The following is a 72,089-nucleotide window of genomic DNA, read 5'->3' as shown; positions in this document are numbered from 1 at the left end:
CACCCATGTCCAGCAACCCTCCTCTCCTCTCCCCTGCCCTCCATCCACCTATGCCCAGCAACCCTCCTCTCCCCTGCCCTCCATCCACCATGTCCAGCAACCCTCCTCTCCCCCCTGCCCTCCATCCACCATGTCCAGCAACCCTCCTCTCCCCCCTACCCTCCATGCTCCATCTACCCATGTCCAGCGACCCTCCTGTCCCCCCTGCACTGCATCCACCCATGTCCAGCAACCCTCCTCTCCCCTCCATCCACCCATGTCCAGCAACCCTTGTCTCCCCCTGCCATCCCCTCCATGATCCACTCATGTCCAGCAACCCTCGTCTCCCCCCTGCCCTCCTCCCCTTCATCTGCCTTCTTCGAGCCCCCCCTCCCCCCGCTGCCCCGGTCATCCATCATCCATCTGCCCTCTGCTCCCACCCCGACAGACCTGGTTTCCTTCCTGCTCCGCTGCTTGCCTTTAAAAATTTTATTTTCCCTGGAGGCGCGCCGCTGTTGAAGCGAAGGCAGCAGGCTCAGCTGAGTTCCAGCCTTCCGTTCTGTTCCGTTCTCTTCCCTCGCATCATGGCTCCGCCCTCGCACAAACAGGAAATACGTCCGAAGACAACAACGCTGCAATGGGGTTGCTCTCTCAAACTTAGATCTCTTACAAATCATTCTTGGTGCAGTGTTTTGCAATGTCTGCAACTTTCGGCGAATGGCTGCACTACAGCGATATTTGTATTTGATTCGATTCAGCCCCGATTATATTCTTTGTATTTGGCCAAATAGTGATTTAAATTCAAATATGAATAATCTTTTAACACTTGATCTCTGATTTCTTGTATTATTTGTTATGTTAAAGCTCGATGCCTATTATTCGTATTCGGTATTTGTATTTGGCCGAATAATAGTTTTCATTATTTGTATTTAGCCACATAGTAAAATATGCCATTCTGTACAGCTCTAGTACGGATATAGCTCAGCTGTCATATTCAGTGCTGCTGACTATATAGGCAGCAGCATTGAATATATGTGAATAATTAAATGCCACAGCTGGAGCAAGGTTTAAATATTGACCCATAAGTCTGCAGAACCAGAGGCTAATATTTTTATCTACATCATTTTCCAGTCTAAAATTCCAACAATAGATTGTAATGTAACAACAGGATCATGGCAAAAATATAAATGATTAGGTTAAGAAAGTAAGCTTCTGTCCAGATTTCTTTATTTAAGGTGCGTGGCTGGGCAGCTTCTGTTGCTAGAGTGCATGATCAGGCCAATGCTCTTCATATTGTTAAACCTAGCTTAACAGGCAGCCTAACCATAGTTTTCAGAGTGGACATATACATGAGGAAAGGTGCATGAAATGATTATTAGTCACAGCATTCATGATTTCTGTGCCTTTTATATCACCATAGGAAAAAAACATTCGCTACGGTTTTGCTTCTGAAAAGGTGAAAATCCATAGCAACAACGTTCCATTCTCCAATGGGAACTGAGCTGCGAGAACTAACTCCATGAACTGTTTAGTGACAGCTCAGTTCATGGTGTTAGCTCCCAAGGTCAGGGCCAATTGCCATCATGCTAAGAAGCAAGAACCCCTCTATAGCTCCTGTGTAAGAACACCAATGGGATTGAAGACTGCTGAATCCTTTCATTTCTTCCCAGTTCATAAGACAAAGTGGTCAGATACAAAGAGTCCTCATATTTCAAAATTGACAAGCTAATAGATGGCATTCACCCCACAACATTCTGAAAAAAAAAACCTCAAACATGAAATTGCAGATATGCTACAGGTAATCTATAATCACTAAAATCTGGCATCATGCCTTATGACTGGGAGGTAGTAAATGTTAACACCCATTTTTAAAAAGGGTTCAAGGAATGATTCAGGAAACTACAGACTGGTGAGCTTGACATCACTTCTTGGAAAAATGGCAGAAGTTATTGCTAAGTACAAAATTGTTGAATATATATTTAGGTAATACATTAATGAAGAAGAGCCAACATGGATTTAGCAAAAGGAAGTCATGCCTTATCATTCTACTAAAACTGTTTGAAGGTGTAAATAAATGTGGATGGAAGAGAGCTAGTCAATATAGAATACCTAGATTTTGTAAAGCATTTGACAAAGTCCCTCTTGGGAGACTCCTGAGAAAATTGAAAGGCCATTGAATAGAAGGTCATGTCCCACTGTGGACTGGAAACTGGTTGAAAGATAAGAAACCGAGAGTAGGAATAAACCACCAGTTTCCAAAGGGAGAAAGGTAAATAATAAAGTGTTGGGACCACTGTTATTTAACATATTCTTTAATAACCTGGAAAAGAGAGCATACATTGAGGTAGTCACTTTTCCAGATGACTTGATACTGTACATTTATTCAAAATGCAAGCTGACTATAAGGAACTGCAATAAAGCATTGTAATACTAGGGAACTGAACATCTAATTGGCACATGATGTAGACAAATGTAAAGTGATGCACATAGGAAAAACACCTAAACTTTAGGTACATATTGATGTGTTTCTTCTAAGATATTACCCTTCAATGAATGTATTTTGGAGTCATTATGGACAATAGTTTTGAATCTGCAGCTCAGTATGCAGAAGCACCTTATTCAGAAAAGTACATGATGAAATATTTTAATTCCTCTCTATCAATCCGTGGTGTTACCCCACCTGGAGTATTGTGTGCCAAAAAACAGTCCTATCTTAATACAGTGCTAAATATAGCACTTAACTGCTTAAGAGTCAGCTGCCATATAAATCTAGTTATACAGTGTTGGTGCTCGGACATGGCTTACCATTGAATATCCAGGGATAATGCCAGTAGCAGCTATAAAAATGTTCACTGCCACCAGCTGAATATCTACCTGACTCAGAACAGCCAGCATGGCTCCTTAAACATCTATGCATGCTCAAGGCCTGCTGGGCTTCACCCTCCCCAAATTACCGGACTGATTTAGTGGCGTTGACTGCCATACCGGTGCCACCCTAGAAGACACCTAGTTCAACTGGTGGTCAGGCTGGCCCTGATAACAGATGTACACATAGGGGTCAATATACAGCCAGTGGCAGTGAGTGGTTTTTAACCACTGCCATCATTATTCCTGGATATTCAATGCCGGGCCATGCCTGAGCACTGGCACTGAATATCTGGGTTTATGTGGACAGCTATCTCTTATGTGGTTCAGTGTGATATTCAGCACTTAACCACATAAGCAACACCGCATAAAGATAGGACTGACTTTTGTATGGTCTGATTTGACTGCTATACTTAGGCGGTTAAGTGCTGAATATTGGCACTTAACCGCATAAGTGCCAACTCTGCCCATGGACCACCCACAATATAGCTGGCTTCGAGTTTAGGAGTCTGTGGTGATATTCAGTGGCGCTAACCGGTTAGGTGCCATTGAATAGCAGCAGAAAGTCCCCAACAAATGATTTAACCCACCAGGAGCCGTTTTTGGTTGGTTAAATGGCATTGAATATTGACCCCATCGCTTGTATTATCCAACAGGTTCCAGGCCAAAAAAGTAACACAACTCTTAAGGACTTTTTAGAGTGGTGAACTATGCATGTTCAAGTGCTAGCATCATCATGCAGGGCCATCTCTATTTTCCTGACTGCTCTCTCCTGTATAGATGGGAAGCTGAAACTATCTAAGAAAAATTTTTAACTGTCCAAGACTATAATCTCAGAATGGGCAGGCAAGATTTATACCCTAGATTAGCACTTGCAATTGAAAAACTTGAACAAAGGGATGAGCAGGTTGCAAACTTAAAAACTCAGATTCACATTCTAAAAGAGACCTTAGGGACAGGGATGGACTTAAGAAAGAATGTGATGAATCAAATAGATTGAAAATGCTGCAGGAAACAAAACAAAACAAATTGAAATTCCATGTGTAAAGGGGAAAAGGATAATGATAGGTGTGTACTACCGTCCACCTGGCCAGGATAAACAGACAGATGTAGATATGTTATCAGAAATTAGGGAGGCTAACAAACTGGGCAACACAATAATAATGGGTAATTTCAATTACACTGATATTGACTGGGTAAATGTAACATCAGGGCATGCTAGGGAGGTAAAATTCCTTGACAAAATCAAGGACTGCTTTATGAAGCAGCTGGTACAGGAGCCAACAAGAGGAGGAAAAATTCTAGACCTAGTTCATAGTGGACCACATGATCTTTTGCAGGAGGTAATGGTGCTGAGGCTGGTTGATAACAGTGATCATAATATGATCAGATTTGATATAGAATTTGGAGTAAGTACACATAGAAGATCGAATATGTTAGAATTTAACTTTCAAAAAGGAGACTATGATAAAATGAGAAGAATGGTGAAAAAAAAACCTCAGTGGAGCAGCTGCGAAGGTCAAAAATGTATATCAGGCGAGGATGCTGTTCAAAAATACCATCCTGGAAGCCTAGGTCAAATATATTCCATTTATTAAAAAAGGAGGAAGGAAGACTAAACAATAGCTGGCACGGTTAAAAAGTGAGGTGAAGGAAGCTATTAGAGCAAAAAGAAAATCCTTCAGAAAATGAAAGAAAGATCTGACTGAAAATAATAAGAAACAGCATAAGGATTGCACAAACCGATCAAGCAAAAGACTGATTCCTATGCTGCAAATAAGTGTTTTCAAGTTTTTATTCTTGAATCAGAAACCATTAATATAATGTATTGAAAATTAAAAGATGAATTATGCACTTTAAAAAAAAACGGTAAAAAAAATCAGAGGAGGTTTTTTAGACCTATGAGAACGTTTGCACGGCTGTTTCAGTTACTGAAAATACTGTCAAAAAGCTGAGCTTCTGAGGTCTTTTCCTCCTTTTTAAAGACAATTTAGTATACGTAACTCCTGATCTCATTAGTCATTTGAATATTCTAAATAGTAGGAGTTCTTCATTAAAGAGTGCAATAATATTGGAGAGATACTGGTGCCAGAAATGGTATTCAAAGGTGACAAGTCAGAGAAACTGAATGAAATATCTATAAACCTGGAGGATGTAATGGCACAATTTGACAAATTGAAGAGTAGCAAATCTCCTGGACCGGATGGTATTCATCCCAGAGTACTGATAGAATTGAAAAATGAACTTGCAGAACTATTGTTAGTAATATGTCATTTATCTTTTAAATCAAGCATGGTACTGGAAGATTGGAGGATTGGAGGTTGACCAATGCAACGCCGGTTTTTAAAAAAGGTTCCAGAGGTGATCCGGTAAATTATAGACCAGTGAGCCTGACATTGGTGCCAGACAAAATGGTAAAGACTATTGTAAAGAACAAAATTACAGAGCATATTCAAAAGCATGGATTAATGAGACAAAGCCAACATGCATTTAGTGAAGGGAAATCTTGCCATTCAATCTACTACATGGATAAAGGTGAGCCAGTCGATATTGTGTATTTGGATTTTCAAAAGGCATTTGACAAAATACCTCATGAGGACTCCAGAGGAAATTGGAGAGTCATGGTATAGGAGGTAGTACTCTATTGTGGATTAAAAACTGGTTAAAAGATGGAAAACAGAGATGAGGGTAAATGGTCAGTATTCTCAATGGAGAAGGGTAGATAGTGGGGTTCCCAAGGCATCTGTGCTGGGACTGCTGCTTTTTAATATATTTATAAATGATCTAAAGAAGGGAGTAACTAGTGAGGTAATTAAATTTGCTGATGACACAAAGTTATTCAAAGTTGTTAAATCGCAAAAGGATTGTGAAAAATTACAAGAAGACCTTACGAGACTGGGAGACTGGGCATTCAAATGGTAGATGACATTTAATGTGAGCAAGTGCAAAGTGATGCTTGTGGGAAAGAGGAACCTGAACTTTAGCTACGTAATGCAAGGTTCCACATTCGGTGTCACTAACCAGAAAAGGGATCTAGGCGTCATCGTTGATGATATGTTGAAACCCTCTGCTCAGTGTAGTGCGGCGGCTAAGAAAGCAATTAGAATGTTAGGTATTATTAGGAAAGGAATGGAAAACAAAAATCAAGATGTTATAATGCCTTTGTATCGCTCCATGGCAGTGGCGTAGCCAGACAGCCAATTTTGGGTGGGCCTGAGCCCGAAGTGGGTGGGCACAAAATTTTCTCTGCCCCGCCCCTTCCTCCCCCTATTCTCCACCTCTCCCCCAGCACCTCCCAACTCAAAATAGAAACAGAAACACTTTAGCTCATGAGGAAAGTGACATCCGCTATGCACACTTCTCAAGCTATCATATTTCAGTTAAGATTCAAAATAAAATACCTTTTCTACCTTTGTTGTCTGGTCATTTTCTTTTTCCATCATGTTGATCCAGTTTCTCTTTTGAACTTTCCAATCTTTCTGCTAATTCTCCTTCAAGCAGCTGTTGTCCATTTGTCTTTCTCCTCTCTTGTTCCATTCCCTCACTTCACTTGCCTCTGACATATTGACCTTTCCATTTTAGCTCTTTCCTCTGTTTTTTTTTTCTTTTCTCTGTCCACCCAAATTTTATCCTAACCCCATTCCTTTGTTTTACTTTTCAGATACCTGTCAGATTTCCATTTCCTTTTTACACACTAGTTCTCCTATTCACCATCTCTCTACTTCCCCAGCCACCCATTCCCTTCCATCTTCAATCTATTCCCCATTACCATATTTCTTTCCCCTGTAATCACCATCCTCCTCACATTTATTTCCTTGCCACCCCCTTGGCCTCTCCCACATGGTTCCACCTTTCCCAGTGTCTCTCTCCCTCCACCCTTCTAGCCCAGCATCTGCTCCCTCTCTTCTCCCCACCCTTCACCCCCTCCCAGCATCTTCCTGTCACTTCTCTCTTTCGTCTTGCCCCCCTCTCCTGTGATCCAGTGTGACCAGAATTTCCCCCACCCATCCTGTTTCTTTCCATCCCTCCCCTCTCCCCCTTCGCAGCATCTCTCATCTCTCTCTTGGCAAAGAACAACAACGTGGATGCAGCAGCTCACAGGTTTGCTTGCTACTACTACTACTTATCATTTCTAAAGCGCTACTAGACGTACGCAGCGCTGTACACTTGAACATGAAGAGACACTGCTCAATAGAGCTTACAATTTAATTAGGACAGACAAACAGGACAAACAAGAGATAAGGGAATATTAAAGTAAGGATGATAAAATAAGGGTTCTGAACAAGTGAATAAGGGTTAGGAGTTAAAAGCAGCATCAAAAAGGTGGGCTTTTAACATAGATTTGAAGACTGCCATCAAACCAGCTATCCTCTAAGGAAAAAAAACAACAGTATTAGGAATCACAATAGACCACAACCTCATATCTGACCAAATACCTGAAATAGTATTGAAAGTTTTCAAAACACTGTGCAGATTAAGAAGAATCAGAAGCTGCTTCTCCACCATGACATTTTGCTCCTGGTTCAATCAGGTATCCTGTCCACACTGACTACTGTAATGGAATGTACATCGGATGCAAAGCCTTAAGCTTAAAGAAATTATAAACTGCCCAAAACACTGCAGCACGCCTGATATTTCAGAGAGAGATTCCTCTACTGCAAGCCCTACTCTAGCTTCAAACCTATTACCATCAACCACCAAATTTTAAACAGAACGGCACGTAATTATACATGCTCCCTAATAACTCTCCTAGTAAATGCGGATAAGGGTGCCGATTACTTTTATTACACCTATCAAATTGCAATGGGTGACATGCTTAACAACTCCAATAGAGAATACTACTAATTCAGGGTCCACTTGACGTATCTTATCCTAAATAATTATACGGACAAATATAAGGAACCACAAAGTTTTGTAAAGAAAGTTCTATGTAGAATCATGTTCACTGCAATGTTAATTTTGTTTGCTATGTTTTCAATGAACCGCGACGCGACGGCTGCGCGGGGGAGTGGAAACAGAAATTTACCAAATGGCTTCCTTACAGTGGACTTCATAGGCTGGCTCACTTACACTCCACTCCTGAGGTTGCAGCGGCGAACTGGCGGGCGGAGCGCTACTCTCCAGTAGTAAAAGCAGCAAGCCGGCAGGTTTGAGTCCGTCCTTCGCTTCCCCGCCCTCTCTGTGTCCCGCCTTCCTGTGATGTCATTTCCTTTCAGGCGGCGGGACGCAGAGAGGCGGGCGGGGAAGCAAAGGACGGACTCAAACCTGCCGGCTTGCTGCTTTTACTACTGGAGAGCGGCGCACTGGTGCCCCGCCCGCCAGTTCATCGCTGCGGGCGAGGATTCGAAAATACAGACGGACAGGGATGGACTCGGACTCTGGGTGGGTGGGCGGGCGGGCCTGAGGCTAAATTGGGTGGGCCTGGGCCCACCCAGGCCCACCCGTAGCTACGCCCCTGCTCCATGGTGCGACCATATCTCAAATATTGTGTGCAAATCTGGTCACCGCATCCAAAAAAGATATAGTGGAATTAGAAAAGGTACAGAGAAGAGCAATGAAAATGATAAAGAGGAAGAAATAACTTCCCTATGAGGAAAGGCTAAAGCAGCTAGGGCTCTTCAGCTTGGAGAAGAGACAGCTGAGGGGAGATATGATAGAGGTCTATAAAATAACGAGTGGAGTGGAATGGGTAGACGTGAATTGCTTTTTTACTCTTTCCAAAAATACTAGGATTAGGGGGCACGCAATGAAGCTACAAAGTAGTAAATTTAAAACAAATCGGAGAAAATATTTCTTCATTTAACGTGTAATTAAACTTTGGAATTCATTGCCAGAGAATGTAGTAAAAGCAGTTAGCTTAGCGGGGTTTAAAAAAATTTTGATAGCTTCCTAAAAGTCCATAAGCCATTATTAAAATAGATTTGCGGAAAATCCACTGCTTATTTCTAGGATAAGCAGCATAAAATGTATTGTACTGTTTTGGGATCTTGCCAGGTACTTGTAACCTGGATTGGCAACTGTTGGAAACAGGATGCTGGGTTTGATGGACCTTCGTTCTGTTCCAGAATGGCAATACATATGTACTTAATGATAGTCTCCAAATAATAAAGTGCTGGCAGTTTTTCTCCAAGGTGCTGTCTTTGTGTTCCAGTTCTCCTTCATCATTGCTCCTGGCATGGCTTTGCTCCACTCCCTTAATGACTTCATAGCTGGGGCCACAGAGGGCTCACTGTTAGCAGGATTAAGTCCTAAGGTTTAAGATAAATTATGGCATGGTAAGTAGGATGAGGAATAGGTTTGTACAGTAAAGGGGCTGATGGGCACTTTGTCACAGCAAACTCAAATTAGCTCAGTTTCCATAAATAACTAAATTAAATTCTATAGTAAATTAAACAGAGCACACCTGTTTCCAATCACCATAGTTGAACTAAAATTCAAATATTCCTGGATGAATAATCAACCTGTTTTTGTTCTATGAAGCTGAAACAAAGGTCTAAACATGTCAAAACAAAGAACTGCCCCCAGGATAAAGATATTTTAAATACATAAACTAGAGAAAGGCCATAAGAACATTTCAATGTGTTTGAATATCCCTTAGGATACTGTTAGGTCTAGCATTGTCATTTTTAATGTTATTTTTATTGACATTTCAAATTTTACAATTGAACAATCACTTGTACTGAAAAAATAGAAATTAAAAAATTGAGAAAAATAAGTACATAGTATCTCGAAAAGGCATTATTTATTATACTCCAGTCCACAATAAATGGAGAAATCCAAGTAACTAAAGGAGATCTGAACAAAAGGCAATAAACTAAAAGAAAATATGTAAACCAACCGTAAAGCTTAAACAGGAGATACATAGTCCAAATTAGGTAAACCACTACCACTATAGGAGAAGAAGTCCTATCTCCTTCATCCATAATTCCTCTAGATTAAACAAAAGCAGTTAACTGAGTAATATCAAAGAAAACATACTTATGTGGCCTAAATTTAACAATACATTTACAAGGGAATTAAAAAAAAAAAAAAATAAGGCCCCCATCTGGATGATAGCAGGATGCAACAAAAATTGTCTTCTTGTCTTCTGAGTTTCCCTTAAAATATCTGGATATATAAAAAGTTTTACAATTTAGGAAACATTTTTTTGTAAAATATTTTATTGAATTTTCAGAGATTACAACAATAACATTACTTCAGACATAAAATAGACCATTAATTAAGTAATAGTAGAGAAAGTTAACTGGAGATAAAACAGAAACATGAGCATCATGGTGTCTAAATCTTTATCAGATATCAAAGCAAATCTAACCAAAAGAATTGCTCTCAGAGTACAATGCTTACTAATAAAGCAGACAAAGAAAAAAACTTGCCCACCAAAAACTGATATTCAAATACCCACCCAAAAATTGTGGACCAATAAGATACTAAGTTTAGAGATCATAGGTTGTGGATCGCCCTTTCAAGAGATGCTAAGTCCAGCAGCTCTATCTGTTAAAAAAGAACAGGCACAAATGGAAGAACCAGTAGGGCACAGTAAGTTCAGTGGATGTGTAGTGATGGTTGAATGTCAAGAATTCATGAATCCCATTACTGGTAAAAACATTTAAATTAAGATTTAAAACTAATTGCCACTCAGATTATGTGCTCTACATATTGGAATGTCCCTGCAAGAAGTTTTACATTGGCAAGACTGAGAAGTTTAGAAACATGATGGCAGATAAAGGCCATATGGCCCATCTAGTCTGCCCATCCTCAGTAACCACTAACTCCTCCTTTTCCTAAGAGATCCCACGTCTTCTTGAACTCTGACACAGTCTTCATCTCCACGACTTTCACCAGGAGGCCATTCCATGCATCCACCACCCTTTCCATGAAAGAGTATTTCCTCAGAATCGTCCTAAGCCTATTTCCTCTTAACTTCATCTTATGCCCTCTTGTTCCAGAGGTTTCCATCATTTGAAAAAGGCTTACCTCCTGTATTAATGCCACTGAAGTATTTAAACTTTTCTATCATATCCCCTCTCTCCCAGCATATACATGTTGAGGTTCATGAACCTGTCCCTATATATTTTATGACGAGACCGCTGACCAACATTATAGCCGCCCTCTGGACCGACTCCATCCTGTTTATATCTTTCTGTAAGTGCAGTCTCCAGAATTGCACAAAGTATTCTAAATGGGGTCTCACCAGAGACTTGTACAAGGGCGCTATCACCTTTTTTTTTTCCTGCTGGTCATTCCTCTCCTTATTCACCCGAGCATCCTTCTGGCTTTGAGCATCACCTTTTCTACCTGTTTGGCCACCTTAAGGTCATCAGACACAATCACCCCCCAAGTTCCGCTGTTCTTTCGTACACAGAAGCTGTTCACCCCTTATACTATACCATTCCCTCTGGTTTTTGTGATCCAATTGCATGACACTCAAATCTTAGTTGCCAATATTTGGACCATTCTTTAAGCCAGATCCTTCCTCATGCTATCCACACCCTCCAGGGTGTCCACCCTATTACAGAGTTTGGTATCATCCGCAGAGAGACAAACCTTACCAGACAGCCCCACTGTAATATTGTTCACAAAGATAAAAAGAGCCAGCTCAAGGACCAACCCCTGCAGTACACCACTTGTAACATCCTTTTCCTCAGAGCAAACTCCATTTACCCTGTCTCCTTCCATTTAACCAGTTTTTAACCCAGTCACTCACTTTAGCTCCCATAACAAGGGCACTCAATTTATCAGTTGCCTATGTGGAACCAAGTCAAAGGCTTTGCTAAAATCTAAGTACACCACATCTAGCGCCCCTCCCATGTCCAATTGTTTGGTCACCGAGTCAAAGAAGCCAATCAGATTTGTCTGACAAGATCTGCCTCTAGTGAAACCATGCTGCTTTGGGTCCTGCAGCCCATTCGATTCAAGAAACCTCACAATCCTCCCCTTTAGAAGCATTTCCATTAGTTTACTCACCATTGAGATCAGCTGACCAGTCTGTAATTCACAACCTCCTCCTTGCTTCTGTTCTTGTGCAGAGGGACCACATCTGCCCTTCTCCACTCCTCCAGAACCACTCCAGATTCTGGGGAAGCATTAAACAGGACAGACAGCAGAGCTGCGGGAACTTCTCCATGTTCCTTGAGTACCCTCGGATGATCCTATCAGGCCCCATCGCTTTGTCTACTTTTAGTTTAGCCAGCTCCTCATGAACACAGTCTTCTGAGAATGGTCCTGGTCACTTTGAACCAGCTTTGAGTGATTTTCACCACTTCATATTATGATACGGATTTTTTGGTTAAAGACATGTATTTGAAGGATTGTCAGCATTTAATTTGAAAAAACAAAATCATTGGAACAAATAGCCCCATGATAGAAATCAAACACTGACAAAAATATATAAACGTTGTTTTGTCTTAGTGTTTTGACCAAGGTACACCACTTTGGTTTCTGAGGGCTTGTTCCACTTTTATAATAATAAAAATTAATAAAAACTGATATTTCTAGCAGCACAACTATTTAGAGTAACACAGGCTATTGCCAACCTTCAGGGGGTTAGTGACCACTGGGGGAGTAAGGGGAGGTCATCCTTGATTCCCTCCGGTGGTCATCTGGTCAGTTCAGTCACCTTTTTGTGCCTTGGTCGTAAGAAAAACAGGACCAGGTAAAGTCATCCGAATGCTCGTCAGGGATGCCCTTTTTTTCCATTATGGGTCGAGGACACCCATGTGTTAGGCACGCCCAAGTCCCGCCTTCGCTATGCCTCCAACACGCCCCCGTGAACTTTGGTCGTCCCCATGACAGAAAGCAGTTGGGGTGCCCAAAATCGGCTTTCGATTATGCCGATTTGGGCGACCCTGTGAGAAGGACGCCCATCTTCCGATTTGTGTCGAAAGATGGGCCTCCTTCTCTTTTGAAAATAAGCCTGATAGGATAATTTTGAAGTAGTTGATTGAATTCTACTGATTCTTGTTGTGTATGTGGAACATAAGAATAGCCATACTGGGTCAGACCAATAGTCCATCTAGCCCAGTATCTTGCTTCCAGCAGTGGCCAATCTGGGTTACAAGTACCTGGCAGAAAGCCAGTTAGTAGCAACATTCCTTGCTACCAATCCCAGGGCAAGCAGTTGCTTCCCTCATTTCGATTCACTTTTACCCATTCTATACCACTCAGGATTTTGTAGACCTCATTCATATCCCCCTCCCCCTCACTCATCTCTTTTCCAAGCTAAAGAGCCCTAACCTCTTTAGTCTTCCCTCACATGGGAGGGCCATCACCTTTATCATTTTGATTGCTCTTCTTTGAACCTTTTCTAATTCCGCTACATCCTTTTTGAGATATGGCGACCAGAACTGAATACAATGCTCAAGGTGAGGTCACATCATGGAGAGATACAGAGGCATTATATTCTTTATCTTATTTTACATCCTTTTACTAATAATTCCTAGCATCCTGTTTGCTTTTATGGCTGCCGCACACTGAGCAGAAGATTTCAGTGTATTGTCTACAATGACAACTAGATCTTTTTCTTGGGTGCTGACTCCCAAGGTGAACTCTAGCATCAGGTAACTATAATTCGGATTATTCTTCCTAATGTACATTGATTTGCATATTAAATTTCATTGAAAGGGTTTTTTGACTCTGTAGCTGAAGAAAAATTCTCTATCTCAGGTCTTTTTAAAAATTATTCAGATAACAATGGGGGCGCAAAAACTTTGCTACACTGAAAGCTCAATGGGAATGGGATTTGAGAAAGCTGATGCTGAAATAGAATGTAGCTTTCTCTATTAAACAAATACCTAAGTTGATCCACAGAGCAGATCTTCGTGAGTGCTCATTCTGAGTTCTTAACAAGGCATACTTCACACAAGTGCAATTGTTTAAGGCAGGGTAATGGAAGTGAATTTTAAAGATTGTTTTTCAAATCTATCTTTGACTGAAAGTAACTTTTCTTGTAAATACAAAAATAAGTTGGAATGCAGAAGATAAGACACAGCTCTAATTTGGTATGCAAAGGGGAGGATGATTCTTGTTTCCAGGTCCAGCCTGGCCACCTGGAGTTGGAAATCATGTGACCACATTCCCAGAGACCTAAGCAGAGAAGCATTCTGTAATTTTCCTTAGAAGCATTCTGTAACTTTCCTTAGCTCTGGACATGAGCTAAGAGCCTAATAAAAAGGGAAGGCTTGTCACAGCAGAGTCGGGGTTCATCTGTGAGCAGACTTGCTGTGTAGAGGGTTTGTTCCTGGTTATGAGGCTTGGAGCCTTCGCTGTAACGGACCTCCCGGCTGATGAGATAAGGGCCTGAGATTCCTGAACCAGTGATGTTGTATGTATAGTGTAATTATTGTTTCTTTCCTGGTCTAAGAACTCTTTGCATTGCTTAGATGTAGAGAGCAGTGATGTAATGATTGTTTATGATTGTTTCTAATCATTGATTGTATATGTGCTAACCATTGTATATATCTTAATCATTGTAGACTTTAGCTCCTCTAATAAAGGTTTCATTTACTTATTACGAATCCAAAAGAATCCACAGTAATTGTGTCAGTGAGACAGGCTGTAAATCCATAGCAGTTCAGGCAGGATAGAATAACACATCAACCTGTGTTAAGTGTGCTAGGGGGAGAAAACAATTTTTTTCAAATATGAGATTGTGCACTTATATAAAAGTTTGGGCCAGAGATAGCACTTTATTTAAATACCTTATTGGGACAGAGAGTCCATTACCTGTTGAATTTATATTGTTTGACATTTCTATTGGGCTGGGTGCAGTGGGTAAAGGACAGAAATTGTTGATTCAGGCTCTTGGCAAAAAATGTATATTATGCTCTTGGTCTGTCCCAGATCCTCCATCATATCAAAACTGGAGAGCCTGTGTTCATAATTTGGCTCTATGGGAAGAAAACAAGGTGGGTAACTTGAATACAAAAGGAAAAGAGATACCTTTTTTATTTGGGACCCATACTTACAATCCATATCTCCAACAGCAAGAAGTTTGATATTGAATAATTTATATTGTTGAAGTAGGATACAGTGATTGGGGGTGAGAAGTAGGTTTATTTAATAGTTGTTCTTGAAACTTTTTCTGCGTTAAGATTTTTTTTTCTTTGGAAGATTTTTGTATTGTACTTTTTCTGAGTGGAAAAACCAATAAAATCGTTTGAAACATAAAAATGCATGTGTGACTATAACTAGGAGAGAAGAGAGCATTTCTCCACTGCTGTGTTTCAATGTATCAACGTTTCCATGCTGCAGAAACTAGAACTGCTCCTCCCATCAGAATATAGTGGGCTATTTTTTTTTTGGGGGGGGGGGGGAGAGCTTTCTTTCTGTGCAACCCCTAATCCAGTGTGGCCCATTTTTCAAACCTGTTGTGTTTTCACCAGATTCCCCCCCCCCCCCCCAAGCCAAATTTGGTCATGTTCTGTTAAATTTTCAGAGTTGTTCTACCCCATACATTCTCAACCCCTTCTGTATAAAATTTATGGCCTACATCTATCGGGTTGCAAAGATTAACAAGTAGGGAAAACATGCAGAATACAGTGCATGAAAATCTTTAAGAACATAAGAATAGCTACACTGGGTCAGACCAATGGTCCATCTAGCCCAGTATCCTGTTTCCAACAGTGGCCAATCCAGGCATAAGTACCTGGCAGAAATCCAAATAGTAGCAAGATTCCATGCTACCAATCCCAGGGCAAGCAGTGGCTTCCCCATGTCTGTCTGAATATTAGACTATGGACTTTTCCTCCAGGAACTTGTCCAAACCTTTCTGTAAACTCAGATATAAGAACAAAAGAATAGCCATACTGGGTTTAAACACACACACACAGGAAGATCTGGATGGGGCTGTACTCAAATACTCTACTAGTTTAAAATGAAATCAGGTTTGATAATATATCAAAATGCCAGATGACAGAGACCACAGATTTCGAAGGATGGATTTTAAGATTTAACCATAGAGTGCCACTGTGCCATGGCAACAGGTATTGACATCCTTCTCCACCCTGTTGACAATACTCCAGCAACCATTAAGAAACTATACAATTAAAGCACTGATTTTCAGACTTTACAACTACTACTACTTATCATTTCTATAGCGCTACTAGACGTACGCAGCACTGTACCCTTGAACATGAAGAGACAGTCCCTGCTCGACAGAGCTTAAAATCTAATTAGGACAAATAGGACAAACAAGAGATAAAGGAATATTAAAGTGAGGATGATAAAATAAGGGTTCTGAACAAGTGAATAAGGGTTAGGAGTTAAAAGCAGCATCAAAAAGGTGGGCTTTTAGCTTAGATTTAAAGACGGACAGAGATGGAGATTGACGTACCAGCTCAGGAAGTCTATTCCAGGCATATAGTGCATCAAAATAAAAGGAACAGAGTCTGGAATTAGCAGTGGAGGAGAAGGGTGCAGATAAGAGAGATTTACCCAGTGAACAGAGGAATGAAGGGAGAGATGAGAATGGAGAGGTACTGAGGAGCTGCAGAGTGAATGCAGTTATAGGTCAATAAGAGGAGTTTGAACTGTATGCGGAAACAGATAGGAAGCCGGTGAAGTGAATTGAGGGCTAATATGAGCATAATGACACTGGCGGAATATTAGTTGCGCAGCAGAATTTTGAACAGATTGAAGAGGAGAGAGATGGCTAAGTGGGAGACCTGTGAGAAGCAAGTTGCAATAGTCTAAGCGAGAGGTGATAAGAGTGTGGATGAGGGTTCTGGTAGTGTGCTCAGAAAGGAAAGGGCAAATGTTGCTGATATTATAGAGAAAGAAACGACAGGTTTTAGCAGTCTGTTGAATATGTGCAGAGGAGAGGGAGGAGTCGAAGATGACCCCAAGGTTACGAGCTGATGAGACAGGAAGGATGAGAGTGTTATCCACAGAAATAGAGAATGGGGGAGGAGGAGAGGTTGGTTTAGGGGGAAAGATGAGAAGCTCAGTCTTGGTCATGTTTAGTTTCAGGTGGCGTGAGACATCTAGGCAGCAATGTCAGACAGGCATGCTGATACTTTGGCCTGGATTTCGGCTGAGATTTCTGGTGTTGAGAGGTAGATCTGGGAGCCATCAGCGTAAAGATGATACTGAAAACCATGGAATGAGATCAGAGCACCAAGGGAAGAAGTATAGATGGAGAAAAGAAGAGTTCCCAGGACAGATCCCTGAGGTACACCAACTGACAGTGGGATAGAAGTAGAAGAGGATCCACTAGAGTATACACTAAAAGTACGTTGGGAGAGATAAGAAGAAAACCAGGAAAGAACAGAGCCCTGAAATCCAAGTGAGGGCAGCGTATCAAGGAGTAGGCTGTGATCAACAGTGTCAAAAGCAACAGATAGATCGAGAAGAATGAGGCTGGAATAGAGACCTTTGGATCTGGCCAGGAACAGATGGGAAATGAACCCAGATAGAAATCACTAACCAGCAAGTGATCCTCATATTAAAAATTAATTCAGAAATAATTCTTACAATAATAAAAGAGGAAAAAGACCACAGTACACAGTCACCTTGACCAGGAAGCCCTAATGGTGATTCTTTAATACAGCTACGTCAGAAAAACCTCCAAAATTGTCAAAACAATGTAATAACTCAACCAATGCATCTATAAAATATAAAAATGATAAAGAATTTAGCTTAGTTCTTCTTAATCACCAACAATGGCCATTGTTTTGCCAAACAATTAACATGAGATTTATATACTTGATCATGGTCTTTCTTTGGTGTTTCTGGGACATAGACTGTACAAGTCCACCCAGCTCTGCCCTTATGTTCCAACTACTGGAGTTGCTGTCAAAGCCCACTCCAGCCTATCTGAATCTGTCTTGCCAATTACAAGACACAGACCGTAAAATTCTGCTCAGCACTGTCCTCACTTTCCAAATACTACAGAACGCTTCCGCTGAACGAATCTTTTATGTGGACCTACCACATGAACCTATCCTACTACAACATCTCTTTGTATTTGTTTACCCCGGAGCCTGTAAACATCTCTCTGGTACTATGTAAGCCACATGGAGCCTGCAAATAGTTGGGAAAATGTGGGATACAAATGTAACAAATAAATAAATCATTGGAGACTTTAGCAAGCGCTGTTTCAGTTGAATGAAGGGGGCGAAAGCCAAATTGAAGTGGATCAAGAATAGCTTGAGATGAAAGAAAGTCAAGGCAACAGCAGTGAACAGCACGTTCAAGTATCTTGGATAGGAAAGGGAGGAGGGAGATGGGGTGATAGTTGGAAGGACAGGTAGGGGAATTCTGTGCAAAAATTTGGAAAATTCTGTCTTGTGATTAGTTTTCCTTGCAGAATTCTCTCGTCATAAGGGTTGGGTCCTCAGGCCTGGCACCCCATAACGTTTTTTTTTCCTTAGGTTCAACCCTTCACAGCTATCTCATTCTCCAGGATATAGCCCCCTAGCTCTCTTCCTCTGCAACTCAGCTTTTCCCCCACTCCTTAATAGGTTCAAGCACCAGCTTTATATGTCCCCTCTCTATTGTGGACAATTCCCAGTTTTCTATCTCTTAATTCCTCTTCCAAATACTTCAAACATCCTTTCCCTTTTGCTCTCCTGCTCTCTCTATCCCTAAGCCCCCAACAAGACCCCCAGCTCTCTCTAGGTTGTCATTCTCTCCCCAGGTTTCTTTCTCACACATTCTAGCCCCTTCTTTCTGTTTTGTCTCACCACCAGGGCATGTTATCACCAACGTGTTGTCTCTCCTCAGGCATGCACACAATCCCCAACTTGCTCGCTGCTGCCCCCAACACAAACACAACTTGCAATCTCTGCTCCTTACATTGCCCCACTACAGAACCATTTTGGCCCTTACTCCTCCCTCTGCCCACCTCCCACCCCGCTCCTTGCACCTCTTCTCTCCCCCACACAGAGTAGCTGTTTCCTCCCTGCTTCTTGTTTCTCTCCCCCACCCAACTTGGGTCCTGCAACTATCAAACAGCAAGAAAACAGTGGCTATACATTAAGCCAGAGTTAGAATGTAGATTTGAACAGTGCAGGACACCCTATAGCCCTGTGATTCAAACCAGCATTCTGACTCTGGGTAGCAGAGAAGGAGGATGTGGTCGAATATGCAGCTGTTCTTCTCTTGCTATGTATTTCTAATGCAAGTTGATGTGGATATTGATGCTGAATTGCCATGTAGAATTCTGCTTGGCATGCATAGAAGGGAAAACTTCTGTACAAATTCTGCAGTGTGCAGGTGTGTGGATTCCCCCAGGAGTAAACAAAGTAAGGAAACCATGCAGAGAATGACTCATAAAATTATTTCCAACCTCTCTGCATGGCTTTGGCTGTATCTCTGCCTTGGAGGAGAGAGAGGTGGGGCTGTATGAGTACTAAGTACCCAACATTCTGCTACTCTGGAAAGAATAATAAAATTAACCAAGTGTGATAACATCAAACCAATAGATGTCAAATGACAACAGATTTCAAAGGATGGATTTCACAGTTTAATCACAGGTCAATGTCAGATTAACACTATATTGGTTTCTAGGCAAGCATACATTTGTGGGTTCTTATTATGGACACCCATTTATTTTTTTAAAAATGCCACCCTTGTAGGCTTACTTGCTCTATCCTTGTCCCCTCTTCCTGCCAAGATCTTTGTTAATAGCTTCCCTCACATTTTACCTTTCCAGAAATAGCATAGGGAATACTGTAAGCCTAGTTGCGAGTGCAGCAGCAGTAGGCTGGGAGTGAACAAAGGGTCTGTGTGAGCACATGCTTCAAATGAAGTGTCCCAGAGGTTAGAGCAGTGGGCTGAGAACCAAGAACAAGATTAAAGACCAAAGAGTAAGATTTACAGGCAATGTGTCCAAAGTATAAATGTAGAAAAATGTGTCAAAAACCCTTCACAAATGGAAAAAACTACAGAAAAGATTTAGCTTTATCTGTTGCTTCTGAAAGGATATAGACACAGTAAAGACAATATTAGGACAGTCTTCAAAGGAATGTGCCCAGGTAGTTAAATAAATAGTTACCTGGAAAATTCCCTAATGCAGTGGTTTCCAAACCTGGTCCTGGAGGCACCCCAGCTCATCGGGTTTCTAGGATATCCACAATGAATATTCATGAGAGAGATTTGCATGCATTGCCTGCACTACATGCAAATCTCTTTCATAAATATTCATTGTGGATATCCTGAAAACCTGACTGGCTGGGATGGCTCCAGGACCAGGTTTGAGAACCACTGCCCTAATGGCTTCTCAGTGGCTGGATCCTACCCAAAGTGTCTGCTGCTAGTGACACTGAAAGCTGGATCACTTACACAGGGGGTTGAACTGGAGAGCTGCAGATAGAGATGTTATACTCTGAAAGGTCCAGACACATTTGCCATCCTTTTAGCTTTCAGAAATCCTAACTTTCTGAGTCTTGAGCACATCTGACGCCCCTCTAAAAGTCTAAACCCTAGGTAGGTGCCTAGTTTGTCTGACTTAATCCAGTCCTGTCCAACGCAACAGAAATTAGTTAACAGTGTACATAGCAACTATTTTAAAAGCGGTAACAGTTCAGTCAGTAAATCTGATGATAGAATTTACAAAACAGAAAATTAAATACATATCCAGATCAGTAAAAGGCAGCCCCATTACTAATAAGGGTTCTACTCTGTTTCTATGATCAAAAATTTCTATGCTGCAGAAGTTGGACCACTTCTCCCTAAAAAAGGCATTGGGCCAGTTTTAGGGGAGCTTATTTTAATAAAGCCTTTGCTCGAATCTGGCCCATTTTAAAATGTGTCTTTTCACCAGTTTTTCCTCATTGCAAATTTGTTCCTGTTCAACTAAAATTATCAGAGTTATTTTGTCCCTGGACAGGCATTCTTGACCCCTTTATGTATAAGTTTATTTCCAACATCCATTGGATTGAAAAAAATAAAAGAGCTAGACTAAAGAACTAGTCCAGAAATGGACACATTTTTTTTTAGCTCAATGGCTATAACGACCCATCACCTGAACTTTAATACATTACTGTTTTAATTGTTATTTCATTATCAATCTTGTTATACCTAATGTTTTTCCACTATGTTACTTATATTCTTGTGTTATTATTAATTGTATTTCTATTCAGCCATGGCAATAGCCAGGGCAGAGCAATGTAAGCCACACTGAGCCTGCAAATAGGTGGGAAAATGTGGGATACAAATGCAATAAATAAATAAATAAATAAGGAAGGAAGGCCCAATGGGCTAGACCAGTTTTGTCCGGCCCACCAACTTAGTTTTTCTGGACCACAGAAACTCAGTAGAAATAGATTCCTCCGACAAGATCCCTGCTGCAACTCCTCTAACTGCGACCTTGAGCCACATGGCACCAGTAGCTCACACTGATTCTGTGGTTTCAAGTCTTATGCCGTGCAACTCAAGCTTGTAGTTAGAATAGTCGCAGCAGAGAAGCAGGGATCTCACCGGAGGACTTTGCTGCTGAAGCCAGGTGAGGCATGATGAGTCCAACTAAAACAAAAGAGGACTCTTTTTAAAAAAAAAAAAAAAAAACCTTTATCTTCCTCTGCTACTTTATGCACTACTGATATAAAAAATGAACCAAAGATGGATGAAGGTTAGGGGTGGGAGTTGCATATAAGAGAGAGAAAATGGGTGACGGCAGAGAGGGACATATATGAAAGAGAGAATGGGTGACGGTGGGGGGGGGGGGGGTGCACATATGAGAGAGAGAGAATGGGTGAAGACGGGGGGGGGCACATATGAGAGAAAGAGAAAGGGTGACGGCAGGGGGTGCACATATGACAGAAAATGGGGGAAGGCAGGGGGCACATATGAGAGAGAGAGAACGGGTGACAGTGGGGGACTGTACATATGAGAGAAAGAATAGGTGATGGTGTGGCGGGGGGGCACACATGAGATTCTCAGAATGTGTTTTGGCTCTCCGAATGTTACAAAATATAAAATGTGCCCCCCCCCCCTCGATAGAAAAAGGTTGGACAACCCTAGGCTAGACTAAGAAGCAGGGAGTTGGAGGGGGGAGGGGGGATTCTCCCCCCCCCCCCCCCCCCCAGATTTTCAGCTGCCTGAGGGCTGTGAGGCGGTATCACTTTGAGGCTGCAGAACTTATGTTCAAAAAAAAGTGGCAAGCTCTTATTGTTGCGAGTCTGACTAAAGCCTCCTATATAGTTTACCCATCATCAAACTAGTCTGTATACATTCTCTCAGAATACCACTATCTATTTCTGGATGCCACCAATGTCCCTCCCTTTCCATGGACTGAACATGAACAGCTAAGGACCCCAATACTCAACCTCAGAAGATGAAAACTGTGGACTTCACCTCAGAGAGCCGGGCCTATTTCCTGTTCTAGTGCACCAGTACACCAACCATCTGCTGGAGGTAGAGAAATACTGGGAAGTTCCAGCCTGCACCAACACTTATACAGGTGATGTTACTGGAATAGATCAGATTTCTCTGTCTCCACCTGCTGGTTGGGAAGGGACACAACCCTTTTGTGTGGACTGGTTTAGCAGGATGAAAGGGAATTTATTGAATTTGACAGACTCAACAGAGAGGCAGAAGACAAAGTTCTTTCTCTTAACTCTGTATCAAATCCTTACCAGTTTATTCATTAATTTCTATTTAAACTTTAATCAATACCGAGTGTCTTGATGTTTAATGTAAATCTATAAGTACACTCCGCTCAATATTTAAAACAAAAAGGCTGCTAAAATGGCACTTAAGCAGCTATCCGGCAATATTCAGAGCCAGATAGCCGGCTATCTGACGCTGAATATTACCGGACAGTGGCTTAAACATAGCTGATTATATTGCGCGATGTAACTGGCTATCCCCTGATTTTTAAAACCTGACCAACAGCTAGAATAACTTTGGCCGGTCTCACTTTAAGCGTCCAGCGCTGAATAACGCTGGACCGGCCAAAGTTAAACCAGATATTCAACACCAGTCACTGGAAATCTCCCACAGTTTGAATATCGGGACCAGTATTTCCAGGGAGAAAGACTCCAAGAGACTTTGAAATTTTAGCACTCCTATCGCCATCCATCAGGGAATGATGAAACATGACATGCTAGAACTCTCCCTCCCTGGGACAGAGTGCAAATATGCAGTGCTCTCACCCTCTTCCTACTACCAGGAGCTGAGTACTAGCTTTGTGTCTCTCTCAGCCTTGACTGGCTAAGAAATAAGGAACTCAAGCTTACACAATACACATTATTTAAGAGAAGCACAACAGACACCATGACACTGGTCATTAATTTATAATTACTATAATGAATTTACAAAAAAATACAGGCAACAGCATTAAGGTACTGTACATTTCAGTCAGAAGCAAATTCTTTCCTTTGTCCAGATATAACTCACTGTTTTACAGATAGTGTTTCAAATAACATGGATAAGCCAGAATCCTCATACTTGTATTTAATATCACCCTTCCTTCTAAAGCAGCGCCAAGTCTCTCCTGCATGCCATAATTTAAAAAGCACTCTAGATTTCCACTCCAAATGCAGTTCTGTCCACAAGCATCCTCAGACCCTTTACAATCCTTTCTAAGGATGAATGTTGATTAAGTAGCATCACCACACCCATTATCCTAACCAGGAACATATTGCTCCACACACTGATGATGTGGCTGTTTGCTTGAATGTATTAAAAGCAATGTGGTCAACAGTTGTGTAATGCTGACCCACTTCTGACAGCATAAGAGTTTAGTCAGGAACAAGTCTCTATTATCATCCCATATTTTTGGGAAGCTCTTTAAAAATGGAGGACAGAAAAAAATGTATTAATCCTTTTTAATCCAGGCTGAGGCATAAACACTTACACCTAGAGGTTATGTCTGGGGCTGAAGGGAGATCATTTGTGTGGAGGCCTATAGCACCAAGTCACTATAGAATGGCTTGATCCTGTCTCCATATCCTTTATGAGCTCTTTGCCAACTAGTTCACTTTATCAAGCTATCCCATTTTCTCTCAGGCTCCTTCCTTAAGGCTAAATTCTGCAGCATACTTCTGAGAAAGGCAGAACAGCTCTCATATTTTTTTTTTCCTGGTCAGCAAGTATCAACCTAAGAGCTCAGATCCATCTCTACCTTTCTGGGGCTACAGGTATTATTTCAGCTGCTGTTCTAGCTCTGGAGAGCCTCTGTCAAGAAAAGAACCCAGGATTCTCTATTCTCATGCTGATCGATAACCAGCAGATCAAACCATTTCAGTCAAACTTGCTTTCCAAGACTATAAATGCTAGATTAAAAAAAGAAATCCATGAGCCTTAACTATCTCAAGCACTGCTCAGGAATACTTTGGAGCTGAAGTTGAAATGTAAAATACTTTAGTTGGTCTACGGCTCATAACCTGGCCTTATGTGCTATACATATCTACAGAGCCTTGAATCAGACCCCATCACTTTATCGTGTTCCTGTCTATAGAGGCAATAAATTAATGTCCTGGGCTAATGCTTGCTGCAATCTATTGCATGGACAGGGAGTGCTTGTGACCAACGCTCACCTCCTCCAAAACAAGAAACCCCATACTGAAGTAGCCAACAACAATATTTATTGAACTTTTAATGGGCTCTGGTTATTTGAGAGCAAGTGTAAGATCAGCATTCAGAAAATAATCCATTTAATTTTAAGTAGCTTCCCCATCTACATCCTCCAAGGCAAAAGCACACTGCAGGAGGAGAGCGAAAGAACAAGCTAGGGAGAGCATGCACAGGTAATGCAAGGGGTAAATAGGGCTGCAGGATCCACTTCTGTGAAAGATGACAGTGTGATACCCATAAGCCATAGAAAGCCTAATCAATGATCCTGGAAGGATTCTATAATGTTTATAAGACCCTCTGAGCTTTCTCTTGATATAACTGAATGAGAAACTGGGAGGGGGAAGGAAAGGCTGGTGCAGCCTACAGGATTTCATCCAAACTGAAGTCACAAATGGTTAGAAGGTAAAACCCATCAGGCTGCTAGTGGCAAGGTCACATAACTAGCAAGATAAAAAGCTGCTGAAAGCGCAATATGGAGTGATACAAATAATCCAAATATTAAGTCCCTTCTCTAGACTTTTATCCAGGATGTAGCAAATATGATGCTATAGGCCAAATTAACTTTTCATTTCATTGGTGCAACTTTAGACTCATGTCCCCTGCTACGGTCAAGTGAAATGAGACACTGAACCCCCCCCCCCCCCACCCCAGTCTCTTGGAAGGATGCATTTTGTGTAGTTTCTTATCCTTAGCAATATAATGACTTCATCTCTCCCCCTGCCCACCCCCACCCCCAAATCTGCTAGGAGCATCTATGGATTTTATTCTTGTTTTAAGAGTCCTGAATTCTATCTATTCTTCCCTTAAGTTAAGGGCATAAAATGATTCCAGGACCCATCTGAGATGCTAGGCATGCAAGAGAAAAATGGGGATCTTAAACATAAAATACAGAGCTCCAGTAGGACAGCCAAGTGCAGACGGCTCCAGGCCCTGCTACAAGTGAGGGGTGGAAGGGGGGGAGGGAGCAGTGTATGAGATGCCCAACCCTGCTACAGGAAGATCTAGCTGTAAAAGCAGTTCTGGATTGCACATAGTTACAGGAGAGGAGGGCCATAACCTGCAGGAGGATCCCAGACCAGAGACTTTAAATAATTTGTTTTGTTTTCCTAAAACGTTTTCCTGTGGATGGCACGAGCTCCATCTTCTTCATATTCTTTCTTTGACACCCACATCTTCTTAAAAGTGTCCAGTGAGGCTAGAATGGAGCCACTGAAGGAGACAGAGAAGATAATGTATTAAAACTGTGGTGGAGGGGAGAAGTTAAAAAGAGCAGGAGTTGGGTTGATGGGATGAGGAGCTAACACAGCTAGTGGATCCAAGACTAATACAGTGACAAGAAACAAGAGGTTAACACACCAGTATTTCAGGTTGGGTGGGGGTAAGCTGAAGGGAGACAAGGGGCTGCACAGCAGTCTCTCTGGGGCCAATATTCAAACCATGGAAGTTAGTCAGGCTGCCTCCCGTGGTCAGCAGCGAACCTGGAAATTCAATGCCAGAATGTATCCGGTGACTGGCACTGAATTTCCGGGTTTTTTGGCCGCTACTCACATAGCCAGTTAAGCCAATATTTATCGGCTGATGGCTAAGTTATAATGGCCAAAGATAGACCTGCTATTTATGTGGGTCATTTGGTCACTAAACCTAGTTGATCAGCTAACTGGCTATGTTGTGCGACATAGCCAGTGATCGGGCTAGCCGCTAAGGGCCTTATTCTACAAAGTTTATGCTCCTAAATTTACACTCCTAATTTATGCTCCTAAATTACAAGCATAATCTATGTTCCTACATACATTTTATGAGTGCAAATTTATGAGCATAAATTATGCTCATAAATTTAGGAGCACAACCTTTATAGAATAAGGCCTTAAGTGCTAATATACAGCCAAGATAGCCAGCTATCTCGTGTTGAATATTAGTACTTAGCCAGTTTAAGGCTATTTAACCGGCCAGGAGCCGCTCCTGGCCGGTTAAATAGCGCTGAATTTCGAGCGGTCTCTCTCTAGAGCAGAGTTGCACAACCTTGGTCCTTGAGGGCTGCAATCCAGTCAGGTTTTCAGGATTTCCCCAGTGAATATGCATGAGATCTACTTGCATGCACTGCCTTCATTGTATGCAAATAGATCTCAAGCATATTCCTGGGGAAATTCTGAAAACCCCGACCTGGAGAGGGCCGAGGATGGACACCCCTGCTCTAGAACATAGGAGCTCTGCACTATTCAGCATGCCAACATCTCAGTCTTACCCTATCCATGTGGAGTACAGTCTCTCTTGTGGGGCAGATATCTGCAAGGAATAAAAAATGAATGTCAAGAAAAGTGACCGAAGGAAACAGTGACAAGTGTCTCATATGGTCTTGGATTCTTAGGGTGCTGCCACCCATTTTCTCCATTTTAGAGCCACAGAGCTGATCATCAGTAACAGAAATCAAGTAAAAGCCTTGTATTACTTTGACCTACAGAGCAGGCTCCAGAATGTCCAAAATTTAGAAGCTAAGATGATGATATATAGTAAGTACAGGGACAGAGTTACTCCTTTACTATACTATGTGGCACTGGCTTCCATTGGAAGCTCGTCTTACGTTTAAAATTTTGAGTTTAATCTTTAAGAATATTCATGCTATTGGCCCAGAGTAGCTAATGGTACCCTTTGATAAGAACTTTATATTTCACTTCTCTTTATGTCCTAGCGCTACAGCAGCCAGAGAATTTTCTCAGGTAAGAATTCAAGATGCATTTTTCTGGAGCTACGTCCAAGTTGTGGAATAATCTCCTGGTGGAATTAAGAGATACAGATGATCTTGTATTTTGTCATCAGTTAAAAGCTTGCCTTTCCGGAGAACATTTGAAGTCAGCTTTGGAGGTTTAGATGTGGTAAAATATAAATTGGGTTTATTAAGTGAACATTTTAAATTAGACTGGGAGGAATAGTCAAGGAGAAAATATTAATTGGGCTGAAATAATAGTTGTTTTATATGTTTATCTACTCTATTTTATTTAACTTATGTTTTAAATTTGTATCGTATCACTTTTTTTTTTGCTTATATTCTATATTTATGTTTTGTGTTTTATACTTGCTGTTTGTTTTACCTGTACTCCAATTTGTATTTCTTTTGATTGTAAAAATGGAATATAAACGATGGAATTACATATAGCTTTTGACACTTCTGACTATACAGTAATTAAAAAAAAACAAGTAGAAGGAGCAGCATTTCATCTCACCTCAGTATGACTCTACATTCATTTCTTGTGGCAAAATATCACAAACACCCTCCCCCCCCCCCAGATCCCTCCCTACAGCACTCCCAAAAATGGTCTCCCAATCTGTGGATGATGACCCCAGAAATCTGTGTTTGTCGTGACCTGGGCAGACCCTCCATAAACATGTCACTGATCTGTGATTTTGGGGTGGGGGGGGGGCTGTCACGGCCACAGAAAGATTGATAAGTGCTGGTCTAATATGTCCCCAAAGAACCTAGATCTGTACCAAGTTTGACTGAGGTAGCTGAAACCATTTAAAAGTTATAAGGGGGGGGGGGCAGGGGTGCACACACAAATAACGGTTCTGAAGTGGGTGCCCTGCCACGCAGTCAAGGCTCCTCAGATAAAGGGGGTGTGTTGGATTATCTGGAAGCCACGTGGTATTCTAAGCAATGGCTCTTGTTGCCCTAGGTGATTGCTCTACGCTGGGGTTGGCCCTAAAAAATGTAATACACTCAAGACATCAGGCTCTCCTCCTATTGAAAGAAGGCTAAAAAGTGTGCCTCAGTGTCCCAATTACATAGTCAGGATAAGAGAAAGACAAAACTAGCATAGTCTACTGACTATATGGAAAAGTTTGCTGCGTTTTACATTAGTTATCCTTTCACATATAAGAATCAATAAAATATGAAGAAGCATTCTAATTAGCTACAGTATTCCTCAGTACTGTGAAAAAAGCAACTAAAGCCTCAGACAGCAGGCTGATCCAGACAGGACTTTCTAAACCTGATATTTTGTGCAATGTAGCACCCACTGTGAGGCCAGGTTACTCCACGTGCATGCTTCCTCTCCCACCGGGTGCTGGGTGCAAGCATCTCCACTCCCGTCTATGTCCAGGATACAAGGACACATTTTCAGTGGACAGAGTATACTACCAGATAGAACACGTGGCTACAACATATTTCTCGCAAGATCTAACAGGCTCAGTTTGTGTGCTACATGAGAAGTTGAAGTGTCAGGAATATCATTTAAGTACTGACCTCATCTAGGGACAAGACTAAAATTAAGGGCCCCGTAGTGTCATATGGACTTTGCACAGTCCCTTCTGCAGTAACAGGGCAATTCTATACCTTGGTTCTTCCAATTAGGGGCCTGGAGGGTGCATGAGAGGAACCTATTGTACTAATTAAAGTAGGTGACTCCTATCTTTTATACAATACTAGCTTAACCTGGTATACGGTACGCACATTTATGCCAGCCATAGAGCTGGTGTGCGTGCCCAAGTGCGAAAGGGATGTGCATGGCTTATGTGTGTAAGTGGGAGCCTGCCCATGTCCCGGTCAAGCTCTTCACTTGTGTACATCCCTTCTTGCAAATCTGCATTATGGAAGTTAAGCGGGTATTTGCAGAATAGCACTTAGGCAGCATGCTAGCATATATATTCACTTAAGTACACACACATGCCTTCTACATGCTGGTCTTCTAAACATATGCTTACAGACTTGCCCCATATTTCTCATCAACTAACAGAACTGGAGGCAGGGGAAATAGACAGACCATTTCTATCACACTCATACCTTAATTTTGACATCTTTTGGAGCTAATTTCTTCACTTCATTGAGTAAGCGGTCTCCAAAACCTTAAACAGAGAGAGAGGAGAAATATTCATCAAAAAATCCAGAGCAAAAAGGCAGCTAGTTTTCAGAGGATCTCATCCGATCTTTAGCCGCCCTTTCTCAAAATAAGTTTCAGGATCTATACCTACTGACAAGAGTCTGTGCCACACATTTCAGTTTTGACGCCAAAACCAGCCCAAAATTCAAATTCAACTTTATTTTAGTTTTGGCTGAAAATGCTGGTGCATTTTCAGCTGAACCCAAAACTCCCCCCCCCCCACCCAAAAAGCAGCCCCCATTTCCTCCACCTCCAAACAAAAGCGTTTCCCACTCTGCCTCCCCCCACCAAACAAAAGCAGCCCCGACCTTACAAACCCTGGTAGTCTATTGGCCTTGTTGGGGCAGGAGCGATTCCAAGTCGCTCTTGTCCATGCAGCAGGGGCGTAGCTACGTCGTGCCACGGGGGCATTGGCCCCCACATATTAAGCCCTGGCCCCCGCCAGCCGTAGAGTCTTCTTCAGCACTGGTCGACTCCAGTGCCTTCGTTGTGTGATAATCTGTTTCTGACGCCTTACATCCTGCACGGGGCTACATACAGGACGTGCACGGTGCAGGACGTCAGGAGTTCAAAACAGATAATCCCACAGCAAAGGTGCCAGACTCAACCGGCGCTGAAGAAGACTCTTCGGCTGGCGGGGGTTGTGGAACCCTGCCAGCAAACAAGATACCTGATGCGGGGTGGGGGGTGGGGGGAATCGGCGGCTGGGGGGGGGGGGTCAAATGTAGAGGGGGCCAGGGCTTAATATGTGGGGGCCCATGCCACGTGCCCCCCCCCACCTCGGGCTCTGGCCCCCCCCTCCCGCCGAGGTCTGGCTATGCCCCTGCTATGCAGGCTCTGCAGTCAAAATGGCTGCTGCAACTTCCCATGGCAGTTTCATGAGACTGTTGTGGGAGACTGCAGCAGCCATTTGGGATTGGAGTTGGCATAGCTAATAGTGATCCAAATCACTCCTGCCCATCTCAGTTTCAGCTGCAAAATGGCTATCATGACTCCGAGGCAGTCTCACAATTCCCCATTTTGACTGGGGATCGCTCCTGCTCTGACTATATCACCAGGATTTGTACGGTAGGCTCGGGGGGGGGGGGGGGGGGGGGAGAAGAGGGCATGCCAAACTATTTTCATGGAATTTCAGCTACAGATTTAGTTTCAGCTAAAAACAGAAAATAAAAAACAGTTTTACCACCCTTTAGTGCCCAATTACTCTTTCAAATTAGGCCTATGTATATAAGGCATTCTTAATACTTTTTGGGACATGTACAAATCTTCTTGCTCTGTACTAGAATGACTTTCATAAGTAAGAAGACACTAGGATTATGGAACAATATTCTTGCTAACATGATGTCCTGTTATGATTGGGGTCTGAACCCCTCTCAAACTTACCTCTTTCCTGGGGGTCAGCTTCTTAGCTGGCTTCTGTTTCTTTTCTCTGTCCTTTCTGAGCTGGCTCTGTCTCTCTGTGCTGGCAGCTTCCAGCAGCATGGCTCTAATTGTTTCACTATACTGCACCTGTGTGGGTAGTGTGAGTTGTTCTAACTCTCTTTGGGTGTAGTGGCTTCAAGTGTTTCACGGTTTTGCATTGGTGTGGGTTGGGCCTCTCTGGGTCAGTGTGCTTTTGCCTAGGTCTAGGGAGTGTGACATCATCAGGGAGGGCCTTGATAAGGAAGTGGTGTTGTTTCCTTCAGGGCCTTTGCAACAGTGGTGTTTGGTTTAGGTAGGGTGGTGCAGTGTGCACTTCTGACTTTGTGTCTAGTTTCCCTGCTTGCTTTTGCTAAGGGCCAGGTTAGTGTTAGTGCAGTGTGCACTGGTGACTGTGTATTTAGCTTTCTTGCTTTTCCCTCTTGGTTTTGAAAGCATTGCTGTGTGTAGGGCTTTGGAAGCTCTGTTGCTGATAGAAGTACTTCAGGGTTTGGTGTTGTTAGGAACACTGCAGAGTTTGCTGTTAGAAGTACTTCTGGTGGTTGTGCTATTGCAGTCTTTGCTGTTGGTGTTTGGTGCTTTAGAAGCACTTTTGGCTTATGTGTTAGCTTCCCTGTTTTTTCCTTGTGGCTCTCCTGTCTTCCCTTTTAGTGCTAGGAGCTCTTCTGGTTGCTTGCCAGAGTAGTGCTTAGGAAGCACCTTGTTAGTTGTATCTAGCTTGCTAGAGCAGTGCTTAGGGAGCTGGTTAGTTCTGTGTTTAGCTTATTAGTGTAAAGCTCTGCTTGTAGCTTGGTGCTTAGTAGCACCTGTGTTAGCTTTGTGTTTAGTTCCCTGCTCTGTTAGTTTAGGGCTTAGGAAGTCCCTTTCTTGAGCAGGGATTAGGAGCTCCTGTTTAGTATAGGGCTTAGGAAGTCCTTTTTGTCAGTTTACTGTTAGGAACACTCCTGCTGGTTTAGGGCTTGGGAGCACGTAGATCAGTTTAGGTTTAGGAGCACTTCTGTTTCCAGTCCTGGTCCCTGTGTCATCCGGTATCCAGTAAGTCCTGCCGGCTACTCGAACCCAGGAGCTCAACTTCTGGGGGGCTTAGTAGCTAAGCGCAGGTGAAGCTGTGCGGACCAGTCCAATGTGCTCCAGTCCAGTGTGTTCCGGTCCGGTGTGTGTTCCAGTCCTGTGTCCTCCAGTCCGGGGGATTGCAGTCCAGTGCTCCAGTCCTGTGTCCTCCAGTCCGGGGGATTCCAGTCCATGTGTTCTGGCTCGCTGGGCGGTGCCTGCAGTCCCTGCCGGTGTCGGTGTGCTTGCCCAGCGTTGGTTGGTGGGTTTTGCCTGCTGCTGTCGCTCCTCGTCAGCAGCCCAAGGGCTCACGTTTGCTCCAGAGCCCGGCCCCGTGGGCTCTGAACCTGAGAACCTGACATGTCCTCAGAACTTGAAGACAAATAAAACCTGCCATGAATGAGGTTCCTGGGCAAGGGAGTTGAACTCAACCATCCTATCTATGGAACCAACTTCTGCTCAGCCTTCGAGCTGAAGGAATCTTACAAAATTTAAAGCCTGTTTAAATAAGCCTTTTCCACATGGTGTTTGAAGACCAAATTCCAGATCAATGATAGCTTCTTTCCTGAGGTTTGTATGTGTTTGCCTTTTTTTTATTTGGGGGGGGGGGGGGGGGTTGATATAAGATTTGTCTATCTTTCCTATCTTATAATTTTTTTTAATTTTTAGAAGTCTTTATTGAGTATTGAGAAATACAACATATAGGAAGATAAACAATACAAGTTTCTCAAACTTCTCAATTGCAAGCTACATCATAAAACAACAAGATAGCCTCAATACAAGGGATTGGCAAGCATGTATATACTTCCAGTATTTATCAAGAAACAAAAATTTATAAACTTGAAAAGATCCTACCTACATCTCAATGCCCCTAGGACTCTAGCAACCCCCTATCCTACCCAACTCCCGGCCAACCCAACTCCAACAGGCTAGCTGTGGAGTCGAATTAAGAGAAAAAAAAAACACACCCTCCCTCCCTCCAACCCAAACCTAAATTTCCCATCTTATTTTGTAGTTCTTTTCTTTTTTCCCCCCTTTCTTATTGATTTTAATTGTACACCACTGAGATTATCTTTTAATAAACTAAACTATCTTTGCAAAGTACCTTTAAACAGTGTGGATCCACCAGAGAGCACAATATTTGAGAACAATGTCCGTCGTAGGTCCATATCTGACTTCTGGATGGCAAACACCAGCACCTCATGGATCCCTTCACTCTCATCTCCTATAAGGTCCGGTCGGAACAGCAGTTCAGGGGCTCGGAAGCGGGCTGGACCAACCTGTCACAAAAGACCATGTGCAGTGAGCTGCTGGGGTCGCCCTTTGTTCTTCCCACCCCCCTCTCCTCCCAATCTGATTTCAGGAACACTGTCATTACCTCCAGTATTCAGAGACACATCCTTAGTAAATTAAGACAGAAATGGAAAGAGGGAGGGATGGAAATGTACAGAGACACCCTTCAAACAAAATGCATATGTGTAAACTTTGCAGATAGCTTTTATCTCCTCTCAACTATAACTCCTCCTCCCCCATCACTTCTGCATACAGTTCAAGCTTCTATTGCTCACCTGTAAATGCATTTGCTCTGCAGTTCCTGACCACTTTTCTTCTCTTTCCCTGTAATCTTCTTCGAGAACTCTGTTCATCTAGCAAGTCACAGTTATTTGTGCCCTTCTTCTACATTACTAATTCTGACTCTGCTACACTATATGCCTGGAACAAACTTCCCAAATCAATGCATCATGCTCCCTTCTGTCATACTGAAATCCAGACTAAAAACTCACCCTTTTGGGGTTCCATTTACATCTTGGTCTATTCTCTACTCATATTCTACTAGAATCTCTTGTTTGTCATGTATGTTTGTCTTGACTAGATTATTCGTTCTGTGGAGAACTGTCTGTCCAGTGCACCATATGCCTGGTAGCATTTTAGAAATAGCAAGTAGTAGCAGTAGTACTTTTAGAGGGAAAACAATTTCCATTTAAAAATTAACTTGGGGATGGAGGAAGTGACATCACCCAAGGAAATGGTGACTTAACAGGTGAGCTCTGGGAAGGCTGATGACATTTAATGCTAAACTTAGCAAACCACCTGTGACTGCCTGGAAATCTATCCAGTAAAGTTAGCAGAGTGGATAAGTCAGTGCAGAAGACATTAAAACCCTTCAAATTGGTCTGCATGGTGGAGAAGGAACTTGGCTCTGAGAAGTGAGCGTGTGGCAGCATGGCAAGTCAGATGACTATGCAGCTGGAGCCAGAGTCAGACCATGAAAACACTAAAGCTGTGGAACATGGAGAAGAAGTGCTTACAAAGGGTGAGATGAAAACAATGGATACTGACAAGAAAGAAAAGATAAGATATGTTAACTGAGATCTGAAAGGGCATGGCAGACTTAGGGGATAAATGGAGGAGCTGAAGTGAAGGCACAAGCAGCAAGGGGGATTAAGAACTTGCAAGGATGCAAGAAGGATTACAGTTGGAAGATTGTCTTCCCAACTTTCTAAGTGTAAGATCTAGAATATTACTAGAATCTGGGGGTGCTGGAAGTGAAAAGCTGGGTAGACTTTGGTAATCTAGTGTATCAACTCTATGAAAATCCGGCAGAGAGATAAGAGTGAAGTGGACCAGTGAAGGCAAAGGTAACTCAGGCCCATAAAACCTTGCGGCCACAGGAAGCAGCAGGCCTGGAGACATTATTGCAGCCTTACATGAATTTTCAGTGAAAGAGGAGGTCATGCGAAAACCAAGGAAGCCAAGATCAACACAACGGATGAATGGCACAATGGAGTTTTTTAATGATATCTCAGCAGTGACACTGCAGTGAAAGAAATAAAGGAGGTGAGGAATATTTATGAAAAGGAGATACAAGTAGCTTTTTCCATTTGGCCTCCTTACACTTAAGGGGACAGAAAAGTGGATCACCACAGTGGAAGAGGCAGGGGAAGTGCTCAGAAAGGCGCAAATAAGTGGCCTGAGAAGAAAGAGGGAAATAGATGTAACTCATGGGAATTGGCCACAGTGGAATTGGCCAAGAGTTCCAGTATGGGGCAAGAGATTGCAACACCTATTGGGTAAACCTCAAAGGTGCTGAGTGAGGTGAGGAACAACTGTGAAAAAATGGAGGAGCTGAGAAACATGAGAAGGAGGTGGTCTGAAGAGGCGGAGGCGGCAAAAGATTATTGCCTTAAAGAGATTATTGGCTCATGGACTGGAACTGAATGGGGGATAAAGGAGGTATGAAAGAAGGCTACGAATGGGAGCTGCACTGAGCTATGGGGAGGGGGAATAGATGTGATGGAATGGGAAGAGATGATTGGGGTGGGGAAGAGTACAGTATAAGGGAGGTAATTTGGGGTAAAGTGAGCTTCTCATAGGTGAGACAGTTGCTATGGATATAAGAAGCAGCACAAGAGAACTGACTAAAGAAGAGGGTGGAAGAGGAGGAGGAGGAGGGGATACTGGGAGGGGAAAATGTTAAAATAGTGGGGTCAAGGAATGTAAATTGACTGAATGATCCCAAAAAGAATCGAGCAATATTTAAGGAGTTGAAAAGATTAAGGTGGGTGGTGATATTACAGGAAACACACCTGAGAAAGAAAAATTTAAAAAGTTTTTATGTAAGAGTATAACCAAATATTTTGTAATACTTTGGTTGCTAAAGGAGCTAAAGTGGCTGGGATGGCTATTTTGATCAAGAAGGATTTCAAATTCCAGGTAAAAGGGATATATAAAGACAAGAAGGGTAGGTGTTTGGCTGCGAAGGGGGAATATCAGGGGGGGATGTGATGTTTGTAAATATACATGCTTTTCTTTTGGGGGGGGGGCAAGGGGGAGAGTGCTTCAGGGAGCTTGGCTTCTATAAAAAAATAAAAGAGAGAGAGAGAGAGAAAGGCATAGCTATGTTTATACTGGAGGAGGTGGAGGGGGGAGAGGAGAAAAGGCCAGGGTAGTGAGAACTATATTGTATAGGGGAAAAGTGGGAGGTGGATTAGCCTTACCCAACTGTAGGCTATAATATATAACTACCTAATTTAAGCATATTTTCCAGATAAAGCAGTTTTGGTGGGAAAAGGGAAAGCTGGGATATCTTCCATGAATATTGGGTGGGCTGGCAGAAGGGATATAATAAATCTGTTTACAAAATATCTAGTGGGAGTATGGGAGTAGGTAGAGGATGAATGATCTGAGAAATGTGGTACTTACCTTGGCTCCAATTAGATATGAACCAGATTTTGGTCCAGGGAGGAAAAGAATTGTATGCAAGGTGGGAGGTGAGGAGAATTAGATTTGGTTATCTTATGTCCTTTAGGGAACTCCAGGAAAAATTCTCTCTCCCCATAAGGGACTTTTTGCAGCTGAAGCAGGTTCAGCAATTTATAAGGAAATCTGTTGCTGTTGTTATTAAGTGCCATCAAGTCAGTGTCAACTCATGCTGACCCTCTGGCTAGTTACTCTGAGCTGTGTTCAGTCTTCAGTCTGGTGGCTAATCATTGATAGAGTGGCATCCATAGCTGTTATGTATCGATCCATCACATTGTTGGTCATTTTTTTTGCACTGACCTTCAACCTTGCTACGCATGATAAACTTCTCTAATGATCTCTCTCTTCAAACGATGTGTCTGAAGTATGAAAGTTAATCATTTGATCTTCCAAAGAAAGCTTAGGTTTGATCTCCTCCAATGCCATTTGATTTGTTCTTCAGGCAATCCATAGTATACGCAGTATTCTTCTCTAGCACCGTTGATGTTCTTTCTGTCTTACTTCTTCACTGTCCAACTTTCACATCCACATGACATTCTCCAAGTCATGGTTTCCTCAAGTTGAATTTTTGCCAAGAGCAATACATTGTTTGATTTCTTGTTGCACAATGACATTGTTTACTATTTCTATAACTTCTCCATAAAGAATTAAATTATTGATTTTACCAGTTGATAGGATCTTGGTCTTCTTCATGTTAAGATGTAAGCCCATTTTGATACTATATTCTTTTATCTTGATAAGCAGAGGGTCAAATTGTCTTCACTTTCAGCCAGAAACACAGTATCATCAGAACAGCAAAGGTTGTTGAAGAGTCTACTACTACACAGTCCTGCTTCTCTATTTATTCTGCATATAAATTGAACAGGTATGGGGAAAGTATGCAGCCTTGTTGTACATCTTTGCCAATTTTAAACCATTCTGTTTCTCCTTGTTCCATCTGAACTGTTCTTTCTTGATCAATGTACAGGTTGTGTATGAGAACTATCAGGTGTTCTCACATACCCATGCTTCTTATTGTGGCCCAGAGTTTTTCATGATTTATGCTGTCAAAGGCCTTGCTGTAATCAATGAAATACATGTAAATACATTTTTGGTATTTGTTCATCTTTTCAAGGATCCATCTCACATCAGTGATGATGTCTTTTGTTCCTCACCCTTTCCTGAACCCCACTTGAACTTCAGGAAGTTCTTGTTCCAGGTATGATTGTTGTCTCCACTGAATTATCTTGAGTAGAACCTTGCTGCATCTGGGATCAGAGAAATCGTGTGATAATTTCCACAATCAGTCAGATCTCCTTTCTTCAGTATTGGTGTGAACAAAGATCATTTCCGGCTGGTTGCCCATGTTTTCTTCCAAATGTGGTATACATCGGGAATGGAAGGAGGGGGTGGCTGAGATGGAAACATTTTGTGACTGTACCATAATCTTATGTGTATCTATGAGGGTAGAAGTGTACCAAGTTCCACTTCAAAAGGGAATGGGAAAAGATCTTGGGAGAAACTTTTTGAAGAGATCTGAAAAGCGATTTACCAGATGGCAGGGAAGATGTCAATAAGTACCCTAATATACCCAGGGAAATTCAAACCGTTCAACTAAAACTCTAAATATCCAAAAAAGGTTTGAAATTAAGTGTTTGCAGGTGTCTCAAATTGTTGTTCCCAGATCACACAATCGAGATCTTTTATTAATAAATCAACAAGGAACCTCAAATCTCCCAATAGGGAAAATGCTGCACAAACAATGCACCATCCACTATTTCACAAACGGAGTAAAGTACTATCATTGGTTCCAGTGAGCAGAGTGAGAGAAAAAAAAACAAACGAAAAAACTCATGCATATATGAGAAAAACAGAATGGTATAAAAACTCTCCCTCTCCTTCACTAATAAAGAACAAAAACAAAATGAAACACCTCCCCTCAAAACCACCAACACCGGAAATAAACCCAGTGTCATACAACCCCAAACCTATAAATCACTTTCAAGCCTAAATCCCTAGTACCCAAAGTTACTAAGTATCGCCAAAAAAACATAAAAAAGTGTGAAAGGAAATATATTCAATGTTTTTCAATCTCTTTCAAAAATCTCCTTCACTTATCTTTTGTCTTCTTCGCTGTAACTTCAGGGTTCAATAGTTGTTTAGATCTAGGCTGGTGATAATATGGCTGGGGAGACCTCCGCACTATTTAGTCTGCAAAACTGACACCATCCGTGTCGCCCTTCAACAAGTGTGCCTTGTTTCGCCAATATATAGGCTGCCTCAGGAAGGGCACCTTGATAGATCCTTACATGGACCTCTTCAAATCGCCAAACAGTCCCAAAAATATTTCATACCTGCACTTAACAAGATGGCGCAAGTGGAAACAGACGCCGACTCAGATTTTAAACCTGACCACGTCATTCATGCAAAACGGGAAACCCCGCCCTGGGAATTTGCTTTGCTCCAATGAGCTCCTTCCACCCCACCCCCAGGGAGTGGCTAACCACAAATTAATAATAAGCATTCCATTCAATGTTCCGATTCAATCCAGTATTGTTCTTTCTTCCATAGAATGCTTTTATTATCCCCCCCTCTCATACCCAATGTCACCTGATCAATAATCATACAGGTCAGTTGATCAAACTGATGTTGAAAATGGACACAATGACGTGTCATTGGTGCTTCCAACTTCATCTTTGTAATACAGTGACGATGTTCTATGACTCTAGTTCTAAACTGTCTCGTTGTATGACCTACATACATCAAGCCACAAGGACACCAAAAAATATATATCACATTCATAGAATCACAAGAAGTTTTAGATCTTAACTCAAACTTCTTCCCAGATGTAGAGGTAAATGAAGATCCCTCCTTTGTAATGGAACAAATAGAACAGTGACCACATCTCCGGTGTCATCCTTTCATATTTTGATTCTGAGTCCATACATATCCATAACTAAACTGGTCTTGCAGATTCCGATTACGAGAGTAGGACACCCTTAAGTGATGATCACGAAAAGCTGGATGAGTCAACATTACGTTCCAATGTTTCCTCAAAATAGTGGCAATTTGTGTGGACCGATTTGAATATTTTAACACACAAACAGTAACATTTACATCTTTCTTCTTTCGTTCCTGATCCATCGGTTGTAATAAAAACTTCCTATGGTTATATAGGGCTCTCTTATACGATTGTTTAATCAATTTATCTGGATACCCTCGTTCTTTAAATTTTGTTTTTAACCTTGTTGGAGAATATTGAAATTGTGCAGGGGTGTCACAGATTCTTCGATAACGCAGAAACTGCGAAAACGGCAAACTGCGTTTCACATGGTATGGATGCATACTGTCAAACCTTAACAATGCATTCCTATCTGTGCTTTTAGTGAAAACATCTGTTCTGAGGCTCCCATGTTCCTTCTTTATTAGAACATCCAAAAAATTAATATTCTTCTGGTGACAATTACTTTCAAATTTAATCGAAGCATGACAACTGTTAAGGCCATTCACAAATTCTTCCAATTCCTCTTGTGCCCCTTGCCACAACACAAAGACATCGTCAATATAATGTCCCCAGTATGTAACCTTATCAAACCCTTCAGCAGTATATACAAATTGTTTTTCAAACTGTCCCATGAAAATATTTGCTATTGAGGGGGCAAAAGACGCCCCCATAGCAATGCCTGAAATTTGGAGATAAAATTCATTATCAAAAATAAAATGATTATTATACAACGCAATCTCCACCAAATCCATAATAAAATTCGTGGGAACTGCATGTGGGCGGGGACGGTCTTCTAGCGCTTTTTCTACAGCTTCCATGGCCTCTTTCTGAGGAATGGAAGTATATAATGAGTGTACATCTAAAGTGGCCAACAGAGTCTCCTCGCTGATGATTAATCCAGATAAAATTTGAAAAAATGCGAAGTGTCCTTGATGTATGAAGGTGATGCATGTGGGTAAGAGGAACCCGAATTATAGCTACGTCTTGCAAGGTTCCGCGTTAGGAGTTACGGATCAAGAAAGGGATCTGGGTGTCGTCGTCGATGATACGCTGAAACCTTCTGCTCAGTGTGCTGCTGCGGCTAGGAAAGCGAATAGAATGTTGGGTGTTATTAGGAAGGGTATGGAGTCCAGGTGTGCGGATGTTATAATGCCGTTGTATCGCTCCATGGTGCGACCGCACCTGGAGTATTGTGTTCAGTACTGGTCTCCGTATCTCAAAAAAGATATAGTAGAATTGGAAAAGGTACAGCGAAGGGCGACGAAAATGATAGTGGGGATGGGACGACTTTCCTATGAAGAGAGGCTGAGAAGGCTAGGGCTTTTCAGCTTGGAGAAGAGACGGCTGAGGGGAGATATGATAGAAGTGTATAAAATAATGAGTGGAATGGATCGGGTGGATGTGAAGCGACTGTTCACGCTATCCAAAAATACTAGGACTAGAGGGCATGAGTTGAAGCTACAGTGTGGTAAATTTAAAACGAATCGGAGAAAATTTTTCTTCACCCAACGTGTAATTAGACTCTGGAATTCGTTGCCGGAGAACGTGGTACGGGCGGTTAGCTTGACGGAGTTTAAAAAGGGGTTAGATAGATTCCTAAAGGACAAGTCCATAGACCGCTATTAAATGGACTTGGAAAAATTCCGCATTTTTAGGTATAACTTGTCTGGAATGTTTTTACGTTTGGGGAGCGTGCCAGGTGCCCTTGACCTGGATTGGCCACTGTTGGTGACAGGATGCTGGGCTAGATGGACCTTTGGTCTTTCCCAGTATGGCACTACTTATGTACTTATGTACCACTGGTCGTAAAAAATAATCTGTATACTTACAAGATCTTTCAAGTAAAGAGTTTCTGGAAGATACAATAGGCCTTCCTGGGGGAGAAATCAGTCGTTTATGGATTTTAGGGACCGTGTAAAAAATGGGAATAACTGGATGCAGTGGACATAGAAATTCTCTTTCTTTTTTTGTTAAGAAACCCATAGATTCTGCTTCTTTTGTTAACTTCTGCACTTTTATCAGTAAATCCCACGTCGGATCCTCACTTAACTTCCGATAAGTGTTCACATCCGACAATTGTTGATGTATCTCATTTACATAATATCCCCTATCCAAAATGATGACTGCTCCCCCCTTATCAGCCTTTCTTATAACTATAGTTCTTTCATTTTTAAGCGTTTGAACTGCCTTAAATTCTTCCATAGTCATATTAATCCTACCTCTGAATTGAGTCATTTCCATCTGTTCCACGTCATTCAAACAAGTTGCTTGAAGATGGCTATAACCGTATTTATAGGACCAGGAGGTACCCATTTACTTTTAGCTACACAATCCGAAAAAGCTCCTCCAGAATCCTCCATCTCATTGAAAAAAACTTTTAATTGCAGGGAACGAACAAATCTCTCAAATTCCACCCGAAATTGAAAAGGAAGATGTTTAGAAGTAGGGACGAACGATAATCCTCGGGATAACACCGACTCTTCAATAGCTGTAAGTTGATAATTAGATAAATTAATTACAGCGAGTCGTCCCGCCGTCGTGTTCTCATCCCTCTTCTGTAATTCGATTCTCCGCGATGTCTGGTTCTCCAATTCGCTCGTCCTCGTACACTGGAGCGTCTGGTAGTCATTCCCCAATTCCGTTCCCCTTCCGAATTATCTTCTTTCTCCTCCTCACCACCTGAGGAACTAGACAATTGAAAACCCACATGTTTTCCTTTTTCTGTCATTTGATCTAAATTCTTTGATTTTTGCCAGCTATACACATAGCCTTCACTATAATCTTTTTGATCTCGTTGAATCTTTTTATATTTAGTAGTTTTGATTTCTTTTTTAAATTTATCTAGTTTGATATCGAATTCCTCTTTACATTTTTCATACTCTGCCAAAGATTTCACATGACTTAATTTGTCTTCCAAGATCGGCTTATCTTGGGACAACTTCTGTTGTATAGTCTGAATTAGCAACAACATTAAATCAAAAGAACAATGATTCAATATGCTATTCCATTGTGTTACCCTAATAAAGGATAATACATATAAAATACCTTACAGGCTATTTAATCCCCTCTAGAATAAAGGCTATTTTCTCTGGAATGTTGAACTGCTATTGATGAAGTTGTCAAAAAGAGGGGACTTTCTTTCTCAAAATGCAAGGGGCGTCTGGAAAGGAGTGACAGATGGCATAGACATAGGGGAGTTAGAAGGAGTGACGGTGAGATAAGAACCAAAGGTTTTTCTGTTCAGAATGGTCCCCAAGAATATAGGGTAGGAAAAACTAAAGATGGTAACGATGAGGACTGTGATGGCTTGTTATGAAATAGCAGCACATTGGAAAAAGTATTTTCCCTCTCTAAATCACTGGAGATCCAGTTTGAGGTATACTGGGCACACAGAAATGCTTATGGATATACTCAATAAGCGGTACAAAGAAGATGGGGGGAATGCAAAAAATTGATAGCATTCTTGGGATTGTGAGGATATTCTGTAATTTATCATGATTATGACTTCTTATTATTTGCAGGTGGAGCTATGGAAGGAGTTGCTGGGTGCCCAGGTAGATGGGATGAGTGAAGGTAGAGGGGATTCCAAGTAACTGTCAGAAAGGGGTAAGGTTGCTGTTTATGATGACTGAAAACCTTCATCATGGGATTTGGTAAAATGTTGGGATTATTATTTTTAATTTGACACTCCATGTATAAAGTTATAAAACAGACTTGGGAAAAGTACATAAACAAATCTGCAATTATTGTTTGTGGGTCACTTTCTTCAGTAAAACCTAATGCACAGAGACACATACTGTTAAGATTTCCAAAAGGAAGCATACTCTCTACCTTAATCATGCACAGGAACTCCTTCCTGATACACTTAAATGAGTAGTTTTTGAACATGAATATGTATTGGGCAATTTTCAAAAGCCCCAGTTCAGTACATAAAAGTCTGTTATATGTGTGAAAATGCCTTTGAAAAGTGTTCTCAGAATTGGAAAAATAAAAGGGCCCGAGAAAGCTACAAAACTTGCCCAAACTCTAAAAAATGAAAGAGAAAGAGAGCAATGTCTCCTTAGTACTCACATCTAACGTGCTTCCATCTGGTAGTGTGTACTGAACCTTCTCCGTTTCCAAAGTCTCATCCTTCTGAGGGTTAATTGACAGATAGCAGGCTCTCTGTATCAAGAGAAGGAAAGGGGTATATGACTGTGGTCACTATGCAGCATTATCACGATGGGTGGCATCATTCCCATCTGCCTATCCCTTACTGAATAACTCAGTGGCACTTTATAGAAAAGACAACTTTTAAATGAAGAGTTTGAATAATCAGTCACCCTGTCTTTTCCAGCAAATGACACATAACACCATCATTACCCTGTTTTTTTTCCCTCTTGATGCCTGTAACATAACACCTTTATTATTACCACTTTGCCCATGCCAGCTACAATGCCCAACATAAGATAATGTTACTATTATCAGCAATCCCGCCCACTCCACTTCTGACACCCAGCGTGAGACATCATCATGATCACCACCATTGTCATCTTGCCCTCTGCAACCTGAACACCTGTGAGAGACATCACTTATCATCCTGCCCTCTCCATTCTGATGCTGACTGTGGAACTGCACAAACGGATCATATTGCTAAAAACATAATTCCAGCTGTATACGTGTGATTAGAAGTCAACTACTGATAAGGGGAGACCTGCCCCAAAAGACACACAGTAAAATGAATTGGCTTGGCAAGGTCACTGAAGCTGATAAAGGGAGAACCCCCATTCCCATCTCTAACTCCTCCCCATTCTCTCTCCATAGTGTCAGACTTACCTCCTTTACCGTCTTCACCACTTCAAACTCCGCTGATGTATGGAAGTCATAGCCCTCCTTCCGCAGCAACAGGCGCAGATAGCGAGACACATCTCGCCCGGCAACATCTACTCGCATAATGGAATGTGGCATAGCAAAGCCCTCATAAATGGGGACTGCGTGTGTCACACCATCCCCCGCATCCAACACCACACCTGTTGTGCGCCCTGTGGCATATCTGTGCCAGAGAAAAATATGCCTCAATGACCTCAACTAGCTCCAGGTAAAGTAAAAAGATGGCAATGCCAACCCAAGGAGGAGAAACCACAGAACCACACAGTAAAAGAGAGAAATGTCTTAGGACATGTTTATAAATTCACTTGGGGCTCATTTTAATATCTCATCCACTTATAACTTCATTGTCACTCAAAGGCCGTTCATAGAGTTTACCAGGCTATTTAATAAATATTATTCAGCATTTTGTCCTCGGGACAGTTGTCCATTATATTTGATGAAAAAGGCACAGTCCTTTTTATGCTATGGTTAACAAATTGGATGCTCTTGAAAGGGAAATTTCCAGCAAAAGAAGTAGAGGAGTGTGGTAGCCGTGTTAATCCACTCTTAAGGTTATCAATAGAAATCAAACAAAATAAAACATGGAAAAGAAAATAAGATGATACCTTTATTATTGGACATAACTTAATACATTTCTTGATTAGCTTTCGAAGGTTGCCCTTCTTCGTCAGATCGGAAATAAGCAAATGTGCTAGCTGACAGTGTATATAAGTGAAAACATTCAAGCATTACTATGACAGTCTGACAGGGTGGGAGGATGGGGGTGGGTAGGAGGTATGCATGGGGACATCAAAGCATATCATTGATATTCTAACAGGATAGGTGTAGATAGGTGAGGGGAGGGTGATCAACAGAGAAATACAGCTTTATGGTTTATAATGGGCTAGGAACCCCAGATCCTTGTTAAGTCCTTTCTGTTGGGTGTTAAAAAGAAGGAAACATAATACTCACTCCAATGCCCAAAAACCCTAAAATAGGATTACATGAAGTAACCAATTATAGGCCAGTGGCAGCTATACCATTGTTCACTAAAATTATAGAAGGCATAGTAACAAATCAATTGCAATAATATTTGGAAAAGTTTGAACTTTTGCATTTTTCTCAGTCAGGCTTTCGCAAAAAGGTTCAGAACTGAAAACAGTTGTAGGCACTTTATGGGCGGAGGGAAAATCTTTATTAAGAAAAGGTCTCTGGGCAATTGTATTGCAATTTGACTAGTCAGGCGCCTTCAATTTGGTTGACCATAACATTTTGTTATCTATTTTCAGTTCTTTTGGGATTGGAGGAAATATTCTGAGCTGGGTTAAGGGCTTTTTGGACAATTGATCATATAGAGTAAGATTTGAGGGAAATCAATCTGATTTGTGTAAAGTTGATTGTGGGGTCCCTTTTGTCCCTGTCTTTGATCAATGTGTTGTCAAGTTCTCTTGGACATTGTTTAACCCAGGCCGGTTATAAGGTATTTATATATGCCAGTGACATAACAGTTTTATTACCAATAGTTCAATCAGCAGATATAGTATCTAGACAGATTGTATTAATCTTTTGGTGGTATGGATTAACAAGGAGAAAACTACATTTTTGATGATTGGACAACAGACAAACATTTGGAATCATAACATTCTAAAGTTGAGTAATCCAAATTTTTCATTTGAGACTAGCCTAAAGATTCTGAGAATCACTCTGTCAAATACTTTATCCCCAGAGTTAAGTTAATATCTTGATTTAAAAAATTTATTTTTGATATTAAGAAAATTAAAGAGAATTAGAGGGTTATTTAATCCATCAGCATTTAAGTTAATAGTTCAAAGTTTGATCTTAGGGCAACTGGATTGCTGCAATATCATTTATCTGGGTTGCTCAAAATCCTCGATAAAGAAATTACAGCTGGTACAGAATACTGCTGCAAGAGTGCTAGAGGGGAGGTTACCCCGTTACTGGTGAACCTAAATTGGTTGCCAATAGAAGTCTGTATCCAATTCAAACTATGCGTGCAGATTTTGTATGGGCATGCACCATTTTATATGTTGGATTTCTTAGGAGTGGAGGAGTGGCCTAGTGGTTAGAGCACCAGTCTTGCAATCCAGAGGTGGTTGGTTCAAATCCCACTGCTGCTCCTTGTGATCTTGGGCAAGTCACTTAACCCTCCATTGCCTCAGGTACAGACTTAAATTGTGAGCCCTCCTGCAACAGAGAAATATCCAGTGTACCTGAATGTGACTTACCTTGAGCTACTACTGAAAAAGGTGTAAGCAAAAAATCCAAATAAATAAATAAATCCAATAGGTTCTTCTAATACACGTAGAATAGAAGTGCTCAGAAATTTATTGCTATTGCAATATCCATGTCCGAGGGGTATTCGTTCCAAAAGTTTATTCTCGTAGCTCATACTTGGAATGCTTTACCAGCACAAGTTCAACTGATTACTAATTATTACTTATATAGGAAACTGCTGAAAGCTTTTTTGTTTAAGAAATTCTAATTAGGTATTCTACTGGTATGTTTTAATATGAATTTGTAATTCTCTGGAATTGTCCACACAAAACTTATGGTGGTAGCAGAATATAAGAATGTTTTGTATTTGTTTGTATATAAATTAACTTTTTCTCCAATCTATGGATTACATGACAAGGCTGAAACTGTCTAATGTCACCTTCAACCAGAATCATCTCTGAGATATATCATGTACCCGGACATTCAGTTCATCATAGAATTCATCACTACTGCTACCTTTTATTATTGACCCATCTATTGAAATTGCAGCCCAAACCCCTGTAAGGGGGGACAGCCTGGTGACTTAGTGACAACTGCAGCACAGGACAGTACCTGCAGCTTGAGCCCTCAATGAATGGAGACACCTACCGACCAGACCATATTAGCTATATTCCAGAGGGAGACACACTTTGCGATTCCTAGACAAGGACTGTTTCTGCCATGGATTGCTCAAATTATGAGATACTAGAACACAAGAGAGGAAAATGTCCCATGTAGTTGTGAAATAAAATTCATGGTACCATGGCCAACAAAGCTGAATCTAACTGAACCCAAGCAGAAAATGCTGGGCTTAAAAGTGGTACATCCCAGCTCAGAAATAGGATACAGTAAGTCTGCAGAATGAGGTACAAGAGGAGCTGATGTTTTGGAGTCTCCAGGACAGAGTGCTTATGTACACAAATGCAAATTGTTATCTGTGTTTCTGTTACCCGCATTGACTGACAAGGAAATGTGGACTATAAAAGCTGGTAGATATTTGAAATGCCCTCCCGGAGGAAGTGGAGACAAAAACAGTGACAGAATTCAAAATGCAGAAGATAAACAAAGAGGATTGGAATGAAGTGCTGGGTAACTTGCACCATAAAGCCACTGGAGTATTTACCCAAAACAGTATTTGCATGACTGCACTGTGCTTCAAGGAAGCCGCTAGGACCTTAGTCAACATTCCTAGTCCTCGAGGGTTGCCAATGGGTCACGTTTTCAAGATATCCCTAATGAATGAATATGCATCTACTCATCAAATCCACTAATTGTACGTATTCTAAATATACCACACTAATTTATTCTTTGAATATTTATTAAATAATATATCCCCATTCAATATATCCGTCATTACATCTAATGAATCTTTTCACTGATTGGACAGTGGACCTTTGTGAATGGGATATGGTCATGAAAAACTAAGTGGAGTGCCCGACGTTCGGCACCTGTCGAGGATTATTTTGGATTAATTAAATCCTGGGACAATCTTATACAGTTGAGTTAGATGATTTGTTGTTTAAGATTTGGATGGAGTGATATGTGAGATCTACTGAGGTTGAATGGGGATATATTATTTAATAAATATTCAAAGAATAAATTGGTGTGGTATATTTAGAATACATACAATTAGTGGATTTGATGAGTAGATGATACAGTGTGACTAATTATAGCCAATTATAACCCTTGTACTATTAGTAATGAATATGCATGAGAAAGATTTGCATACAATGGATGTATGAGGCATGCAAATCTCTCTCATGCATATTATTTAGGGATATCCTGAAAACCAGACCTGATGGCAGCCCTCAAGGACTGAGAGTGACTATCAGAGTGGAGATTACAGCCCAAAACAGCAATAAATATGATTGTATAGGGCCTGCTAGATCTGCATGTAAAGACGGTTAAAACCCAAACTTTGGGGGAACATTTCTCAATATCAACCATAAGACCGCAAGGTCTATGAATGTTTTTTACTTGTTGACTTTGCACTAGTTACTCCTACTTACTGCACAATGCAGAATTCCCCTACTCCACAGACTGCGGGGAATTCTGACTTTCCCACACAGAATTCTGTGCAGTCTGCTGATGTGGAGCTTGCACACGCACCACTACAGTGCGGCAACTGAACAGCCGTACATCGGGCTGCTTCTGCCTTCTCTGCCGCCTTGGTCCCAGCGGTTCCTTTAAGCCGTATGGCTGTATGGAGGCCTGCGTGGCTCAATGGAACAGTCGGGCCCAGTACGGAGGAGGAGGAGGAAGCAGGCCAATATGCAGCTGTACGGTTCCTCTCTCTTCTGTGTTGTAGTGGTGTGTGTGTGTGCAGGTATGCAGAGAGAGAGAGGGAGGGAGGGATGTGCCTAAAAAATAGTGGATAAGGGTGTGTGTATGCACACAGCATGGGAAGGGGGGGGGGGGAGGCTGAAGCAAGGTGGATGGGGTGGGGGAAGAGGGAGATGAAAGCACTATCTTATAATGGAGGAATTCTGCAAAAGAAAGTTACAAATAAAGTATGCAGAATTTTCAAATATTGTGCACAGAATTTCCTCAGAACTAATTTTCAAAGTGAAATTATATATGTACTTTCATGTTGAAAACTACAAAAAAAAAGTTCTCATGCACAGTTCTGCCTTTTTTTTATGTGGGTACTTTGAAAATATGAAAGTTCTGCTTGTTTTTGTAATCCCCTACCTAATCCCATCTTGAAAACTAGCTACCTCAAATGCAGGAAAAAGTATATGCATCACTGCACTATGCGTGCACTATTTTCAGCATATAGGGTAGGCAACAGTTGATTTACACAAGAAAAAATGCTTTTCACACAAGGAAATGGATTCAGAAATTGCCCTGACTATATGAGCATGGGGAGGCTGAAGTTCAACTTGGAAGGGGGCCTGGGTTCTGGCTTAAAGTACTGATCTTGTAAGAAGCAAAACTAAAGATGGCAAAGCCTGTGGAGGTACTGGAGGCCATTCCTTTCACAGATATCAGGGATGCTTGGGACAAACATGGAGGACAAAGCCAGAAAAAAAGTTGCAAAGTTATTAAAAAAGAAAAAAAAAACATGGAGAAGTGGGGTTGGGTTGCATATGGGAATTTATGTGTGTAGTTCTAAAATATGCAGGGCAGATGTTTGTGTTTTTTTTAATCTGCCATCATCTACTGTGTTTGTTACATAAATATGCTGGGGTGGGTGTAACAGAAGGCATAACAACTATTAACCCATGGGGATGGGATGAAGAGAGGCATCTGCAATCTGAGAAGCCCTCTGTGTGATATATACAAAAGAGGTAAGAGGCTTCTCCTCCCCATGAAAAACAGAAGCAATCCAGGCAGAACTGAAGGCAGAATCTTCCTTTAAAATACAAAAGTCACATGAAAAGTAGAATATAGGCTTCTTTCTTGGACAGTACATTCCCTGTGGTAGTTATCAGCTAAGAAAGGACATGTGTGGGAAAGTATGGTAAGAGACTAATACAGGTATTCTAGATTCAAGGTTTATTAGGATTTACTATCCCACTCATCGTAGAGATGTCCAAGCGTCTTACAGTTTAAAATATAAGGGGAGGGGGAAGTAAAACATAATTAAGGAAAGGAGGGTAGAACTACAAGATAGGAAAGAAAAAAAAAAGAGTAAAAGGGAAGGAAGGATTTGCCTGAATTATCTTGTCAAATAGGACCACCTGCTGCGCCCATAGGATGTAGATGCTACTTACAAGCTGAGGACAGCCTGCATGGAGATGAAGAGTGCTGGAACATTGAAGGTCTCAAAGAAAACCTCAGCTGCCCTCTCGCGGTTCTTGCTTGGGTTTAACGGAGCTTCAGTCAGCAGGACTGGGTGCTGAAAGGACAGATATTTCACATTTCATTTTTATTTAATATATCATAAATTACAGAGCACCTAAGCAGTTCACAAAGAAAATAAGATTAAGTATCAAGTGAGCACCAGCAGCATATGATAGCACCCTAGGTTACAATCAATGTCATATAAGGGATAGGGGGAATGGATATCAGATTAAAACTAAGAAACATGATGGAGGGAGGGAGGGAGAGAAAAGATCACACTAGACTTGGTGAAGGGGAGGGGTGCACGGACCACAGCGAAGTAGCTGGAGAGGATATGTTTAAGAGGCCTGTGAAAAAATAAGTTAATCATGTTGTAGGAGTAGATGAAGGGAATGCCTTAGGGAAAAATATGTCTTAAGTTGGGCCTTGAAATTCTTAAGTGAGGGTTCTAAATGCATGTCAAATGTAAAGGAATCACAGTCCCACTGATCTAAGGGACTGGAAGGGAATTCCACAGAGAAGGAGCTACCACCCTGAAGCAGGAAGATTGGGCAGAATGAGGATGTATGTGGAGATGGGAAGGAACAATTAATAGCTGTTGTTAAGTAGGGCAGAGGAGTCGGTCTACAGAAAAGTCTTACTACTGATGCTTCTTCCTCTTCTCCCTGAAATCCATCTTCTAGTTCCTCACTGCTGCCTGCCAAGAATGGTCCTTGACCATACTTCCATCTTGAAGCCTATGAGGGAAGGGAACAATCCAGAGATGCACCCAGAACAGAGACCTTTCTGGGACGTTTTGCCCCAGGCTCTATTTCTAGTTCCACTTTCTGCCTCCAGGTGCAGTATGCTTGGTACAGTGGCCTGGAAACATCCCTGTGCTGTCAGGAGGCTGGGGGAACAGCTGCTTCAGCCTGACTTCATGTGAGAAAAGAAGGTCTTGTAGCCAATTCCTCTGGTTCCTCCATTCCTGTTCCTCCTTCTCCAAAGCAGCTTCTAGTTCCATCACCTGAAGCTGGACTGCTGGAACCTCCATGCTTCCACCTGCTTCTGGTTGCACAGCGTCACAGCTGAGATGAACTGTGCCTAATACCAAACTATGTTTCCTATTGCCAGAGCTCCTGCACCGTCTTCCCCACTCAGAAGAATTAAGACATAGTGGAGGAAAAGGCAGCCATCAAAACGAATGCCAGAGGTCCAGCTCACCCAAACCAGCCACCCATTATTTTCCAGTTTACAAGATCTATCACTTGTACTTGCTATATTAAAACACATCTGAAAAGGGTGATGGATAATCCCAACCGTCTTCCCAGTACTGGCATGAGGAAGAGAAAGCAGAGAAGACCAGCTGCACTCCTGGAATATCTGCACCCCCATTCCTACTATGTTTTCCCTCCAACTGCCAACAAAAAGAAAATCAACACAGCTACCAGTATTGCATGGGCGTAGCCAGAAAATAGATTTTGGGTGGGCCTAGGCAAGAACTGGGTGGGCACCAAGTGTTCTCCCTCCCCCAACCCAAAAAATATCTCAGCTGGTGAGAAAATGCTTCTTTCCATCTTGGCAGTCTGAAGCAGGCATGCGCTGAGGTGCCGGTAGCGTGGAGACTAGCATTTTTCTTACCATCAGGGGGAAGTCTTCAGCTGGTAGAGCTTGGGCTCTCCATCAGCTACCACTAAATGTGTGCTACTGTTGGGTGGGCCTGAACCCTAAGTGGATGGGCCCTGGCCCACCTGTGGCTACGCCACTGCAGTATTGGCCTGAAGAACATACCATTGAAAAGACTTAGTTATAGTAGACATAGCAGTTCAAGTTTCTGTACCATATACACAAAATCATCCATGCTTCTTGTCTTCTCTTGAACCTCAAGACTCCAGAAGGCCAGTGTGGTTTGAAGATCAAGATCTTACTTTTGACCCCTCAAACTCAATCTCTGAGATTATCTCAGAATAATCTCTTGTCCCTGCTTACTCCAAGAATAAACCAGGTAATAAACTGGCACACTTCCTTTGGTTATCTTGCCTCCTGGCTCCAGAATGCTCTCCTTAATGATCTTTGATTGGAATCTTCTTACTAAAAGTTCAAAAAGGGTCTTAAGATCTGGCGTTTTATACAAGTGTTTGATTGATTTGATGAACACTATTGAGGCCTATTGGGGTTTCTTGAGAGGGAATTTTTCTGACTGGTGTTGAGGAGGGCTTGCCTAATACTTTTAGGAGCATATTGGCACGGCATCTGTGGGCCTGGAGTTTACACAGAGCTATGAATGTAGTTGCAAAAAACACAGAAAGGCAGTATATCAAGTACCATTTCCCTTTCCCCTTTCACTATATTAGTTATATGTTTAATTGATGAGGAAGCATGTTTGCATTAGTTGTATTTGTTAAAAACTTTTCCTTATTCCTTAAAGAGTTATAAAAAAAAGAAGAATAAAAGTACCCATGTACAGTTCTGCCTCCTAAATCTCAGGTGGGTACTTTGAAAATATGAAAGTTATACTTACTTTTTGAAATCTTCACACTAACCTCATCTTGAGAACTAGCTACTTCAAATGCAGGAAAATGTATGTGCATTGCTGCCCTAGTTCTCAAATGGTTAATTTACACAGGTAAAACACTTTTCACCTAGGGAGTAGTGACAAAAATGGCCCTTATTATGAGCACGGGGAAGCTGAATGTTACCATGGAAGGGGGCCTGGGTACCTGCTTAAAGTACTGACTGACTTTAGTAAAATGGAGGGTGGGAAGGACTACCTGAAGAAAGATCTGATGGGGTGGGTATCATTTTCTACTACCTCTTTCTAAGCATGATGTTTTGTGTTGTTTGGCATTAATTGGTCTTCTCTTCTCTTACTTATATCCCTGTTACCCATTTCTCTCTTAATGAAAGATGATCAAAACAAAACACATACACACACACGACCAATACACTCAGGCCCCTTGCGAGCACCTGTTGAACCATGGCCCTTTACTCCAGCTGCTAAAACCCATGCCTGCTACTCTTATGCCCACCTAAACCGTGGGAATTTGGTGCTGCTCTGTCTCCAAATACACTACCTCTTTCCTATGGTGGCTCTGCAGCTCCAGGTGGACGTCCTCTAATACTTTACTACTTCAGTAGCTCACAGGGGACCCGCCACAACAAATACTGGTTACTTTGTTTATTTTTACTTTATTATTATGAGACAAAGAACTCAACAAAACCCCACCTAGCCTTCAGGAACACCACTTACCAGTTACCAAGAGGGGGAGGAAGAACGGCCAGTGACAACTGTCATCCAATATGAAGTTGATCCTGGAATCTGGCCTGAGCTCCTTAGAAGCTAGCAGACTGATTCAGGCTTCTGCTACCAAAGCCTACTCACAGTTTCCTGTTGCAACAATTGAGCATCTCCTCTACTGGACATAGTAATACTAATCGGCTGCCCTGCTTCCTCAACATATATATGGAAAGTGAGCAATTTGGCTCTGTCTCCATCTGCTGGAAGAGGGCATAACTGTTAGGAATGGTCTGGCAGGATGAAGACAAAGTATATTTTTGGAAGGGAATCCACATATTGCATGAATACACAAGCACAATTACTGCACCTAACAACGTTTTAGTTTTGCATCTGATCTACACCAAACTTTCTGGATATGTGAGGTATGTGAGATGTGTGTGGCAGGGGGGGCGGGGAAGGAAGCATAAGAATGTGGGTATAGATACTTTTTTTTTCTGGATCCATACAGATGCACTCATGGATCTCAGTACTCATTTTGCCTTTTGGTTTGGGCTAGATAGGCCTCAGTTACATTAGTTCTGTATAGAACTTCTAGATTCAAGCTCACATTTGGTACTTTGTACTAGAGAGTTGCACAGGGACAGAAATCCAAACCATCCCCGCGGGATTCTAACCCGCCCCAAGTAATCTCCATCCCAGCCCCCGCCGCACTGCAATCACCTTGCTCCCTCCCCCCACCAAGAAAGAGATCTGCATGAAATATTTATTTTCATTATTTTGACTTATGAAAAATACCTTGTCCCTGAAACATGCTCAAAACAGAATAATCCATTTGTACAAAAGAGATGAGGTGAAGATGTGATTCCATGTGCCCCAATGAAAGAAGAGTTTAATTTTACTTTCAATCTTTATAACACCAGGCTTCCAAAGCAGATTACAATAGTTAAGATGAACCTATCAGTAAATAGGATATCTTCATTGAAATTTGGCCATGCATTACTGTATTGTATAGAACAGTGTAGAAAAACAAGCACAAAACATAGCCTTTATTATTGCTGTTTCTACCAACAATCATTTTTGAAGCCGTTTTATTTAGTGATATTCAGTTTTTATTTCATGATATTTATATCTAGATATGGGACGTTTTCAAATAAATTAAAAAGCTATCAAATAAGTTAAAAAAAAAAAATATATATATATATATATATATATCTTTTGTACTCCACCATTTAAGGCACTGCCTACCAACTGGGGCTAGATAGCCTCGTACCATCTCCTGATCTCAATCTAACCTCCTCGCCTCATTTTTCCCCTCCTCCCTGTGCCTACACTCTGCATCCTCCTCCCCTCCAGCCATGTGTACCCTCCCCGCACATACCTGAAGTCACCCTGGTGGTCTAGTGGCTTGCTTTGGGGCAGGAAAGATCCCCACTCTTTCCTGCCCGCTGCCACTGATCCGTCAGTAGAAGTCTTGCGAGGCCACCACTTGTAGTCTCGGCAGCCATTTTAAACAGGCGGCAGCAGCGAGACCGATCAGTGACAGCAGGCAGGAAAGAGTGGGGATCTTTCCTGACCCAAAGCAAGCCACTAGACCACCAGGGTGACTTCAGGTATGTGCAGGGAGGGAAAGCATAGGTCGGTTCAACTGAGTGGTTCCGCGGGAACCATACAGGACCCGGGTCCATCCCCATGGGATCTCCGTGGACCCCGGTCCATCCCCACTGGATCCCCGCAGACCTGAAGAGGATCCCCGTGGTACCTGCTCCTGTGCAGCTCTCTATTTTGTACTTCATTCTGCAGTTCCATGGATGCAGACCTCAAAAGTTTAAAAGGCAATAAAAATAGATCTACTGGTTCGGCATCCCATCATAAACATTTTTTCCTCTTCTTTCATATACAGTTTATGTTCTCACCTCTTCAGAAAAGGTCTGTAGCTGATCCTTGGAGTACACATATTGCCAGATCCTCTCCATGTCATTCCAATCTCGGACAATACCATGTTCCATGGGGTAGCGGATGGAGAGCAAGCCTCGGTGCTCCTGGAAGGACAGAAACAGGGACTGGTCAATAACTCAGGGATGGATCGGTACATTTGCCTTGGGACTGGTATACTGAGATGATAGAGCAGGTCTCAATGCTCCTGGGAAGGCAGACAAAGACATGGTCAGTGCATTTTCCTGGGGAAAAATAGGTGTTAGTACAAAAAAATTCTCTGGTGTATCAACCTTACTGCATGGACATAAGCTGCCCATTAAGGACAGAAGCTTTGTCCATCTACATTGAAACAACAGCTATTTCCATTACATATTTAGAAAAATTTGCACAATAACTGAATGACTGCAGTACACCTTATTTGCTTTATGCTGATATGGAAGATTAATGTTTGCAGCCAAGAATGGATATGTACTCCAAAAACAAAATGGAGAACAGGAAAGATGTACCCAAAGAGGAGGGCTTTTAGAGATGAAAATAGTGTCCAACCAATAAGAACAGGGGAAAGCATGAAGAGCATGGCTGATGAAATTCTTTCTAACCCATCTGCATGTAAATACATGTGTGTTGGGGGGGGGGGGAAGAGATGGAGGGATATATTATATGTTTCTGTGTGCTGATATATGAGTGTGTGCTATGTATCTATGATCAGGACATGAGATGGCAGTTTGAATGGTGCAATTTCTTAATCACTATTACAGTGAATCAGTGTATGTATACTGTAGCTGTTGGAACTGCTTCTTCCATTGAAATATATTAGTGTATTTTATGGAAAGGGTTCATTTCTCTTCAGCTTCACATCATATGTAAAAACTTAAGTACCACAACGTAGAACAGGGTTTCCCAAACTGTGGGTCACAACCCCAAAAGGGATTGCGCATGCCACGTTTGGAGTCACAAACCTATCCTGGAAGTATATAGGCACACCATAGCCACTCATCTCAGCAGGGTCAGAGAGAATGCTGCAGTGGCAACTGTGAGGTCACAGCCCGAAAGAATGGTAAGCACTGGCACAGAAACTTCCTTTCTGTAATTAGAGTTGCTTTGTTGGTAAAGGTAAGGGATGAGCACAACATTTGCTGGAAATGTGAACATGAGCACCATTGCTGGGTCATTCAAAATACTGAACATTCTAAGGCTGCATGGTGCCCTTATGGAGTGAATCACACAGAACTATTTTGTTTCTCTGTCTCCATCTGCTGGTTGATGGACATAACCCACAGGTTAAGGGCTGGTCTAGTTTGAACACTAAGGAATGGGCCTTTGAGAACTCGCAAGTATTGGAGGGGAAAGAATGCAATTTTCAAATCCTCTTGGCTGCAATGTAAGATCCTTAAACACTTCTCAAAGTGGCTCGAAGGGCACCCTTACCAAGGAAGAGAGAACTAGGTTCAGGTATCAAGGAGGTTACCACCAGAAGAGGACATAAATGCTTCACGCTCCTCAAAAACAGTGTGATATCCAGAAAGGAGACAAGTAATGCTCCTGAACCTGATCTCTATAAACAAATGGCCACAGCTTAAATCCTCAAGCAGTTCAAGGTCAGAACTTTGTCAACACCTTCTTGCAAAGAACGATAGGATGCTCATGGATGCTTCAAAGGAACAAAGAATCCATTCCTGGCACCATCCCTCAAAGACTCTTCAAATCTGAAGGTAAGCCAAAGAAGTGGACTGCTTTTTAGACTGAAGCAAGGTCACAATCACTTGTGAGGAATAATTTCTCTTCCTCAGCTTTACCCACTCAACTGCAAAGCAGTAAGTGAATTGAGACACATCCAGAATCTGGAGCAGGCCCTGAACCAAGAGTGCCTTCATGCTTGGAAACAGCGGTGGATCCTTGACCTGCAATCTCACAAAGTCCGCATACCAGAGTATCCTCAGCCAGTAAGGAACTAACACCACCACCAACCCCAGATGGCTCTCAACCTTTTGCACCACCCTGCTGAATGGAAAAAAAGATACAGCAGGCCCTCCTGAGGACAATTCTGCACCAGAGGAGTGGCCTAGTGGTTAGGGTGGTGGACTTTGGTCCTGAGGAACTGAGTTCGATTCCCGGCACAGGCAGCTCCTTGTGACTCTGGGCAAGTCACTTAACCCTCCATTGCCTGCCGCATTGAGCCTGCCATGAGTGGGAAACGTGCGGGGTACAAATGTAACAACAGAGACAGAGACCCCCTCCGAGAAACTATCTTTCTGGTGACTGAAAAGCCTGGCTACTTTGGTATTTTCTGCTGACACCATCAGGTCCATGACTGGGGTCCCCCAATGCCAAATGAATGATCTGAGTGAATGCCCATCTGCCAGATTCACTCTCTGGGATCTAGAATGTGTGCGCTCGGAAAACCTGCCTAGACATTTTCTCTACCTGCTACAGGAGAAACCAACAAAACGGCAAGATGCTTCTCCAACCAACGTAGAAAGGGAGTCATCTCCTCTGTCTGGTTCTTGCGCCACCCTGTCAGATGACATAAGCCAATGCAGTAGTGTTGTCTGAGGGAACTCAAACTGCCCTGCCCAGCTGCTGTTACTTCCTTCAGGAACCACCTACCTCAGATAATGGACCCCCCAACTGATGATACTGGCATCTTTCTAAACCAGAATCCATTTTTTACTCCAACTCAACATCCACAGACAGCTTTTCTCTGTTAACCACTAAGCCAGGCTTGCTCTTGCCTCTCCTGTAAGGAGTAGTATCACCTAGAGATTTTGTGAGTAAGCTAACCAATGAAAGAGAAGCGGCTTCTGTAAAGAAAGTGTGTGGGCCCTTTCTAAGTGAGAAGACAATACTTGGTTTTTGCAGATGCCACTGTTTCTTCAGTTTAACTGTGGTGCACCTGATGCCCATATCCAATGCATCCAGCATTGACAGGTTGACTTGCACAGAGCAGTATTATACGAATTAGTTGTGGTACTTACAGAACCCCTGACAAAAACCTGTGTGTCAAAACACACATGTTGGTTATTTCTTGTCAGCACATCCTATATATTGTATTTGAAGAACAAACAGCAAACATACTTTGTCTTTAGATTTGAAGAATAAATTGAGCCATTAGCCACCCTGATACCTTTTCATGGTTTATTCCACTCTTCTGTTTGACCCCTGGCCCCCAGCAACAGATTCAGTTCCACTGCCATCAAGCCCAAAAACTGGAGGTAACCCAAGCTCTAGGATAATGAACCTCCAGCAAATGCTGTACCTGGACCTGCAACTTGTGCCTTCTGTCCTTCATTAAGCACATTCTGTCTCTCAGAGTATCAATGCATGCGCCCCAAGTACTCCAAATGAGAAGGTTGTTACGCACTTGCTCTTGGCAAAGTAGATAACAGCCCAATTCTTGCAGGAAGACACTTCAAATTAATCAATTGTCAAGATACTGGATATACCAAGTTTCCCTTTGGAATAATGCAGCTCCCACCACCACCACCACCACCACCTCCACCTCGGAAAAGGGCAGGACCAAGTACTTAAAGCGCTCCCCTAAGATTGCAAAATAACAAGTGCTTTTGGCGTTCCAGGATTGAAATGTGCAGATATACTTCCATGTGGTCCAGGGATCTTAAGTACTCTCCTTGGCATGCTGCCACTATCACTGATTTCAAAGTTTCTATCAAAAGCCTACCTGAGGACCTGCAAGTCAAAAATTACTGAAAAGTTCCTTATTTCTTTGGGGCTACAAAATAAATAGAATACTTTACACAAAACAACAACAAAAAACACAAAAAAACTATTAAGTTTCTACCTACCGGCTTCACCAGAACATGCATCCACAAATTCTCAAGGATGGGCACCAGAAGAACTGCTAGCATCACCCTCTCTACTACCTTTTCTATCATTTTCTTGACAAAAACCTCAAATGCCGAGGTAGGCTGATACTTCCAAACCTTTCAAAATTGACCCCTAGAAAATGCAAACCTCCCTAAGCCTCCTGACCGTGGAGTCACTCAAGTTGTCCACCAACTTCTCTAAGTCCTCTCAAAGAGCAGTATTACCTTAAAGGGGAGTCCACCGAGCCACATCTTTGACATCATATCCACTGACCAATTTCTCAGCCAGAGGAGCCGACATACCAAAACTACCACAGCCGTGTTGTTTAAAGAACTTTTTATCAGGTTGTACAAAACACCTGCTAGAAATGCGGATCCCAACTAAGCGCACAGCTTCTGAAAGGTTCAACACACTGGATAGTTATTCCTCGGGCAGGTGGTGAGTGAACCGGACGCACATCTCCACCACATAATCTCCGCAGATGGCAGCCTGAAAAGCCAAAGTGGAGATTTCAAAGGATTGCTTTAATGGTGCCTCCTTCCAGTGGTCCTGAGGATCCTTTAGAACTGCTGTTCCTTCCATCAGAATGGTCATCTTCTTAGTTACAGCTGAGACCAGGGTGTCCATCTCCCGTAAGAGCATCCTCCTCTTTTTCTCCATAGGAATTGGGTATAGCTTTGTCATGGGCCTTCCAACCTTCAAGCCATCCTCCAGAAAATCCCACCCTGCCAAACTGATATCTTTAATTGCCCTATGAAGCTAGAAGACTTGCAACAGTCTCCAAATTCCTTCCAGCAAGAGGTTCTCCAGTAACCCCGGTTCCAGCAGACGCTCTTCAGAAATATTTAATGCTGCTACAGTTTGAGTAATGAAGAATAGCAATTTATCCCTGGAAAAAATCTGTATGACCATCAAGCCTTTGCCAGTGGGATCTCACCCTCCTTCAGCAAATCCTCTTAAAATCAGAAGACTCCTTCCAACAAATCCAATGAGTTCTCTAAAGCTAGGGATTCTCATCCAGATCTTCACTCCAGTCCTTTCATGGTCTCTGCACTACATGGACCCTCCTGGGAGTAAAGACCAGAGGAAGGCTGTGGCTCCATGGGGCACTAACAGCACCAACTATGCTGAAAAGAGCACTCCTGCTGTCAGTCCAGACTCTTGTTGCCTCCTTGTCTCCAAGCTCACACAAGACTCAGAACCAGAGAGTTTTCAACCTGACAGCGAGCAGGCTCTGCATCTGATAAGATGGTAGAGTAGTTCCCAACAAAACTTCAGGTTCCACAGCAGCAGGTGAACAGCTTATTTAACATCTTGCTGCCTTGTATTTCCTCTGCTATAATACCACTAGCATTAACTTGATATCCCAATGCAGTAGCACTGAGAATGAGACCAGCAGCTGCCAAAGGCCACACAGCACTGGCTGCGCTGAGCCTAGCTTTACATGCTCGGCAGACCCCTAATTCTTGTTCAATTTTTTTTTAACTGCACCCTTGGGCCTCCTGGCTGGATCAGGCACTTCAAACCCTCTCTACTTGCTTCCATCCAAAACCTAAACTCCCTGTACCATGTCCTGTACAACTCCAGGAACCTCCAGCTCAGCCACAGATTGCACAGGTCTACACAACCTCCATCTACTGGAGACTGAGACATACTGGCTAGCTGTAGACTGCAGGACCCGTATAAGGTGAGTGTAAACCCATGTGTCTGGACTGGATGGATGATGAAGCCACACTCCTAGTATTTTCCTGATTCACCACATTTGTCAGCTCAAAGAAAAGCAAATTTGTTTTACAAAACCTTTGTGAACTCATATGTCTATGGTCCTCTAATTTACTTACTTCCAGATACTGCTTTATACTTTTCTTTGGTAGTGTTTCCATAGCTTTGCTCAATAGCAAAGCTAGAGAATGCAACTTCATAGTCTTTCTTCCAGCTTTGTGAAGTAGGCCATTTTAAGAGTACTTCTGAAACTTCCAGTGTAAACTACCGGTTAGCAAGCACTGTCTACAATGTCTCTGACAGATCTCTATAGGTATGATGAATGTCATCTCTTATAGCATCTAAAGGAGCATATTAATAACCCTTATCGTGTGTAATAAAAATGGTTAGGTTCTTGTTTATAAGGAATTTTTGCTTCATTAAGGTATAGTGCAATGTGGATTATAGGTGACAGCGAAGTATGCACTCACACTCCATGATAACTAATACAGAAGAAATGGAAAGAAGAGGTGTTTGCTTGGTTTTTTTGTTTTGTTTTTTAAATAAAAATAAGACAGATTGAACATCTTGGCAGTTGCAGAGGGAGAGAACTCCAAGGGTGTTTACCTCAGCTTTGGGTCCTATGAAGATGTCCCCCTCCAGGGCTCCAGCCATGACGCGTACATGCTTTGGACGTCCAACACTATAACAGCAATAAGAAAACAGTGTTAAAGTTAGGAAAAGAAGCAGGTTTAAGTTTACTTTGTTCAAGACCTGTGCTGTGGCCTCTAGGATGAGAATTAAGCCCGACTTGGTCTGCAGACTGTGCTTGAGAATCTTGGCTTTCTAAACCACCTGCAACTCTTTTTCCCTCCCTGCTGAAACTTGGCTTGCTTCCTCTATGACAGACTGGCTGCAGCAGGTATTTATTGCACATTAGGCAGTCACTCTTAGCTGCAAACTTCTAACATAATGCACAACAGTTAATAGTTATCTTGTATATCATATACCTTACATATTAGTCATCTTCTGCATCACTTTATTTTGCTTATTATTGCCATACTAAAAAATGCAGAGGACATATGAAATCATACAAGTACCATAATTGGCTAGACCATAAAAACAAAGATTAAGCCAGCCTGACAGATCTAGTCCTATAGCTCCATTCCTAATGTGTATCATAATTCCAAAATGATCCATGCAAAAATCCAGCCATAATATACTGCTATCGAATCAGCCCCATGTGCCTTGATCTCATAGCTACAGCAGCAGGTGAGTGTGAAGCCAGTTGTACAGGTCTTATGAAAGATTAAGCCTTAGAGATAGTAATTTCCCCTCTCCTCTAAGCTTTCCTCTGACTTCTGTTTGGAAGGAAATGGAAAGATGTGCCAAATCACCACATTTTTATGTCAGAGTCAGAGCTGTGACACCTCATCTATTGCCACGGTTTGAATTCCAGCCTCAACTAAAGCTTCTACAGAAATCCCACACTCTGACTCCATGATATCTCAGAAGTTAGCAGGGGCAAGAACAGCCTGGATTAGAGATCTCCAGGGACAGATGCTGCAGGCAGTGGGGTTACTAGCTCAGAAGAAAGCAGACTCTCCTATTCCCCATCATAAGTCAGCATTGAACCATGCTCCAAACACAATGAAAAGACAATATTGTCATACTTCAAAGACAATGTTAAGAGAGAGGTCTTCGCCCTCTGAATATTACCCATTTCACAGAACTCCTTGCTAGAGCAAGGATGTTACTACCAACCAGGGATGGCTGTTTCCCAGACCTTATTCCTACATGTCTTCAGTACTCATGTTGATACAGCTCTTAAACGGCTGGCAGATTAGCCCTGTGCAACATTTAGCTGACACATGCCAGCCTTTAAAAACTGGTAAGGTGCATAGATTTATTTATGTTTTAAATATAGTACATACAATACTTTTTCAGAAGTTATTACTTGGTTGCACAGCAGTTAATTTAACTGCTCCTTTAACAGGTGCATTCTTTTCTCAAATATTCACTCAGAATAGCTTTACTGCACTTTTGATCTGGTGCATAGTAATGTGTTTTTGAAGCAGAAATTTGTTATGCTGCTAGAATGTATTGTGCTGCAAAAAACCAGAAGAAACCAGTCTTCGCAAGATAACAACAATCAACCAAACAGCGAAGGTGACTAACAAAAATTTAAAAAATAAAAAAATAGATGCGAGATGCTGATTTGAGCAGCTCCAGTCTATACTGTTTCTAGCAAGATTTAGCGCTACAAAATTTCAGAAGAGACAACCGGAGAGTTGTTCATACAAACGGCTTAGTACAGTTCGCTGAAAAGCTGTTCTACATACCAATAAAAATCATCCGATGTAGAAATAGAGAAAGAGACCATATATGGTGAGAAGACTCCTGACGCAGGCCTTCCCAGCTGAAACACAGCTGTGTCGAGTCCTGTTCTCCCTATTTTATATGGTTAATAAATATTTTTAAGCTTTTACATTTCAAGTGTCGTCTATTTTTTATATATTTTTTACAAAAAATTTGTATTATTTTTTTAAATTATTTTTTCTTTTTTTTAAATTTTGTTAGTCATCTTCGCTGTTTGGTTGATTGAGAATGTATTGTGCAGCACATATGAATAAACACCACAGAACAGATCAATGGATACTTACTAGTTTGGGAAGCAGTACTTTGGGATCTGATCTCCAGCAAAACCAGCCTTAACAACTCCTGAACCCTAAAAAGAGGAAAAGAGAACCATAAGCTTCAACAGTACCAATATAATCACACAATTTGATTCAGCACAATAATGCTATGCCGGAAGCAATTGAGAGAGCATCAGAACCTAATGGAGGTCAGGAAAGAAGTAAAAACTTTGTTATTTATTGAGGACTACAGTATTGCCTAATTTTTTTTTTTTTTTAAGATAATGAGCACAGCAGGATGATATAGCACTTAGCATAATGTTCTATGACGAGAAATGTCTATGTATGTATTGAGTTTGTACAAGACAATTTTATGAGTTTTTACAATTGTGTATGTGATGACGTGATCCACCTAGAACCTTCGGCGATAGAGTGGAATATAAAATGTTTAATAAATAAATAAACAAACAAACAAACAAACAGACCATGAAATACAGAACTGACACCTGGTCCAACATAACTCACGCCAAACCAGGAAACTTGCAGAGCATGTAAGGGAGCAATTTCACACAGCCCAGGAAACTTGTGGTGTTACTAAGAAAAGACTTAAATCCATTGTATCCCTGGGAACCAACCGCGTGTGCAAGTGAGCATTTACAACAGGTCAGCCCAGAAAATGTAAAAGAGCATTCACACATAGCCCGACCAATAAACCTGTAGAGCAAGGATAGGCAACAACCCAGTTGGGTTTTCAAGATTTCCACAATGAATACGTACTGCCTCCATCGTATGCAAGTGGAGGAGTTGCCTAATGGTTAGAGCACCAGTCTTGGCATCTACAGGTGCCCGGTTCAAATCCCACTGCTGCTCCTTGTGATCTTAAACCTCCATTGCCTCAGGTACATAATAAGATTGTGAGCCCTCCGGGGACAGAGAAATAACCAGCGTACCTGAATGTAACTCACCTTGAGCTATTACTGAAAAAGGTGTGAGCAAATCCAAATAAATAAAACAGGTCTCGTGCATATTCATTGTATAAATCTTAAAAACCCAATTTGGTTGTGGCCCTCAAGTATCATGGTTGCCCACTCCTGCTATACAGTATATTAGTATATTGGGGAGCACTCACAGCCACACCTTTGGCTCCTTCTCTCCAGACTGATGTGCCCTAAAAAGGGTTCTAGGAGTGACCCAGGAAATTACAGACCAGTAAGCCTGATATCAGTACCGGGCAAAATAGTGGAAACTATTATAAAGAATTAAATTACTGAACACATAGACAAACATGGTTTAATGGGACAAAATCAGCATGGATTCAGCCAAGGGAAGTCTAAGGTGTGAATTAACATGTTGATAAAGATAGCTGGTTGGTGTAGTGTATCTAGATTTTCAGAAAGCATTTGGCAAAGTCCCTCTAGAGAGGCTCCTGAGAAAATTAAAAAGCCATGGGATAGGAGGCAGTGTTCTGTTTTAGATTAGGAAGTGATATTAGATATGTAATTTCACCCAAGTAAAGAATGGAAGTGAATTAATGTGAAGGAATAGCCTAGTGGTTAGACCTTGGGAAGCCAAATCCCACCGGCACTCCTGATCTTGGCCAAGTCACTTAACCCTCCATTGCCTCTGGGGACAGGGGAATACCTATTGTACCTGAATGTAGCTTGCTTTATGCTACTACTGAAAAGAGCTAAACCCAAATTTGAAACTGCGCCCTTAAACCTCCATCTGATTGCTTAACCTGGATGCCTACAGTAAATGGGGAACCTGATTAAATATCTTAAATACCTGGGGGAAGGGGTAAATGTATGTATAATTGAAGAGAACTTTTCCAAAACTCAGTCCATTTTTTTGTCAATTTTGAGCTATGCGATTACTTTTGCTCATCAAGGCAAGATTCATTTACTGTAGCTTATTCTTGTGTCAGAACTCAATGGGCCCGATATTCAGATCATATGAGTTAGCCGGACTGCCTCCCGCAGTTGGTGCTGAGCCATGATATTCAACGCCAGGCTGTTTCTGGTGACCAGCATTGAATATCCAGGTCTTTTGTGGCCGGTTTCAAATTAATCAGCCAAGACAAAATTCAGTACTGGCCAGTTAAGTTGAAACTGGCCAAAGATAGGCCTGCTATTTCAGTGGCCAAATTTGACCGCCAAACTTAGCTGGTGATGTGCTGAATATTAGTGAATAGCTGGTTATATCGCATGATATAACTGGTTATCCGCTAAGCGTTAACTGGCAATATTCAGCAGGAGATATCTGACTTTAAATGGGCGGAATGAGCTTTGGCACAGGAATAAGCTACAGTAAATGAATCTTGCCTTTAACAAAATTAATTACATAGCTCGATACGGTTAAAAAATGGACTGAGATTTGGAAAACTGCTCTTTAATTCAGATATCTAGGACTGAAAATTAGTTAAGCAGGTCCAACTACAAGACTTCACATCTAAAGTGTGGACAGTCCACGTCCAGACATCTGCACTGAGCCACATGACTCCACTTACAATACCTAAGTTGCTACCTTGAAAATTGCTTTCTGGTCTCTGTGCTATTTTTGCCATTTAACTGCTATCTAATATTCTGAAAAATGTAGTCAAATACACATGGATTTCACTATGGTCACATTCCCTGCATTACACCCTTGCTATACAAGCATCAGTGTGGCTAAACACACATCAGCATAGCATTATCTGTCTTGATTTACTTAAATTAACAATGGTGGGCGAGATTAAGCAGGAGAACTTTAAATAGTTTTATGCACTATCACGAAAAATTAAAAATAACAAAATACAGGGCCTTTAATGTTTTAACTGCCACTAAATTACTTTCAGATGTACTGCTGTTTTAACAAACCACACCCATCTAATGCTTGAGAAAGGAACATTTCTGAACAGGAGCTGCCATCTGTATAATCTAGACACACATAACATATCTACATCGATGTGTGCAGATCTATGTACAGTGCACCATACGATCATTAGTAAAGTAAATATAGACAGTATGTACACAGAAATATTATTTCAGTCGCTTTACTTAACGAGAAAAATGCAACATTCACTACAAACCAACACACAGGAAGTAATATACCCAGAGGGACAAGCTAGGTCAGCCTCACCTTTCTTTAATTGCAGAAGACACATCATATAAGCAATTCCACCCTAAGAGAACAATCCTGTACACTGTAAAACATTAGACCAGTTCTATTAAGATATTAGACTTGCATGCACATGCATACAAGACAGAAAACAGGTTTAGTGATATTTTATCCAGACCAGTGCTCACTCAGATGCTATTAACTGATACCCCTTCATATGTCAGGAACATACACATCTCTCTCTCTCTCTCACTCACTCACCTCACTTATTATGTGAGCTTGAAAGGTGACAGCAGTCCACCGAGGGATTTTCAGCCAAACTCTCTCCCCATACCTACTGTGACCCCTACACAAAATACAGATGACTAGTGTTTTGCCTCAAGATGCACACCTGGATTCAATAAGGGGCCCTTTTACAAAGCATCGGTAAGTCCAACGCGGGCTTACTGCATGCTAACCTGGAACTACCACCGGCCCAAAGAAGCCACCAGCAGTAGTTCGGCCTCGAGTGTGTGCCATTTCCTGCACGCTGAAAAATTTTGATTTTACAGCACGGTGCTAACCCGCTGCCCGGTTACCGCCAAGTTATCACAGGAGCCGCGGTAAGTGCTCCTCCCTGCATGGCCACGAGGCAAGAGTAATCTTACCACATGGCCATTTTTTTTAGGAGCTTTACACCTGCTGCAGTAAAAAGGGCCCTGGCGCACAGGGAAAATGGCTACCGCAGGGACCTTTTTCCCGCAGCTTAGTAAAAGGACCCCTAAGTCTTTTTGCTATCCTGTGCCTATGGAGGAAAAAAGCCCAATTAAATCAGGTCCTCTGGGGCAATACTATATAACAGAGCACCAAAATTTAGGCACTACATTTGCGCAGGCAGTGAGTTTATAGAATACTATCGTAAACTGCCACAGGCACGCCTAAGTGTAGGCAAACATGCTGCATTTATGCACATAACTTAGTATTCTGTATGCTGCCATGTAAATGTTGACCATGCCTATGACATGCCCTTGCCCTCCCCTGTGAATGCCCCTTGCAATTACATGCTAAGCCATTTTAGCGCATACTTACAGAACAGCAGTTAGTTGTGCTACTGCCATTTACGCAGTAAGTTTACATTTACCTGCATGAATGTCAGTATTCAAGTTTAGTTTAATAACATTTGATATACCACCCAGCCTTAATGGATCACAGCTGTTTACAATGAAATGCAAATACAAAATAAAATACTAATAGAAAAAAAACTTCATATAGCACAAAAGGAGAGACCTTACACATCTAGACAGAAGAATCATCCATTCTCTTCCAAAACCTAAAAAAAAATAAAATAAAATTCCCTCAACCTCTCATATCTCTGACTCTCCTTTTCTTTTTTAAATAAATTAATACTTATATTGTGGGGCATTTTCAATATGACATCTAAATCCGATTATGGACGTTTTTCGCAAAACGTCCAAAAATCCAGAACATGGCCACTTTCAAACCAGAAAAACGTTCTATAAATTCTATAACAGGTTGCCCAAATGGCGCTTAAATTTGGGCAACCTGTTACTGAATGAGGGATTATGTGATTCTGCACAATGCTAGGTTTTTCTCTTACACATTCAGAACTGGTTGTGTAGTAGAACTGGTTGTTCAGAGAACTAGTTCTTTTATTAACCATAATCAATGATTTTGTCTCCTTAGCATCTGTCTAAATGGTGTTAGGGTGTCTTTTTTTTTAATTTTTTTACTGGAGATCAGCATCTCTGCTACTGTCAGTTCCCTGGACAGGTGACACAGCATCTACATTCAGTGGTATAACATTTATATCCTGGATCCACAAAATGCTATAATGTGATGACTTAAATACGTATAATAAACAAAAAGGATTTGCTATTTGTATGCCTGTGACCAGAGCCAGCATTAGTAGTGTACAGACAGAACTACCCTGCACCCCCATGCAGCAAGGTGCCCCAAAGCTGAAAAAGGAACAGTCTGCTGGCTGGCTTTGTGCCACCTTCCAAATTCTTGCCCTGGAACCCAGCAACTTGCTCAATTTGTGCCATAATACAATTGATGTTATGTCTGTGACAAACAGTACATCTGGTGCCTGTCTTGAGATCGAGCGCACAAGTCACTATCACAGCAACTTAGAACTGAGCCGCCAACGATCAAAGAAAGAGAGAAAGGGGGAAGGGGAAATACTGAATTAGTTACTGCCAGCTGCTCTTGTTGCAGTGGAGCCAAAGTATGCAGTGACCCTTGGCAGCGCTGGAGTCTTTACCCCTTGCCAGTTCCTGACTCGTGACACGTGTGTATGTGTTACCCATCCTAGTGCCAAGCAAGGTCGTCTTTCAATGCGACTGCATAGCAAGTCTGGCAATGGAAATTGAAACCCATCATGTGGGTGGTGGAGAGATGCAGACAGGAGCTCTCTGTCTAGGTTGGGGAGGAGAGGACATCCCCCGCCCAGGCGTTCCCTAGCGAGCCTACTACCCTTGGATACTACAGTGTCATGCTTGCAGGTTGGATGGGTGTCGGGGTGAGCACCCCTTCCCTCCCCTTGCCGCTCCTCTGTCCCCAGGCCCCATCACAGCCACTGCTCCCGGCCTTACGTTGTCTATCACCACGGGCTGGTTGGCGATGATATCGTAGGACTCCATGGCCTCCTCCCGCCAGTCCCGCGCCGCCGCCCGGTGACTCTGCTCTTCCGGGAACGCAACACCTCTAATCCCTCCCCCCACCACCGAAAACACCTCACAAACCGCGCTCACTTCACTCAGCCGCTACCGGCGCCGGACACACCTAAACCAACAGTGGGCAGGCTGGGCAAGGCGCAGCCAATCGCCACCCAGGTTGGTTAGAGTGACAGACGTCTATTCTAGCTAAGTCAATGGGAAAGGGGCAGGTACCGCCGCTCGCTGTTTTTTGACAGCAGACCAATCAGATAAGACACAAAGAGTCGTATCTTTTATTTTTTTTTTTTTTTTTCATGATCGGTTGACTGTCACAGGGCATGATATCATAGTCCGTTCTTAAAGAGACAGTGTAACAGGCGTGGTCTGGACGATGTAATCTGTCAGCTGCTGAAAAGACTGGGATCAAAGGAGCCAAAGGCTCTTCTTGCTGCATACTTGATTCTTCTGAATCGGATCGTCTCTCTTTCTAGCCACATTCAAACCACGCCGAAAAAAACACCTTTTTTGACACTTCTCAATTCTCAACCTGCCTCTTTCCCATCACTGACTCCTAAACATGTTATGGTTCCATAGTAACATGGATGGCGCCTGTGTGTATACAGTGGCGTACCTAGCGTATTTGACACCCAGGGCTGATCATTTTTTAACACCCCCTCCTCTATATGAAAATATTATTTTTTTAGTAATAATCCACGAGTCAAACAACAAGGGTATACCTAGGAAAGGCAGCATCTTAAACACTGCAGTGAGCACTAGAACATCAATACACCCATTGTAAAACAAACCAAGACATTAGTAAAAATGATCCTGCCAACAGAAAACCGTCTTTTTCACAAATACAGAACACCGATACAAACTCACCAAGTATAAAATAAGTAACCACAAACTAAAATTAAACTGATCCCCCAAGAGGCCAGATCCTGCATACAATGCAACACCATAGAAACAGTGATGCATGTCCCCTAGTACTGTGCAAAATATGAAGATAGCAGACAAAAATTTTGAAAAACTGACAAATACCAATCACCACTTTACAAAATAACAAATAGAAATAAAACAAAACATAGAAAATAAGATAATACCATTTTATTGGACTGATACATTTTTTTTCAATTAGCTTTCAGAGGCCAAAACCTCCTTCCTCAGGTCAGTACAGTATACTGCTGTTAAAGTCCTGTCCTGACCTAAGGATGGAGGTTTTGGTCTATGAAAGTTAGTCAAAAATGTATTAAAATTAGTCCAACAAAAAGATCACCTTATTTTCATTTTCTATTTATCACCACAGCCGCAATACTACTTTATTCTAAAGCAAATAAATCTTTTTTTCTACCTTTGTCGTCTCTGGTTTCTGCTTTCCTTGTCTTCTCTTCACTCTCTTTCTCTCTCCCTTTCATCCAGTGTCTGTCTGCTTTCTCTGCCCATTCCATCCACTGTCTGCCCTCTCCCCCTTTCTATATGGTGTCTGCCAGCTTTCTCTGCCCCTTCCATCCACTGCCTGCCTTTTCTTTCCCTTCTATCCAGCATGTGCCTCCCTCTCTCCTTTTTATATCCATTCCAGCATCTTCCCTTCTCGCCTTCTTTCTCTCTCCATCTTTCTTTCTCCACTCTCTGTTCCCCATCCATATCCATCTTCTGCTTATCTCCTATTTGACTTTTTTCTCTCCATGTTCACTGTCATTCCCTCTTACTCCCTCTCTCTCGTATCCATAACCTCCCCTCTGTGTCTCTGTCCCTATTTGCCTATGTTCACCATTTGCTCTGTGTCCCCATCCCTTCCCATGTTCTTCACCCTTCTTTCTCCTGCACTCCAAACCCAGGGCCAGTATCTCTCTCCTCTGCTTCATAGTACTATATCTTGTTCTCCCCCTCCCCTGATCCAGCTTTTTCCCAGTCTCCTCTCCCTCATGCATCCCACATTTCTCTTCCCTCCCCTTCTTGCTTCTCTTAGATCTAGACTAGCATCACTCTCACTCCTTTCTCCACCCCCGTTTTCCCATTCCCCTGCCATTGCTTTCCTTCCTCTCTCCACCACCCTTTCCCCTTAGGTCTGGCATCGCAGTATCCACCCCCTCTTCCCCTTAGATGTGGCATCGCATCCTCCTCTCTCCACCCCCTTTCCCTTTGGAGTGTCTGGCTGGCTGACATCACTCCCCCCCCCCCCGGACTAGTGCAGTATCACTGTCCCCCTTCGCTCCTGCACATATTTGAACTTCGAGAAGCGCTGCTTTCGGCCAGCCCCAGAAGCCTTCAATGGACAGCGTCCCGCCTACGCAGGAAGCTGTATAGAGGGTGCTTCCGGGGGCAGGCAGAAGGCAGCGCTTACATTGCTGATGCTGATGCCAGAAGCCTCGAAGTTGAAAGACGTGCAGGAGCAGAGGGGGAGAGTGATACCGCACTAGTCGGGGGATGGGGGAAGGACACCTATGCAGCACCACACCGCACCGCACTGGAGGGGGGAGGGTAAAGAAGGCAGCACTGCACCAGTCAGGGGGGAGGAAGATGTCCAAGGCAGCACCCCCTCACGAGCTGCACCCGGGGCAGTCCGCCCCACCACCCTGCCCTCAGTACACCACTGGTGTATCAGTACTATGGTGATTTATATCGTTGGTAGTGATGATTGTGTTGCACTAGGCCAGGACAGCACCAAAGGCTACGCATGCGGTGCAGTCACACAGGGCGCAATGGAGGCATGAGTACCAAAATTGCTTCCATTCAGTCTTTTCTGCTTGGCAGCAGCACAGCAAGTAAAGCAGGGGCACCAAGGGGCATGTCGCACAGGGTGCCATTCCGGCTTGATAATTCTGCACTGGGCCCATATGATGCAATTGGGGTTTGGGGGTTATACAGTGGTATTTAAACTTTATCAAGTCCTGACTGAGAAACAAATGGGAGTGGTGTTTCAAAGCAACTTTATTTGTGACTTTACTTCATATTATTATGAGGTCTTCTTGGGTCAGTCAGTGCATAAGGCAGACATGTATTTTTCATACTTGTCAATCTTGTGTTTCATCAGCTGTTTCTAACTGATATCTAGCTCACTGAGGTCCTTTTCAACTGTTTGACACATCTGTCTTGACTTTCCTCTTTTTCCTTCTAGTTTCCAGTTCATGGCATCCTTTAGTTATGCACTGTACATCTATTTTTGTAGGT

General features: G+C 42.1%; 1 protein-coding gene across 1 annotated transcript; it reads right to left on the bottom strand.

Annotated features, from left to right (window-relative positions):
- Positions 1-25,035: 25,035 nt before the first annotated feature.
- ACTR1B (actin related protein 1B) lies at positions 25,036-69,049 on the bottom strand. The gene is made up of 11 exons (XM_030201669.1): positions 68,856-69,049; positions 63,193-63,257; positions 61,157-61,232; positions 54,982-55,107; positions 49,782-49,906; positions 43,759-43,975; positions 43,015-43,107; positions 32,806-32,980; positions 29,135-29,196; positions 26,603-26,643; positions 25,036-25,569 (listed from the first exon to the last, which is right to left on the bottom strand). The coding sequence occupies exons 1-11, from the start codon at positions 68,901-68,903 to the stop codon at positions 25,467-25,469; spliced, it is 1,131 nt and encodes a 376-aa protein (XP_030057529.1). The 5' UTR covers positions 68,904-69,049; the 3' UTR covers positions 25,036-25,466.
- Between the last annotated feature and the right edge of the window lie 3,040 nt (positions 69,050-72,089).

Source organism: Microcaecilia unicolor, chromosome 4, assembly GCF_901765095.1.
Source record: "Microcaecilia unicolor chromosome 4, aMicUni1.1, whole genome shotgun sequence".
Classification (NCBI taxonomy): domain Eukaryota; kingdom Metazoa; phylum Chordata; class Amphibia; order Gymnophiona; family Siphonopidae; genus Microcaecilia; species Microcaecilia unicolor.
The sequence above is the reverse complement of the archived record's forward strand: the minus strand, read 5'-3'. Positions and strand labels throughout refer to the sequence as shown.

Coding starts and splice junctions, on each gene's coding strand:
- ACTR1B (XM_030201669.1), bottom strand. CDS start 68,903: ATGGAGTCCTACGATATCATCGCCAACCAGCCCGTGGTGATAGACAAC. Junction 29,197..32,805: donor TGGATCCACACTGTTTAAAG/GTACTTTGCAAA, acceptor TCTCTGTTTAAG/GTTTTGGAGACCGCTTACTC. Junction 25,570..26,602: donor CTGTACTCCACATGGATAGG/GTAAGACTGAGA, acceptor TGTCTCCTTCAG/TGGCTCCATTCTAGCCTCAC.